The sequence below is a fragment of the Camelina sativa genome, chromosome 6 (genome assembly GCF_000633955.1).
Source record: "Camelina sativa cultivar DH55 chromosome 6, Cs, whole genome shotgun sequence".
Lineage (NCBI taxonomy): Eukaryota > Viridiplantae > Streptophyta > Magnoliopsida > Brassicales > Brassicaceae > Camelina > Camelina sativa.
The window spans coordinates 3,669,557-3,735,220 of NC_025690.1; the positions used below are offsets into that span (position 1 = coordinate 3,669,557).

At 35.3% G+C, this 65,664-nt stretch overlaps 10 protein-coding genes across 12 annotated transcripts; 6 read left to right on the forward strand and 4 right to left on the reverse strand.

Moving 5' to 3' along the window:
* Positions 19,712-20,701, reverse strand: LOC104793929. Its single transcript, XM_010520349.1, has one exon. It carries the CDS (start codon positions 20,699-20,701, stop codon positions 19,712-19,714), a length of 990 nt encoding a protein of 329 aa, XP_010518651.1.
* Positions 24,745-28,735, forward strand: LOC104790310 (RING finger protein 10). The gene is made up of 9 exons (XM_010516032.2): positions 24,745-25,059; positions 25,288-25,337; positions 25,457-26,770; positions 27,015-27,103; positions 27,392-27,494; positions 27,620-27,724; positions 27,941-28,064; positions 28,152-28,325; positions 28,398-28,735. The coding sequence occupies exons 1-9, from the start codon at positions 24,864-24,866 to the stop codon at positions 28,544-28,546; spliced, it is 2,304 nt and encodes a 767-aa protein (XP_010514334.1). The 5' UTR covers positions 24,745-24,863; the 3' UTR covers positions 28,547-28,735.
* Positions 30,478-31,431, forward strand: LOC104790311 (light-regulated protein-like). The gene is made up of 3 exons (XM_010516033.1): positions 30,478-30,906; positions 30,982-31,134; positions 31,229-31,431. Exons 1-3 carry the CDS (start codon positions 30,713-30,715, stop codon positions 31,302-31,304), a joined length of 423 nt encoding a protein of 140 aa, XP_010514335.1. The 5' UTR covers positions 30,478-30,712; the 3' UTR covers positions 31,305-31,431.
* Positions 37,925-40,096, reverse strand: LOC104790312 (transcription factor ICE1). The gene is made up of 4 exons (XM_010516034.1): positions 39,053-40,096; positions 38,612-38,836; positions 38,328-38,498; positions 37,925-38,251 (listed from the first exon to the last, which is right to left on the reverse strand). Exons 1-4 carry the CDS (start codon positions 40,070-40,072, stop codon positions 38,168-38,170), a joined length of 1,500 nt encoding a protein of 499 aa, XP_010514336.1. The 5' UTR covers positions 40,073-40,096; the 3' UTR covers positions 37,925-38,167.
* Positions 41,747-43,457, reverse strand: LOC104790313. Its single transcript, XM_010516036.2, has one exon. The coding sequence runs from the start codon at positions 43,448-43,450 to the stop codon at positions 41,909-41,911; it is 1,542 nt and encodes a 513-aa protein (XP_010514338.1). The 5' UTR covers positions 43,451-43,457; the 3' UTR covers positions 41,747-41,908.
* Positions 48,707-50,299, forward strand: LOC104790314 (secoisolariciresinol dehydrogenase-like). The gene is made up of 4 exons (XM_010516037.2): positions 48,707-48,832; positions 48,931-49,008; positions 49,116-49,384; positions 49,596-50,299. The coding sequence occupies exons 1-4, from the start codon at positions 48,813-48,815 to the stop codon at positions 50,132-50,134; spliced, it is 906 nt and encodes a 301-aa protein (XP_010514339.1). The 5' UTR covers positions 48,707-48,812; the 3' UTR covers positions 50,135-50,299.
* Positions 50,815-52,625, forward strand: LOC104790315 (momilactone A synthase-like). Its single transcript, XM_010516038.2, has 4 exons — positions 50,815-50,948; positions 51,080-51,154; positions 51,596-52,026; positions 52,155-52,625. The coding sequence occupies exons 1-4, from the start codon at positions 50,917-50,919 to the stop codon at positions 52,529-52,531; spliced, it is 915 nt and encodes a 304-aa protein (XP_010514340.1). The 5' UTR covers positions 50,815-50,916; the 3' UTR covers positions 52,532-52,625.
* LOC104790316 lies at positions 53,022-55,334 on the forward strand. The gene is made up of 2 exons (XM_010516039.2): positions 53,022-53,681; positions 54,498-55,334. Exons 1-2 carry the CDS (start codon positions 53,133-53,135, stop codon positions 55,152-55,154), a joined length of 1,206 nt encoding a protein of 401 aa, XP_010514341.1. The 5' UTR covers positions 53,022-53,132; the 3' UTR covers positions 55,155-55,334.
* Positions 55,493-57,799, forward strand: LOC104790317 (pentatricopeptide repeat-containing protein At3g26782, mitochondrial). Its single transcript, XM_010516040.2, has 2 exons — positions 55,493-56,615; positions 56,697-57,799. The coding sequence occupies exons 1-2, from the start codon at positions 55,668-55,670 to the stop codon at positions 57,738-57,740; spliced, it is 1,992 nt and encodes a 663-aa protein (XP_010514342.1). The 5' UTR covers positions 55,493-55,667; the 3' UTR covers positions 57,741-57,799.
* LOC104790318 (B3 domain-containing transcription factor FUS3-like) lies at positions 62,362-65,090 on the reverse strand. 3 transcript variants are annotated; one of them, XM_010516043.2, is made up of 4 exons: positions 63,529-65,088; positions 63,177-63,223; positions 62,991-63,067; positions 62,362-62,892 (listed from the first exon to the last, which is right to left on the reverse strand). In XM_010516043.2, the coding sequence occupies exons 2-4, from the start codon at positions 63,196-63,198 to the stop codon at positions 62,524-62,526; spliced, it is 468 nt and encodes a 155-aa protein (XP_010514345.1). In that variant the 5' UTR covers positions 63,199-63,223; positions 63,529-65,088; the 3' UTR covers positions 62,362-62,523. The 3 variants fall into 3 exon arrangements, with proteins under 3 accessions (XP_010514345.1, XP_010514344.1, XP_010514343.1); XM_010516042.2 differs by having other exon boundaries at positions 63,484-65,088; XM_010516041.2 differs by having other exon boundaries at positions 63,177-65,090.

Genomic DNA, 65,664 nt, shown 5'->3' on the forward strand with positions numbered 1-65,664 from the left:
GGTAAAAATGTAAAAGGAAAGTGGACACATAAGCAAAAAACTTGGGAAAGTATACCATGAGTGGAAAATGGGGTTTTTTATGACAATATTTTAGGAAAAAGTGGGTTTTTATGACATTTGCCCTAAATCCTAAACCTTTCACGATGGCGACAACTCTTCTTCTCTCTCCACTTCCCACTCTTGGCGTCCTTCTTATGCTAAACAAAGAAAATAGAGTGTTAATTTAAGTAAAGGTATTTAGGTCAAAACATCACAAGTTTTAAAAATAGATACTTTAGATAAGATTTAGTACGTGTCCAGTCCTTAAGATTTTGTACTCAGTTTTATAAAAATGTATTTGGAGGATTATCAAGATCAGCACGTGTAAGTAAAAGTTGGTGCAGAAATGATCCAATGTATTTTGAAAATGTGCTTTTCACAGAGTTGATTATACGCTTGAAATACGCGTCTTTATTAACTCATGACCGTAACTGTAATTTAATAAGGCTGATATGATGAAAGCCTTGTTTCTCCCACCTGATCAAGATAGCTAAAGCTATCTAGTGACTCGTTAATTTAATTGGACAACACCATTTATAACTTAGGACTAATATACCAAACCAGGCAATATATAGACTAGAAGTCTTTTTTTTTTGTCATCTGGTTTTTCCATTCATATGAGAAGGGATTACATAGTGTAGCTTTGTAATCTAATCAAAAGCTACTAAAGACAAGTGATTTAAACAAAATCAGCTTAACCTTCCAAAAAATAGGCTCTAACAAGTTAGCCATTAAGGGAGAAGGAAACCTAATCCTAAAGAGAGGGAAAGAATCTCTCAGATTCAAAGAGTTCATGTAACCACCTGAATGATCCCATGGATACATAAGATTGCAAGAATGCAAGATCAGGAACACTTTGAGCTATGAGAGAGGCACCTCTATTTGATTCTGGTTTCTCTAATTGGACACTCCAGTCTTGTATTCTAGTTAGTTGTAGAAGCATTTCTGATTGTTGATGAGCGTAAGATGGTCAAGCTTTTGGTCTGTTTATCGCACCAGTCAGTATAGGTGATTCAGAAGCGAAGATTATTTTCGAGACTTTGTGGCTATACATGCTTTGAGCAGCCCATAAGAAACTCTGAAAATCTGCATCCTCTTTGTTCAAAGAGTTAGCCAATGCTTTTCTGCTGTGTAGCAGAACTGAACCTCTTTCATCCCTAAGAACCCAAGCTGCACCAGAAACCGAGTTCTTTTTTACTCTTGACGTGCCTATGTTGCACTTTAACCAACCAGCAGGTGGTGGTTTCCATTTTGTCACATCCCATAATTCCTCGGTTTCTTCCTCTATTTCGCATTCCATATCTACTTGTTGAGACAAACTCCATTGTTCAGCGTCCTCTCTAATCTTTAGAACTGTGTCTAGAGGATCAAACATTTTTGCTTCAAAAAAGAAGGAGTTTCGGTTCTTCCACAGTCTCCATAGAATCCATGGGAATAACCTTCTAATCTCAATATCAATTGAAGAGATTTTTGCTATTGTGTTCAAGTAGTGGAAATTTGAATGCACTGAGAGCTCATCAAAACCATTGGGAGGTGCAGGGAAATTAGATAGAGTTCATACTTGTCTCGCTAGTGTGCAAGTAAACCACACATGGTTGATTGACTCTCCCTCTACTCCACAAATCTGACATCTAGAGTCAAGTTTGATTCCTCTTTTCGATATCAGATCGGTCACCGGTAAAGCATCACTAACGGCTCTCCAGAAGAAGACTTTTATTTTCGGAACTGTTTGAGTCGACCAGACCTTGTTTTTGATGTCATTGAGCGTTGGTTGCATCTGAGCTTCCTCAAGCAGTTCTGAATTCTTTAAAGAGTTAGCTAGCCAATTACCTGATTTGACTGTGTACTCTCCACTCTTCGTATGGTCCCAACACCAAAAGTCATCCTTGTTGATAACCGGTTTCTGCTTTTTGATGCATTCTATATCATTGGGTATGAAAATGGAATCCAAAGTCTCGTTGTTCCAAGTTCTTGAGTCATGGTCGACCAAGTCCGATACCTTTAAGCCCCAATCAAAAAGAGAATTTTTCTTGTATGGAGCTCGCCAGCCATTATCAAAGATCCATGGATCCCACCATACCTGAACAGATTTCCCATTTCCGATTTTCTTCTTCAGGCCTTTTTTCAACAGGTCTCTACCATGTAATATGCTTCTCCAGCCAAAGGATGGTCTATCCCCACAACCCGCTTCTAGAAACTCAGTATCGACACAATATCTGCTTTTTAAAACTCTAGCAAAGAGGCAATTGGGTTCTTGGAGGATTCTCCAAGCTTGTTTAGCTAACAAGGCTTGGTTGAAAGCTTCCAGATCTCTGAAGCCCAAACCTTCATTCTCTTTTGACAGACACATCTTCTCCCAGCTCACCCAATGAATTTTTTTCCTATGTTCAACTGCATTCCACCAGAAATCGGACATTGCACTTGTAAGATTGGACACAGTAGTCTTTGGCAGTTTGAAACATGACATTGCGTAAACCGGTGTCGCCATTGCAACTGCCTTGAGCAAGATCTCTTTACCACCAAGCGACAAGGATCTAGCAAACCAACCTGAGAATCTGGTCTTTAGCTTTGCTTTTATGTAGTCCACGAGCTGGATTTTCGAACCACTAAAACACTCAGGAAGGCCTAGGTAGGTTCCAGCTCCTCCTTCAGCAAAGATTCCAAACAGTTCTTGTAATGCAAATTTCTTGCCAACCTCACCCTTATCTCCAAAGGTGATCGAAGATTTGATAACATTCACTTGCTGACCTGATGCATCACCATAAACTTTTAAAATGTTCTTTAAAGCACTACATTGAGCAGAATCCGCCTTACAGGGGAATAAACTGTCGTCTGCAAACAGCAAGTGATGAACCGAAGGACCATCCTCCAAGAATTGGATACAATTTATAAGACCCTGAGCTTCTGCCTTGTTCATTAGATGTGTCAATCCTTCTGTACATAAAACAAAAAGAAAGGCCGATAAGGGGTCTCCTTGCCTCAACCCTCGTTCTGGGATGATCATGCCGAAGGGTTGATCATTGATCAAAACTGTGAAGGTGACAGTGGTCACACAACCCATGATCCACTGAATCCATTGATGACCAAAACCTAAAGCTCGAAGCAGAGTCTCCAGATATTTCCATTCTGCTCTGTCAAACGCTTTAGACATATCAGATTTGATAGCCAAGAACTCCTTTGATATGGTTTTATCTGTTCTCAAAGCATGTATCAATACATGTGCTATCAAGATATTGTCAGAAATGAGCCTCTCCGGGACAAATGCAGATTGGTTAGGAGAAACTATTTCTTGCAACAGAGGTTTGAGCCGTCTTATAAGGATTTTGGATATAATCTTGTAGAGTATTGAACAGAGGCTGATAGGTCTCAAGTCTGTCATATGCTCTGGGTTCTCTATTTTTGGCAGCAAACATAGTTGGGTGTAATTCCATTCAACTGGTAAGATACCAGTTAGAAAGAAAGCTTGAACCTCTTTAGTGACATGATTGCCTATAATCCCCCAATATTTTTGAAAGAAAAAACCAGTGAATCCATCTGCTCCAGGAGCACTTGATGGTTTGATGGCAAAGACAGCCTCTTTCACCTCTTCTTTAGAGACAACTCTGCACAAACGCTCATTCATCGATTCAGTTACTATAGGCTGGAAACCTTGAAAGAACTCCTCATAAGACTCTGGGTTTGATGTTGTGAAAAGATCCTGGAAATAAGCAACTGCCACTGAGCCCTTAAACGCCTCCAATTTCTGAGCATTGTCGTTAACATCAATCAACCTTTCTAGCCTTATTTTCCTCCTATTTGCTTTGACTGCTGCATGGTAGAACTTAGTGTTCTTGTCACTTGACTTTGACCATTCTTGCTGAGATTTCTGTTTCTAGTAAGTATCCTCTTCTTTATATGCTTGACTAAGTTTTTTCTTCAAACTTCTCACTTTGAAAGTATTTGGGAACCCAGAAGACTGTTCCACCTCCAAACTGAGTTGAAGTTGAGAGATCTGTGTTAAGGCATTTGTGTTGTTATCCTTTTTCCATTTACTTAGAGCTTTTCTGCAGTTTATGAGCCTCTCTGATACTACACCATTCCTCCTAGTAGTCGTAGAGTTCCAAGCCAGCGTGATAGCCTTTTTAACATTCGGTTTGTTAAAACACCTCTTGTCAAACCTAAAGTTACCTCTGTACGGCTCCTTGACAGATGATAGCTTGACCAAAACAGGGCGATGGTCTGATCCTCTCTTCTCCATAAAAGTTTGATTGGAGAGAGGAAATTTTTTGAACCATTCCTTGTTTCCAAAACATCTGGCTAGCTTGCTTTGAATCCACAATGGTCCTCTCATACCTCCCCAGGTGAACCCATTTCCATAACTATTTAAATCAGCCATCTGACAGTTTCCAAGCATGTCTTTGAAAGGAAGGAAAGAAGTATCACCTTTTTTGGGTCCTCCTAGCTTTTCACCATTATGAAGGATGTCATTAAAGTCACCCATCATGCACCAAGCCTCTGATCTTTGAATAACGATTCTTGTCAACCTCTCCCACACTTTTGCTCTTTCACTGACAACTGGGTCACCATATATACAAGAGACAAAAAACTCCACCGAGCCAAACTGTACACTGAAGTCAATTAGATTCTTATCGAAAAACTTAATATCTACACTGGCTCCCTCCTTCCAAAACAAAGCAAGACCTCCACTTAAACCCACTGGATTTACGGTAAACACCCTCTTGTAATCCAACCAGCTTTGTAAATCTACTACTACATTACTATTATTTTTAGTTTCCATCAAGAACAGGATCTCTGGGAAATGTTCTTTACACATCTCCTTGAGACGAAGAATTGTCAGATCATGGAACCGTCCCAGTCCCTGGAAATTCCAACTGATCATTGTCATTAACACTTGGATCCTTTGGGGCTACCTCTTTGTTTGTGCGCTTAGCGACTTTTGATGGAATTATAGCTTCATCCGCAGCTTTCCTCTGCGGGGTGATCTCTAAGTAACTTCTTTACCCCCACCCAAATTAATGACCGTATTTTTCTTCCTTTGAGCTCTGTATGGTCTTCTTCTCTGTTTAGACTTATTCAGGATAGTCTCGGAGCAACCAGCCTCAGAGAGACCCGCATTGAAGACCGTAGGATTATCCTGATAATACATCGAAGAACCATAGAGCACAGAATTAATCCCTCCATCTGATTGTGTTATACCAAGTTCGGGTACCATAGGTGTCCCACCAGCCAAAGATCTAGAAGAATCATTGCATCCCACCCTTGAAAGGATATTACCAGAATTACTTGACTGAAGTGACTCGCTAGAGTAGCCAAAAACTAACCCTTTCTGCTTGTTTACATCGGAAGATACCAACGGAGGGGGCTCCAGCCTAACCACTAATTTAGCTCTCAGCGGATCATTCTTAAGATCCTCAAGGGAGGACTTGATCTTTTCATTCTTCTCTATCCTTTCAGAACCTTCTGAACCTCTCATATACTTACTCATTTCCTCAATTACTTCCGCTGCCATTCTTATTCTACCTGTAATCGGATCAATACCCACTTGATCATCCCTCAAAACACCGAACAGGGGATCCGCGACAGGAATTAAACGGTTCGCGGCCTGAGACTCTTTGTTCTTATGATTCATTGTTTCCTTCTGCCCAAGCAGTTCTTTTAGCTTAACCGGACATTTGCCTTGTTCATGAGTTAATCTTTGACAGGTGAAACAGCGTTTTTGAATTCTTTCAAAGTCAAAGAAGATTGTGGTTGAACCTCCTTTGAAATTTACTACCTTTGAGCGACGTAGAGGTTTAGAGACATCAAACTTAACCTTCACCCTCACATAGTCGTTTATCTGTGGTTGAGCTGGATCAAAGGCTACCTCAAGAACCTGACCAATGATTTCCCCCAAAGCTGTGATAGCTTGCGTAGTGAAGTGATTCACCGGTATATTTCTGATTTGGACACATACCGGTAGATACTTCAAGTAGTCCTCCGGAGGATTCTCCACCCATCTATCAATAACAATCGACCATTTGTTGAAAGTATGAGCTCCCTTTTCCAGAATTCTATCCAAATCATGCTCATGCTGAAAGACGAACTGAAAGTTCTCCTTCGACAAAGCCACTCCCATGACCCTGTGATACAGCTGCCACTTCCTTGATAGATCTCTGACAAGATTAGAAACTGATTGACAGTCTGGGTTAAGAACCTTACCCATCAGACTGAAAATGTTTTTCTCACTTGAGCAATACTCAGGAAGATCCGACATAGTGAAAGGAGTCTCCTCTTCTTCTTCCAGAGACATTCCAAGCAGCGCCTTATCTAAGCTCACCGACATCTTACAGGTAAAACAATCAACCAGAACTTGAAGAACTCTAATTCTCACTTTTCGCAGAATAAAGTAGATCTGAAGAAGAACCCTAATCGCGAAACAGGAACTGTAGAAGGTTAAAAGACCAAACCAACTAGAAAAGAGTACTAAACGGGTACGACTCTTGCTTTGAGGGAAGTTTTACCCTAGTCAAAAGCTCCAAGATTCAAGAGTGAAGACACTAAATGAACTAGAGAGTCCTAAAACAATTTCTACCTCCCGTCTCGAAAGATCTAATATACTGGATATAGACTAGAAGTCAATCAGGATTAGGGTTCAAGAATATACTGGATATAGACTAGAAGTCTAAACATTCAAAATATTTAACTTTCTCGTTCAACAAATATTTCTCTACCAAACAGCAGTCAATCAGGAATCAAGGATTAAACATATAATACGTATACGTTTCTTTGTTTTATGAAGAGATGAGAGTGTTTCTAGTTTCTACTATATACATTGCGCCAAACTTCTTCTTCTTTATATAACAAAACCCTAAACACTCTTTATTTCTCTCTTCTTTTTTTTTTTGTTTTTTGGTTAAGTGGGTATAATAATTTTCTTTTTTCTCTACGGATATGGAAACCCTAAACACTCTTTATTTCTCTCTCTTATAATTAGATACTATAATTAGTATTTAGTATCTAATTAATACCACAATTTTTGAGAAAATTCTCAAACGGTTTCTAACATCGTAAAACTGAACACATATTACATATAATTATATATTTTCTCACTAATTTCACTGATAAGATTTTGCATTTATGTAACATCTGACATGTATTTATAATATGAAAAAAATAAATTAACTAAAAAAAATAAGCAAAATATATGTAAAATATAAGAAAAAGATATGTAAAATATAAGAAAAACATATGTAAAATAAAAACAAAACATAAATAAAATATTTTTACAGATGTGTTTTTATAACAAATAAAATAGACTTTTAGATGTCATACCATCTTTTTATTGCGACGTTAGCATTTTATTAGTTCATTAAATTTTCATATAAAATTTAAATACAAGTTTTCAAGTTTCACGTGGTTATTCATCTTCCTTTCAAACATCTAATATATCATATAATACTCTAGCTATTAATAAAAATAAAAGATTAAGAAATATGAAATTGGATTAGTATTTTCTACTGTACAATTGTTTTATGTGTCTCAAAATAGATCCTTAGTGAAACTAATAAAATTTATATATTAAAATTTAATAAAATGGAACATGTCAAAAGAATATAAAACTGAAACAAATATCAGCTTCTCATATATTGGATTTTGTGGAAACCTTACTTTATTATATAAGATGTTGTATAAAAACTACCTTATAAATTTGGTCACCTATAAAAGTATCTCGTTTTGAAGATAGTATAAATTCTCTATTTGTTTTGAAGATATCAAACCATAATTTAGTTTTGTGTGATAATTACAGGGACTAGATCATTTTGGTCCACCGGCCTTCCTTACAATGGAACCAGAAGAAGAAGCACCCAAGTTTATGCAATTCTTCTCGAAAATGGGAATCTTGTACTCAGAGATTCCTTTAGAAATGTATTCTGGCAGAGCTTCGACAACCCGTCAAATACGTGACTGCCCGGAGCTAAGATAAGGTTTGAAACGTGAAGACGCATCAGTGCTCAAGGATGTAGAAGTGCAAAGCAATATTGAAGATTGGGGGTATTTTTTTTTTTTTTGGTATAAGAAAAAAACAGAAAATATGTATCTAAGCTGAAAATTTGAAAAACAAAACTTTAAAAAGCATTGAAAATAAAAAGCCTTATATTGACCACTAAAAAGGTAAAATAGTGTGGAATATTAAGATAGTTTCTATAAAATATGGCCTAGAAATTTGTTATATTTAGTGTGAACTAGCCTTAGGCACTTGCCTTTTTCTATAAGGATAGGCATGGCTCTGGACACACGTTTCACCAGTTGGAAAAGTAAAACAGATCCATCAGCGGGTCAATACACTCTCACTATTAATCAATAAGATTTTGACTTTTTGTCATTTCAAACTTCCACACAATAGTGAAGAAATTGCTAAGAAAATTTATGATTGCTTAAAGATGTGGGGTTTAGAAAAGAATGTTATTTCTATCATTCTAGATAATGCTAAAGTCAATGATAATATGCTGAAGATTATTAAGCATCGTTTTGGTAATGGGCTGTTGTGTGATGGAAAGTTTTTGCATGTGAGATGTTCAGCGCATATTCTGAATTTGAGAGTTAAAGCAGGGTTGGATGTAGCCAGTAGTCTTTGAGAGAATATTCGAAATAGTGTGAAATTTGTAAAAGGATATGAGTCGAGGAAAGAATCATTTGCAACATGCGCTGAGAGCTTAGGAATCTAAGGTGGAGCTGGGTTATCTTTGGATGTTGCAACTCGTTGGAACTCAACATATGAGATGTTGGCTAGAGCTTTAAATTCAGAAAAGCGTTTGGTATTTTGAATTGTACGAGAGAGATTACAATTCATTACCATCATAGGAAGAATGGGATCGAGGTGAGAAAAATATGTGACATGTTGAACCATTTCATACCATCACCACATACTTTTCAAGAGTGAAGTATCCAACAGCCAATGTTTATTTCATTCAAGTGTGGAAAATTGTGTTGTTGCTGAAGAAAAATTCTATTTGTGATGATGTTTATGTGAGAGAAATGGCTCAAATGATGCGAAAGAAGTTTGCAAAGTATTGGAATCATTATAATATCATTCTTTCTATGGGAGCAGCATTGGATCCGAGATTAAAGTTGCAAATACTTGAGTCAGCTTATGACAAGGTCGATTCAAACACTTCCAAGGAAAAAGTTGAAATTGTTAGGAAGAATCTGGTTCTGCTGTATGAAGAATATAATACTCAATCTGGTTCTGTACCAAGTTTTACAACACCTACTCCATATGAGCTTCTCTCTGAATCACCACTTGAGGATGATTTGAATGATGTAAGTATCTTTCTATGTCTTTCTAAGCTTCTCTCTAACATCTTTGTAACTGATTTGTTTGTCTTTCATATCATAGGATCTGTTTGATCATGAAAGTGGCCTCATGTCTAGTTCAGGAAACCCCAAATCAAATTTGGAAATATATTTGGATGAAGATAGACTAGAGATGAATACTTTTACAGACATGGAAGTGTTAAGTTTTTGGAAAGATAATCAACATCGATATGGTGATTTAGCTCCCATGGCATCTGATATTCTCAGCATTCCAATCACCACTTGATCAGAGGTCAACTAAAACCCAATGTGTACTCCACCACAATCTAGTGGTATCGTTGTAACATTTCAGGATCGTATCCACAAAGACCAAGCGATGCACTATGAAATTGTATAGATTTGAATTTAGCTAAGGCAAAGAGAAAGTTTGTATTTCAAGTAACAAATTAAAAACAGAAAATAAAGTAAGGGTTTTGAATTCAAAGAAATATATTGGGTGTAGGGAATCAGTTAGGGGATACACCCACAAATTTAGATGATAGACTGGAAAGCATTAGACACCGTTCTTGAACTCAAATCACAATTAAAAAACTAATCTACTTCCGCAGCGTTAGCTAACTATGCAAAGAAATAACTAGACCCTAAACTTCCGTTTGAATCTAGCTAAACAAGCAAGCATTAAAGTTCAAGTTTGATTTGTTCACAAGGTGCCTCAACTTCAACTTCCGTTGGTTAAGGTCCACCTTGCTTACTTAAATTCTTTCAAGTATCTCAACAACACTTTTGGTGCCTAGATGAATTAAACCTAAGATCTTAATCTAGGTGATCAATCTAGCTTAAGTATTAAGAACAACAATAGATGAAGAACTATAAGATCAATCCCAAATCTAACAGACTTAAGTTTAGAGAATCATAAACCCCTTTTCGAAACCCGAAACCCAATAGTAAAATTACTCAGACATGGAAGCAAAAGAACAGCAAATCAAGGATGAAGAAAACATGATTGAATTGCAAAGAGAATTAAAAGGGTTCAGAAATCTTCTCCAAAAGGTTAGAGAGGATAAGAAATCTTCTCCCAAAGCTTACAAGTACTCAAAAGCTGCGTAGAAAAAAGTTGTTTTTCTAGAGGTCGAGCCTCGTGCTTAAATAGTAAAATAAAACCCTAAAAGTCGGTTTAAAAACGAAAAAGGAAAAGTTGCTTCGGGTACGGGGTCGGTCGATCCCGAATGAGGATCAGCCGATCTCAGATGCTTTTCTGCGTTTGCTCCAATTGCTAGCTTGTCTGATGGTCTTCAACCAATTTAGCTCCAAATACATGCTTTCATCCCCAAAACACTCAGTTTCCTTCCAAAGTAGCCTAGAACCTGTACAGACTCACAAAAGACTAAAAGGGCTTTAAAAACACACTTTGACCTAATAAAAGACTCAAAACAAGTGTAGAAACTAAGGTTAAAATCCTATAAAATGCAGACACATCAATTCCCCCGGACTTAAATCTTTGCTTGTCCTCAAGCAAGAAGAGACAAAAACTCAGGAATAGAGAAAATGTTTGAAAGTGGGAACTCACATATTCTTGGGAACCTCTTCTTTGCACTCTTCATCAAATCAAATTAAGAACTACTTTTTGTACTCTGCCCATGATTAGGATCAAGACTCCCTACTCTGAACTCCACAACCTTAAAGAACCTTTAGCATACCCATTGTTGTCTCTCTAAATCAGATTAACGAAAATGTGTGGTCTCGCCGAGGGAATATAGATCACTGAACTTATTGACTCCTTAAACCTTTTAATGCTCAAAATTTCCTTCATATGCTCCCTTTCCTCTCCATTTTCTCACTTCCAAAGGATTGCTTTCTCCCTAATTTTCTAGGGTATCATTGTATTTTTTTTATCAATCCTTTGCTCTTTTCTTGTGGATAGGTTTCCATGAATTCCGAAGGATGCACGGGTTTACGCACAACCCTCGGTTCACTTCTTTTATTACCTATATCCTCTTCTTCTTCTTTTCTTTTCCTTTTTTATTGAGTATTGAAGGGAAGATAGAGGGGGAGCATACTTTGTGAGGAGTTGCATGTCTTGTAAGGCTTGAAGGGAGGAGTCTTGTTCGATGTATACCAAGTCCCAAGGCAAGAAGTTAAATCCAGTTAAGTCCTTTCAAAACTAGAGACAACATGGGATCAGCTTAATGTTCTCCTTGGTGAGGGTCTTTTGGGGCGTGTTGAGACTGCTCATGTTCATTCCAAGCTTTATTCAAAAATCAAAAGTACTAAAGAAAACATAAGAGTGTTAGCTCAAAGCAAAAGATTCCTAGAAATGATCATAGTTTCCCAATATATATATTTTTTTAGACTCGATAAAATGACTCAATTAAAAGGGAAATCAAAGAAAACAACCAAAGATAACGACATTAGTAACTTGGAGACACCCCTCCCCCGGACTTACTTCACACCGTCCCGGTGTGAAATCAAAGCCAAGAAAAAGGGACCTCCGACAACAAAAGGGAAAAAAGCAAAATAAATCCTAGAAAGTGTGAAAAAGTAACCCGTGGTGAATCAGCAGTCTAGCGTGAAGGTGAGGAAGTCGCATAATGATCAGAGTGCAGACTCTCAGTGGCGGAGTTATCGGCATCATTGGCAGCAGTAGGATCCGATGGTGGCGGTGCAAAACAAGATGGTGTAAGTCCCCGAGGCCAAGTAGCCAGTCGAGTGAGCAACATATTATTAGTCCTCTGAGTATCGTAGATCCACCTCTCAAATTCAGACTGAGGTTCCTGGAGAGGCGGTGTAGCAACAAACTGGCTCACATCAAAGGTCGGAAATGGCGGAAGTGAACAAGACAATTGTGAGGACTCTGAGGCAGCGGCCTGATGTGTGTGACGTGTGGGCTTGCGGGAAGCATATCCACTCTCCTCCATCCAAACCACCTCGTCAAGGTCACATAATGCTAATTCAGGAGACTCAAAGGCAATGTTCTATGTCTAGCAAAGTGAGGTGCAGGATGGCATAGGGATCCTCATGTATCGACACTTACCAGCTTTGTCCTGAAATCGGTAGACAAAATTTTAACGCACATGAATCTCACTGGTGGACAGATATTTGAGGTCAAGGAGCCGCATCTTCTTAGCAGAAGTGGGTGATGGCATGAAAATGCCACAATACTCGATGATAGGAGTCACCAAGCTACCGATGAGTACCCTCTTATTCTTAGCTTTGGCCATGTCTTGTCGGACTTGCTCGAACTCCCGTGAAAGAACATCCACAACTCATGTAGTTGCAATGTGGTAGTTTCAGCCCTAGCATAAATGGTGTTTCTAAGGAATTTAGCAGTGATCCGAAGGACTAGATTGTGAATGTGGGATTGCCTGGCCCCGCAGGAAACATAGTTCCCAGCTCCAATTAGTTTCCAAACATATGTCCTACTGTCAAGCTTGTCCATCTTGCATTGCTTGTTTCGAGGGAAACGAAAAATGTCACAAAGGTCGAACATGGAGATGGTGTAATGCTTCTTGCACAAAAAGAAACTGATCGAACATTGCTCAGCTAACGAATCAGGACCGGAAAGCAAATCGATCCTCACAGTGGCCAGAAATTCTCTTGCAAGCTGCTCATGTAAATCCCATGCCTTCTCAGCAAAAGAACCAAACCCCATGTTTTTGACCAACTCATCAAAATCTACAAGCATGGCCAAACTCCCAAAAAGCTCTCGGTCAGAAAACCAAGTCGGCTTCATCTTACACTGACCCAACAATTTGAAACTCCTAGCATCCTCATCATTCCAAACTCGGGTTGCTTGCTCGTCGGTAGGAGTTGCAAGTTCCTTACCACTGTGGTGTCTTTTAGGCATTTTCTGGAAATCGCCGAGAATTGAACACAAGAATGGAAAAAAGAAAAAATTACCTTGCTCGACTTCGATTCTAGCTGGAACGGGGGATCGACTGATCCAAAGATAGATTGACCGATCCTGAAATAGCCGAGTGACATTCTTTAAAAAGAATTTGCATCTTCTGCGTTTCGAACCTGTCTCATGAAAGTTCAATACCGACATGACCAGCGTGGAACTCCTAAATGAAAACAAAACAAAACAAAAACAAGATCCGAAGGAAAAATATGAAAAGATAGGGGAAAAAAAACAGAACTAACCCCATTGGGTTGCCTCCCATGAGCCCTTGTTCAAAGTCGCGAGCCTGACTGTTCATGCTTTTTAGGCAGCGTGGGGATCCATCAGAGGGATGGTAGATTCCTCAGTGAGACCATGATGAGCAAGATATGGCTTTAGGCATTGACCGTTAACGGTAAACTCCTTACCATCATGGTTCCAGAGAACGATGGCTCCATAGGGTATAACCTCCTTGATCCGGAAAGGTCCTGACCAACGAGAACGTAACTTGCCAAGAAAGATTTTCAATTGAGAGTTGAAGAGCAGAACCAAGTCATTAGCAGCCAAATTCTTAGGAAAAATTTTCTTGTCATGCATCATCTTAGTGCACTCCTTGTAGATTTTGGTGCTTTCATAGACATTCATACAGATCTCATCAAGTTCATTCAGCTGAATCAGGCGTCGTTCGGCCACGGTCTTCACATTGACGTTCATCTGTTTTGTCGCCCAAAGTGAATTGTACTCGAACTCGACAGGTAGATGGCAGGATTTCCCATAGACCAACTTGAATGGTGTGGTGCCAATAGGTGTCTTATAAGCGGTCCGGTAGGCCCATAAAGCATCATCGAGTTTAGCAGACCAATCTTACCTTGTTGAGTTCACTGTCTTCTCCAAGATGTTTTTAATTTCACGGTTTGAGATCTCAACTTGCCCACTAGTTTGAGGATGACATGGTGTAGCGACCTTGTGTGTTACTCCATGCTTCCTTAGCAGATTCTTGAAAAGTTTATTGATAAAGTGAGTTCCACCATCGCTTATTACCACCCGCGGAACACCAAACCGTGGGAAAATTATATGCTTGAACATCTTAAGAACAACCTTCGAATCATTATATTGGTTGGGCTTGCCAATGCTTTGACCCATTTTGAGAAGTAATCTACTGCCACAAGTATGTAAAGATTGTCGTAGGAAGGTGGAAAGGATCCCATGAAATCGATTCCCCAACAGTCAAACACTTCGATCTCCAAGATAAAATTCTGTGGCATCTCATTCCTTTTGCTTATGTTCCCACGTCGCTGGCAACCATCACATCGGGAGACAAAATCGTGTGCATCACGGAATAGAGTAGGCCACCAGAGGCCTGCTTGAAGTACCTTGGTCGCAGTTTTGAACATAGCGAAGTGGCCCGCGTAGTTGGATCCATGACAGTGAAAAAGTATCCCTGGAATTTATAATTCTGGGACACATCTTCTGTAAAGGCCATCGGCACAATGTTTGTAAAGGTACGGTTAATGCCAGAAGTAACATCCCAGAATAAACATCTATATGATTAAATTATAGAAAAAAATAATTTTAAAGCCATATGGCAAATACTTACCCATAATATGTAATACCACACCATAAGTACTTTAAGTAAACAACCTATTTTTCTATAAAACCACAACTTTTGAAGAATGTTGTTTAAAAGAAGAGTCGTGTTTTTTTTGTTCAAAAGTCTTGTTTCATTCATTCATTCGGATAATAGCTTACAAAGCTTAGAGTTTCTTCCAATACAAGACCAAATTTAAGAAAGTTACAACCATAAGCATAAGACGATAAAAAAGATAGGTAGTTCGACAACAATTCCAAGATATATCGGAGACAAGGGCGGTGAACAACCAAATCACAAGCGATTCCAAGGGAAGTCGAAGCCATATTCACGGACAAGACGTGGACATGGAGAATTGTCCTTATCAATAGACATTGGGACGTTGAGAAGGGTTCCATGGCCAAGAGGCTCAATGGAGAGGTCTGCTCATTAGCAGAGGGGAGGGTGGATTCAGCTTTAGAGATGGGATCATAATGTCGTAACTCATCAAGCTTTGGGCTGTGGGAATAAGCCTCCGGCTTTTGATGGTTTGTTTTTGACATGGCTCGGGAAGCAAGGGAGATGATAGGAGAGGGTTGAGGAAAGTACGGTAATCTCCACGCCATTGGTAGGAGATCATAATGCCGTTCTTCCTCAAGCTTTGGGATCCCAGATATAAGATACAACAACACTTTTGAAAGGACTCGGGGATAATATAACACGGAGAGGAGGATAGGTTGGAGAAGTTTCGGTAACCACCGCTCCTTAGAGACGGGGTCATAATGTCGGACTTCTTCAAACAGTGATAAATATGAGTAGTACCCTTGGGTGATTCTAATGGCAAGGTTTTCAAAAAAGAATTGTACCCCCCTAGCAACACTGATTGATTATGTTCCAAATGTAGTCTTCGGACAAATGGTTCCATGTATCGACACAAATGTATGTTACGGGAGAACAATGAAATATTTAGAACGAACCTAGACTTTTGAAAGAAATAGGTTTGGATCACAGGGCCTCGATGTGAAAATAAGTGGGCCGAAGCCCATTTGGCGAACAAGAGGGTCCAGTCGAGGAGCACCAATGGACGTTGGGGTTGCGCCGTCGCCGCTCATTCCCGATGTCATCACCGGAGCAAAGCCCGGATTGAGCCGTTTTGACGGTAGAACTCCCGAGAGCGTACAGCTAAAACTCGAGGGAACATGCTGGAATCGAGGGGGAGGTGTGGAGGTCAATAACGGCGATGAGATCCGGAGAGGGAGGTCTGCAAGAGGAGACAAAGGAGATCCAACATCTGTAGATCTGGAGGAATCGGAGAGACGCGCCTCAGATTTGAGCGTTGAAGAACCGCTGGACAAAGGAGGTTTCTCTAGGTTTAGGTGCGACAGAGATAGGGCTATCAACGGTTGAGATGAGAGGGGTTTCGCTGGGAAAAGCCTTTCAGATTTACCAGAGAAGCCACCATTGATACGAGGTTTACCGGGGAGAAATTGAAAAGATTGAGTAAGTGGCCAAATCGAAATTAAAAGAGAGATCTTTAGGAAGCAAGCCATGAAAAGGAGGAAAGAGTCCCGACGCCGGCAAGCAGAAGCTTTGACGGTGCCGGAGATGGAAGCTAGGCGGAGGTTCTCGATAATCGGGGCAGAGAGCTTTTCGATGTGTACACTTGTATTAAAGAAGAGTAGTTAGGCATTGAAAACTCATCTTTTATACATTGCATATAAAAAAATGCATTATGGAGCTAAGTTAGGAAAATTTTACACTATTCACATATAAACCGTCAGTTATCCGTCGGTTATTTCTGACAGATTACCGACGGTTAAAAAAAAACAGACCAAATTTTGACACACCCGACAAATGTTAATATCCGTCAGTTTTCCGTCGGTTATTTCTTACGGATTACCGACAGATCAAAAATCACCAAGAAAATTATATATCCGTCAGTAATCCGTCAGAAAAACTAACGGATTACCGACGGATTTTTTCTGTCAGTAATTTTCTGATGAACAACCGACAAACTAATCTTTTGTTAGATATTCATCGGTAAGCCGTCGGTAATTACTGACGGATTAGCGCCGTCAGTAATTCCGTCAGTTATCGCCTTGTTTTCTTGTAGTGATTGGTGGGGCTTGCCAATGCTTCGACCCATTTGGAGACGTAATCTACTGCCACAAGTATATAAACATTGTCGTAGGAGGGTGGAAAGGGTCCCATGAAATCGATTCCCCAACATTCAAACACTTCGATTTCCAAGAAAAAATTATGTGGCATCTCATTCCTTTTGCTTATGTTCCCACGTCGCTGGCAAGCATCACATCGGGAGACAAAATCGTGTGCATCACGGAGCAGAGTAGGCCACCAGATGCCTGCTTGAAGTACCTTGGTCGCAGTTTTAAACATATCGAAGTGGCCCGTGTAGTTGGATCCATGATAGTGAAAAAGTATCCCTGGAATTTATGATTTTGGGACACATCTTCTGTAAAGGCCATCGGCATAATGTTTGTAAAGGTATTGTTCATCCCAGAAGTAACGTTGCACATCCCGCAAAAACTTCTTCTTGGTATATCCAGTTAAATTCGGAGGCTCCTCTGCACCACACAAATAGTTTGCGAAGTCAGCATACCATGGGGAGTGATCACCGATTTGTTGGAGGACCTTAGTGTCGGCTTTGTCCTTAAAACATTCCTCATATGCCGTGACTACATACACATTCTCCTCAGGAAGCTGATCATCGATAGGAATCTCAACATCGATTTTCAGCCTAGAAAGATGATCTGCCACTCCATTCTCCACTCCCTTCTTGTCCTTTATCTCAAGTTCAAATTCTTGCAGGAGTAGGATCCATCTCAATAGCCTCAATTTAGCCAACCAGGTAGTATCTGAAAATCTCAAACGCAAAAACTATGGCGAGCAATTCTTTCTCTGTCGTGGAATATTTGGTTTGTGCTCCATCGAGTGTCCTGCTGGCATAGTAGACAACATGTAACTTACTATCCTTGCGCTGTCCCAAAACCGCTCCAACAGCAAAATCACTTGCGTCGCACATAACTTCAAAGGATAGGATTCAATCGGGTGGTTGAACTATAGGAGCTGATCTCAGTACCTGCTTGATTGTAAGGAAAGCTTCCAAACACTCTGCATTAAACTCAAAGGAGATGTCCTTGCATAACAGCTGGTTGAGCGGTCTAGCTATTTTGGAGAAACCCTTTATGAACCGTGGATAAAAGCCAGCATGACCGAGGAAGCTGCGTATATCTTTCACTGTTTTAGGCGGCTGCAGACTGGACATCACCTCAATCTTAGCCTTGTCAACCTCTATCCCCTTCTCTGAAATTCGATGACCAAGGACAATCCCATTGGTGACCATAAAATGGCATTTTTCCCAATTCAGAACAAGGTGTTTTTCCACACAACGTTGAAGAACCTTGCACAGATTAGACAAACTCGAAGAGAAAAATGAGCCATAAACCGAAAAATCATCCATAAATACCTCCATGATATCCTCTATCAAGTCAGAAAAGATGGACATCATGCAATGTTGGAAGGTAGCTGGGGCATTGTATAACCCAAAAGGCATCCGCCGATAAGCGAAGGTGCCGTAAGGGCATGTGAAAGTTGTTTTCTCCTAATCAACCGGGTGTATCAGGATTTGGAAAAAGCCAGAGTAACCATCCAGAAAGCAGTAATAAGGGTGATTGGCTAGGCGCTCAAGCATTTGGTCGATGAATGGAAGGAGAAAATGATCTTTTCTGGTGGCTGCATTGAGCTTGCGGTAACGATGCACATTCGATGTCCTGTGACTGTTCTGGTGGGGATCAACTCATTCTTTTCATTCGCAACTACTGTCACCCCTCCTTTCTTTGATGCCACATGGACCGGACTCACCCAGGTGCTATCGGAGATCGGGAAAATAACTCCGGCTCCCAACAATTTAAGGATCTCGTTTTTCAGCACTTCCTTGAGGTTTGGGTTTAGCCTTCGCTGGTGTTCTATAGAAGATTTTGAAGGATCTTCAAGGTGGATGCGGTGAGAGCATAACTCCGGTGAAATACCTGAAATGTCATCTAAGGAATATCCCAAAGTCTTCCTATATTTTCTCAACTCAGAGAGCAAAAGTGCGGTTTCAATATTATTCAGGTACGAGTTAATAGTTACTGGATATGTGGAATTTGGTCGAAGATAAGCATACCTGAGCCCTTCTGGGAGTGGTTTTAAATCCAATTTTGGAGCCTTGAGTTCGCTCCAGTCCTCCTGGGTTTCTTTGATCTCAAAGCAGGATTCAAGATCGACCGATCCAAAAACAGGAATGGTCGTTCCACTGCGTTTATTCGTGAGTTCCTCATAAAGATTCGGATCGGTAAATCCGATGTCAGGATCTGTCAGCCCAGTTTGCAAATTGACAAAAAAGACTTCGTGTTCCAAATTTACTGCAGCGTTAAGCGTTTCTGCCATCTTCATGGTCTCCTCAGACAAGTACCCTAACTCAGGTTCCTCCTTAGTCAAAGCCACAACTAGATGATCATTCAAACATATTCTTCATAGATTTAATCCATTATTTCTTCTATTGTGTTAATCGAGAAGGTTTGGCCATCGATGGTGGGTTTCTTGGCTACTTTCTCCAAGTTGAATCTCAAGACCAAATCATCCATGTGCAAATCAATTTTGCCCTCTCAGACGTTTATCACTGCACAAACAATGGCCAGGAACGGTCTCCTTAGCAGAATGGGTTCTTGAGATTCTTCGTCAAGTTTCAAAACATTGAAATCAGTGGGTATGTAGCAGTTACCAATTTGCACTGGTAGGTTCTCCAGCATCTCTTTTGGACGTCGGGTAGAGCGATCAGCTAGGACTAAGGTGACTTGGGTAGGCTTGAAGGAGTATAGTCCAAGTCGCGTTGCAACGCTAAGTAGCATCAGACTTACGCTTGCCTCTAAGTCCTAGAAGCAATGATTGAACTTGAGATCTCCTATTGTGTAAGGCAGCATAAATGGTCCTGGATCTCCACATTTTTCTGGCATTCGGTTTTGAAGCAATGAACTGCATTCTTGCGTGAGATACATAACTCCCTTCTCCAAGCTGAGCCTATCAGTGAGGATCTCCTTCATATACTTCTTAAGAGATGGAACCATCCGGACTGCCTCAATGAAAGGGATTCTGACCTGAAGCTCTCCTACCACTGATTTCAGCTTTGCGTACTCCCGCTCTTGTATCTTAGATTTGCGACGTGTGGGAAAAGGAAGCTTGGGTACATATTGCGGCTGGGGTTTGCAGGGTTGTTCTCCTTCTGCAGTTTCTGTACTAGAGATTACAATGTTGTTCGTAGCTGCGTTAGGAACCTCATCGGAGTTACTTTTCTGTTCCTGTATCGTGGATCGGCTAGTCTTGTTAGTGGATCTATCAGTCCCTTCTTTTTGTTGCGGTTCTCTCAGTTCCTTGCCGCTTCGAATGGTGATGACATTCAAGAATTCTTTTGGATTAGCCTCATTTTTCCCTGGAAGTGTTCCTGAAGGTGCCTTCTCTAACACTCGCATGTGAGTGTTTAACGTTTCTATTCTTCCATTCAGCTTTGAATACATGTTATCGATCTTGACATTCACCTCAATTGCATTTTTCTTTTGATTTTCCATCAATGCATGCATCATCTGTTCCAATTTACTTTCTTGTGGGGCAGTAGATTGTGGTGGAGGTGCTTGATAACCTTGTGAGAAGTTGTTCCCTTGAGGTTTCTGCTGGAAATTCAATCCTCCAAAGCCTGTCCCATTGTTTTGGAAGTCCTGTGCGAAATTTCCCTGCTGAGGTCGCGGCGAATAGACCTGATCTTGAGGATTTTCAACATTGTTGCTTCTGTAGGATAAGTTAGGATGATTCCTAAAATTCTGGTTGAAACCTCTATTCTGAAAGTTTCCTTGCCCTCTTATGTAATTCATCTCTTCTGTACCCTCAAGGTATGTCTCAGCTCCGAAATCTGCATATCCCCGGCTTGTTCCTCGCACAAGTTAACGTTTTGGTGATCCCTTTTCAGTAGGAGATTCACTTTGGTTGTGAGGTCCTTAATAGCATCAGTCTCGACAGCATTGACCCGCACCGTACGATCGTAGTCTGTGCCATGATTGTTATTGCTTGCGGCAAAATTTTCTATTAGTGCATTGGCCTCATTTGCGGTGTTGGTGGAGAAATCTCCTATGCTAGCTGTGTCTAATGCCATCTGGTACTTCTGTTCGATACCTCCATAGAAGATGTTCATCAGGTTCTCTTGGGTGTAACCGTGGTGAGGACAGTCTCTCAGATATTCCTTGAACCTCTCCCATGCTTCGCAAAAAGTCTCCATGCCTCCTTGAGAGAATGTAGTGATTTTGCTTCGTAGTTTAACTGAGCGCGATTTGGTGTAGAAGTGATTCAGGAAAGCTGCTCTACATTGTGCCCAAGTGGTGAGCGAACCATGATCCAGATGATTCAGCCATCTCAGCGCCTTATCCGCCAAAGAAAACTGGAACAATGTCAGCATGAGGTAGTCGTAGAGGACACCATTGGACCTTGTCGTACTAGTCAGCCTTTCAAAAGCCTCAATGTGATCTAGAGGACTCTCCGACAGTAACCCGTTGAACACACGATTCTGGACCAAATTGATTAGCCTATGCTTAATATTATATTCTTGCCTCGCAGGAGCTGGTGGTTGAATCGCAGATCGATTTGGAAACAGCCTGTTGTGGGCATCTTCATCCCTCAAGGTGGTTTGCCTTGCTGGCGGATTCGGTGCAGCTTGCTCTTGCTGGTGTTGCCTCTACTGTTGTTGGACGATGCCCAATTGAGGGTTGGGTTGGCGAACATTTGTTTCTTCTCCGTCGGCCATAGCGTTGATCTGGGCTCTTGCTTTGCGGTTTTGGCGTTCAAGCTGTGCTAACTTCTTGTTTCGCAGGTTACGCAAATCAGTAGGCTTGTGGCTTCTTGTTTGCGTGCACCTGAAACAAAAGAGAAAGAACACAAGAACGAATCAGTAAACTAAAGTAAAATAAACCTTAGACTAAACGTGTATCTAAAATTTCAAAGTCAACGTTTTTGGTCCCCGACAACGGCGCCAAATTGATCATAGGTCAATTAAAACCCAATGTGTACTCCACCACGATCTAGTGGTATCGTTGTAACACTTCAGGATCGAATCCACAGAGACCAAGCAATGCACTATGAAATTGTATATATTCGAATTTAGCTAAGGCAAAGAGAAAGTTTGTGTTTCAAGTAACAAATTAAAAACAGAAAATAAAGTAAGGGTTTTGAATTCAAAGAAAGATATTGGGTGTAGAGAATCAGTTAGGGGATACAACCACAAATTTAGATGATAGATTGGGAAAGCATTAGACACCGTTCTTGAACTCAAATCACAATTAAAAAACTAATCTACTTCCGCAGCGTTAGCTAACTATGCAAAGAAATAACTAGACCCTAAACTTCCGTTTGAATCTAGCTAAACAAGCNAACATTTCAGGATCGTATCCACAAAGACCAAGCGATGCACTATGAAATTGTATAGATTTGAATTTAGCTAAGGCAAAGAGAAAGTTTGTATTTCAAGTAACAAATTAAAAACAGAAAATAAAGTAAGGGTTTTGAATTCAAAGAAATATATTGGGTGTAGGGAATCAGTTAGGGGATACACCCACAAATTTAGATGATAGACTGGAAAGCATTAGACACCGTTCTTGAACTCAAATCACAATTAAAAAACTAATCTACTTCCGCAGCGTTAGCTAACTATGCAAAGAAATAACTAGACCCTAAACTTCCGTTTGAATCTAGCTAAACAAGCAAGCATTAAAGTTCAAGTTTGATTTGTTCACAAGGTGCCTCAACTTCAACTTCCGTTGGTTAAGGTCCACCTTGCTTACTTAAATTCTTTCAAGTATCTCAACAACACTTTTGGTGCCTAGATGAATTAAACCTAAGATCTTAATCTAGGTGATCAATCTAGCTTAAGTATTAAGAACAACAATAGATGAAGAACTATAAGATCAATCCCAAATCTAACAAACTTAAGTTTAGAGAATCATAAATCCCTTTTTGAAAACCGAAACCCAATAGTAAAACTACTCAGACATGGAAGCAAAAGAACAAGAAATCAAGGATGAAGAAAACATGATTGAATTGCAAAGAGAATTAAAAGGGTTCAAAATTCTTCTCCAAAAGGTTAGAGAGGATAAGATATCTTCTCCCAAAGCTTACAAGTACTCAAAAGCTGCGTAGAAAAAAAAGTTGTCTTTCTAGAGGTTGAGCCTCATGCTTAAATCGTAAAATAAAACTCTAAAAGTCGGTTTAAAAACGAAAAAGGAAAAGTTGCTTCGGGTACAAGATCGGTCTATCCCGAATGAGGATCAGCGGATCTCGGATGCTTTTCTGCGTTTGCACCAATTGCTAGCTTGTCCAATGGTCTTCAACCAATTTAGCTCCAAATGCATGTTTTCATCCCCAAAACACTTAGTTCCCTTCCAAAGTAGCCTAAAACCTGTACAAACTCACAAAAGACTAAAAAGACTCTAAAAACACACTTGGACCTAATAAAAGACTCAAAACAAGTGTAGAAACTAAGATTGAAATCCTATAAAATACAGACACATCACCACTGTAGCATCAAAGTCATCTTTCAGTGTTGGAGGTAGAGTGTTGAATCCTTACAGAAACCGACTTCTTCCCAAAATTGTTCAAGCATTAATTTGCACTAGAAACTGGTTGTGTGGATTTGCTGAGTTTGAAGGTATTTTTAAGTTGTTCAAGTCATCTTTGCGAGAATGTTTTAAATTGTTTGACTAACTTATATGATATTTAGGAGACATTGAAGATTATTTTGATGATGAAGATAATAATGATACAAAAATAGTAGGAGTTGGAGAGTCTAACACATGATGAGATTGGCGATTCTCTCCATCTTTTATATGTTGCAGAACACGGTTTTGATTAGCTTCATCTTAGACTCTATCAAATGTTTAGTCTAATAGTGGCAGTAGTTTTTTTTGTGTTCAATTGAATAGGTTCGTATAAGTTGTTTGGATTGCTCTTTATGCCTCTCTGTATTTGGACTTTACTAAAAATCGTATATTTGTTCAGTTTTTCAATTGAATAGGTTTGTTCGTATAAGAGCAAACGTCTATATATGTTTGGATTACTTTCTTATATGTCTCGGTACTTGGACTTTACTAAAGCTCGTCGCTTTGTCTCTTTGTTCAGCTTAATCAATTCAAGGGCAAATGGAAGAATCTGAAATGGAGCTTCTTATTTTACTATGTTTGGCAATGAGATCAAAACTGAGTTTATTTTACTATTTTATTACGTTTGGCTTTTAAATAGCAATGATAAACAGATTGTGATTTGTTTTGATTTGAAGTATATTTGTGTTTTGAATTTTTAGAAATGTTTTATAGAGCATGAATTTTGGATATTGATGAATTTTTGTACTTTTAAAACTGTTAGATTTAAGTTTTGAAATAAAATGAAAGAAAGTTACAGGGCTTTCAAACTGTCAAACTGAGTAGTTTTTTTCAATCCAAAATTCATCAGTTTGAGTTTTGAAATAAAATGAAAGTTACAGGACTTTCAAACTGTTAGATTTGAGTTTTGAAATAAAATAAAAGAAAGTTACAGGGCTTTCAAACTAAATTAACCAGTAAAAATTTTAAGCATCGAGTTAATAAAACGGTTTCAATTATTCTTACTTCTTAAGATTGGTTTTAAAAATAATTTGTTAAGGACTTTCAAACTGAGTAGGTATTAGACTTTATTAAACTGGAGTACATGACAAAAGAACCGAACACCAAAATTTACAAACGATGGTTATGGTTATTAGTCATTTACTTTTATTACACAGTAAACTGCTGTCTTAAAAAGATTCGGTATATCCACCCGCGAACAAAAGGAATCATATTACGGGTTAACGGATCCGGGTCGGGTACTACACGGAGCAATCATAACAAAAAAATCAAACAGACGACGACGAGTTTCTTGGCCTTTGGTTAAAAAAAAAAAAAATCTCTGTACGCATAAACGCAGAAGAAGCGGTGGCTCTGAGCCGGCGAAGTTTCATTTCTCATCCCTAAAATTTTCATGTCCATCTTGCCTTCACCGCATAACCAAGGTCACAATTCTTCTTCTTCTAATACAGATTCCTCTCTAAACCCTAGCTCCGACCATGGCGACAACTCTTCTTCTCTCTCTCCTCTTCCCACCTCTCCTCCTTCCCGGATCTATTCCACCGGAACTCGATTCGTCGAAGATTCTGAACCCACTCACGGTTTCTCCGGTAAGGAAGATTGATTGATTAACTCTCACCTTACCCCTAAATTTTTTGGGTTTTTTTTTGTACATTGAACTCGTTAATTTGGTTGAGTTTTTAGGGTTTTTTAAAAAAATTGAAAGGCAGCTAATTTGGTTGAGTTTTGATTTGGGTTTTTAGGGTTTCTTTGAAAAAAATGAGCTTTTTAATAATATCACACTTCTTTGTCTCAATTTTGAATTTTTTGAACTGTAGAGCCGATTGCTGCAGCTGAGGAGGGACATAGCCGTGGATCTTCCAAAGAGGTAAACTTTAGTTGCTTTCTCAGTAAATGATGAGTCTTTAAAGTCTTTTAAGAAACAAATCTAGTTTCCTTTCATTTTTTGTTGAATGGTCGGTTCATTGTTGTTTCTATGCTCTGCAGATGACGCAAATTGGAGCAGGGAAGGAGAGTTTTTCCCCACCTAATGCTGATAAACGTGACCATTTCCGATATGATGGTCGAAGGAATAGGTCTAGAGGAAGAGGTACTGGAGGAGCTGCTGGTTCTTCTTCTTCTTCTTCTCAGTTGCAGCATAACACCGGACATTATAATTCTCCTAGAGGCGGTGTTACGCATCATAATCCAACTGGTAGAAGAGCTAATATGATAAGTGGGAACCATTTACTGAATTTTCAGTATGATCCGATTTCGCCGCCACAATCCAGGGGTCCTCCTCCGCCTCAAAGAAAGCAACAGTACAAGGGAAGGCCTTATAACAAGGATATGTTTCTTAAGGCCAATTACAAGTTTGTTGTGTTGGATACTGGAGATCATTCTCCTGATTCTATGGATCCTGACAAAACGCTGCAGTGGGATAATATAATTTGTGTAAGGTATTCTACTCCGTCTCCTGTGCACTGTCCGATTTGCTTGGAGTATCCTCTATGTCCGCAGATAACTTCCTGTGGGCATATCTTCTGTTTCCCGTGTATTCTACAGTATCTGTTGACTGGTGTGGATAACCACAAGGCAGATTGCTTCAAGAGGTGTCCATTGTGCTTCGTGATGATTTCTCCAAGAGAGTTATACACTGTTTATATTGAAAACGTCAAGCAGTATTCTGTAGGCGATCCCGTCGAGTTTGTACTTTTGACCCGCAAGAAAGATTCATTTGCTCCCACCCGAAAAGTTGAGTATGACTCGAATGTTACTAGTGGTGATAATGAGATATATGATCCGTTTTCAAAGTTCATTTTCACCCAAGATGTTGATCTTTCTGTCAAACAAGCAGTTTCAGAGTTAGATTCTTGGATTGCAAAGGCAGATCCTGGACTCGTCGAAGACTTGGAGAAGCACCTATATGTAAATGCTGCTTTGGATCGTTTGGAGCAGAGAAAAATGTACTGGAATGCGCATAGGCTCTCTAATTACAGAAAATTGAATACACCAGCTAGAAATCAGACACAATCATCTTCACCTCCTGATGTTTCTCGAGTTGGTTATCAAGCACCCAGCTGGGCGCATGGAGCATCAGCTAGCGGTTCCAAAAATCAAGAGAAATCAATTGAAGATTCTTCAGTAGATAAGTCAGATGGGCAATCACAATTTAGTTTGGAAAAGAGTTATGATAATGGTCATCCTCTAGAAGACCAAGACGCACCGTCATCTTCCTCATATAATGGCAGCAAAGGTTTCCTGTCGCACCAAAATGACACCAAAGACCTGAAGGACAACGATGCATACAACTTTTATCAGGTAATGAGTTTCTGATGCATACTGTTGTGTTTGCATAAAGTACTAATGAGCTGCATGATGATTGCTCATTGTTCCATTGCTATGGGCTGGTCGTTTAATATAACAGAGTCAGATTCTTTTATATGAAAATAAATGTTATTAATAATCCAGGGTGTTTTGTTGATATCAAAAGTAATTGTGGTGGTTTTATCTGTAAGATGCTCAAGTTGTCTTACCTTTGTGCTCTGGTTGTTTACCTATACAGTCTGTTGATGGTCAGCACATTATCCTTCACACTTTAAATGTGAAGTGCCTTCTGCATCACTATGGCAGCTATGACTTTCTTCCACCAAGGTAAGAGTCCATGTCTTTTATGCATCACAATTCTCGTATGCCAAAGACTAGGGAATAGGTTGCAATGGAAGCTTCTTTGTTGCCTAATATTTTTTGCATGGATTTGTGATACTGATTCAAAAGTCTATGATGTATGGCTCCTTATTTTATGAAATCGGGCATTGGTGATCGATAGAAAGATTGAATTGTTGTTATTCAGTATGAAAATCAATAAAATTGTTCAGCGAAAGTTATCCGCTGTAGTTTTTTATTCCAGTTGTGTTCTGATTCCAATCCATGAAATGACAGAGTGAGTGGAAAGATACTGGAAATGGAGACTGTTACCCAGTCGGAAGCTATAAGGAGACGTTACCGCTTCTTGAGTCATTTTTCTTTAACAACTACATTTCAGGTTTATTTTCCATTGGTTGCTCCTATCTTCCGCACATGTTATTCATTTGGTTCTACCTTCAGCAAATGTTGCTATGTCTTGACGTTTTTCTCACGAGGTTATCCTCGGTTTGGTAATCTTTTCAGATATGTGAGATTGATATGAGGGATTCCTTGCCTCCTGATGCCTTTGCTCCATTTATAGATGATATCAAGAAGCGTGAGAAGCAGAGGAAAGACCGTGCTAGGAAGGTATTCCTCTTTCTTAACCATGATACACAACCCATGGTCTCTTTGTCTAAAATCTTTAAGATTCCAACCTCATGGGGCTTTGTTTGTTCACTTTTGTTAGTATTTTTATCTTGATTACATATAGCAAATGATCCTGCTTTGTGTCTTACTCTGTCCTAAATTCCATGGTTAAAAGGAAAAATCAGGGCTAACACTCATATAATGTCCATTTTTCAGGAGCAAAAAGATAAAATTAAAGCTGAAGTAGCTGCAGCTGCAGAGCTTGTTGTACCATTGATGGCCAGTTTTGGGCAGTCGTCTCATAATGACTTTCCTCCATATTCCTTGGATGACTTTGAAGGTAAATAATAGGAAATCTCTCGTCTGTTAATTGGATTTGAGGTTAAGTGATCTAATCAGAAAGCTTTTGTGTTGTGTCCGTTTTTAGCCCTTGGGAACTCTGCCCCAATATCATCTAGCCCTCCAAACATCAGAGAGAGAAATTCCTTTTCACATGTGACAAGGCACGGTTTTGCAGCAGGCCATGACTCCCCCAACTTGAATAACGATGCAACAAATGTTCAAAGCAGCAGCAGTAGTGAAGTTGCTAATGCAACCACAGGTAACCAAACCACTGCTTCTAGCTCTGCAGATTCTTATAGAATAGTCTGATGAGCTCTAAACATGTTTTCAGGTGCAAGAACCACAAACATGACATCATTCGCAAGTGTAACATCAAGAACAGTGACACCAAGCGCACCAGCCGCAATCAAAGAACCCGGAAAGAGAGGGAAGAAACAGAACCGGGTACTTTTGTCGACAACAAGTGTACGCCGTTACTGAAGAGACTTTAAAAATGCTATGGATTTGTGTGTATGTATAATAATCTTTTCATCTAAGAAGAAATACTGAATAAAGAAAAGAACAGAGGTTGTGGTCTTGTGGATGTGGTGAGTAAGTTAAATTTGAACTTTGGATTTGTTTCTTTTTTCACTGTGCATCATTTATATGGATGTGAGTTTGATCCCCTTAGCCAAGTGTAAAATCCTTTCATCAAACTTTATCATGTAGAGGTTTTATATATCTCAGAATTAGTTGACATCAACGTAGAGAAGTAATTAGAATCTGATGTAGGAACTTTCAGAATAAGAAATAAATATTACTTTTTTTGTGTTATACCAAAAAAAACCTGAACAAACAAATACATCACAATCCGTACAACTATTTCATCACAAACATCTCCAATTTAAGTCTCGATTTAACTTATGAATCATTAGAAATTCTCATAAGAAGAAATCTTAAATAATTTTAAAAGTTGTTTAATCCTGGTGTTTAATTAATATATAGTGTTTACAGATAAAAGATACATGTCAATTTGAAAAGTGACCAAAGGTGGCTTCTCAGATATTCTCATAAAAAAGCTCTTTTTTTTTGGATTTTATATTGGGGTTGTTTTTTGGATTAATACAGCAAATTTTTAATTTGGAGTGTGGGTTTGGTTAGAATGAAGAGAATCTAAAAGGAGAAAATTAGATAAAAGAGAAAATGTATCATGTTTATAAGATATCTACACAAATCTATGTCTACCAGTAGAAATCGAAAACAGCAAAAAATAGAAATTGTGTCATGTTTATAAGAGACATGTGGCAGCATTTCCAGTAAATAGATAAGATATCTAGACAAATCTATCTACAAAGTACTATATATAGATATTAAGTCTTCTATTTAGAAATTACAACAACTCAGTAAATCAATAAGAATCATCCCTTTTAAACCATAAAATCATCACAGATAGTTGTAATCTGCATAGTCATGTTCTCCCTCTTCGCTTTACATGAGTGTACGTATAGTTTTTCTTAAAAAAAAAAATTATAAATCAGATATGCACACATCAAAATCTAATTGTCTTTTTTTTTTTTTCTCATCGTCAAAGTTGTGATTGTGTTTCAAACAATTGTGTAGGTGGGAGGATGGATGTTGGAGAGATAGAGAAACTGGGATGTATTGAAACAATGATTTTGGAGGATTTGATGGGATTTAGAAAATTTGGAATTTTGATAGATTTTAGAGAGTTGATATGATTTATGGTAAAATTCTTTCAAATCCTACCTAAAACCATGAGATTTGTATTTCTGTATTTTTAACTAAACAAATCCTCCAAAATCTTCCAAAATCCCTAAAACTTATTAAAATCCAAATCCACAAACTGTTTTTAAAACAGTGGATTTGAAAGTAGATTTTTAAATCAACAGTTGAATAACAGTGGATTTCATGAGACTTTTTAAAATTCATGATTGAATAACATAGGATTTGTAACTTTTACACAAATGACTTAAGATATCAAGTTGAATACACCTCTTAGATCTCAATCAAGGCCAACCAGATTGTAGACCAGAGAAAGACATAATAACTTGGATCGTTGGTGCTGCCATGGGGAACAGAAACGATACAATGTTGGATAATAATATTAATTCCGAACGCTAAACAGATATGCTTAGTGACTTGTCCACCCCAGAACTAAAACCTTTAATAATCGAATAAGAATGTATCATGCTTATTTCATTTCAGACTCTCCAAAACATTACTCTATTGCTTAATCTCAAATCATATGATTCTTGCTCACTCAGAGTACTTTGAGAAAAACACACACACACAAAATTCCAAAAAAAGATTGGATAAAATTTCTTCCAAGGGTAGTGGTGTGGTGGATACCTATCCAGTGATTTTCATTCTCACATATTACATACAAAGCCTGAACCTTATCCTTTCATAAATATCTCTTTCTTTTGTTTCAAACTTTTTTATCTTCTTTGTTAGACCAGTGAGTGATTCTAGTCCGTTGGATTATCAATTATTGAGTCAATAAAACTAAAATCTTAAATTGCCTAAGTGAAAGAAAAATAATTCTTCTCTGTTTTGGCTATAAATAAAGCATATACTGTTCCAAAACAGAACAAAAAAATCTAAAATCTCACCACTAAACCAATCTTTCTTACACAAAGAAAGAAAATGCAGGGAGCGCTTTACATCAAACCAACCATTCTACTTCCTCTTCCTTCTTCAGTTTCTTCTCCAAAGCTCAGTCTTCTTCTTCCTCACGCAACTAAAGCTTCAAGACTCTCATCTCTAAGATCAAACAACACATCATCATCTCCTTCAACATCTGATCCTAACACCGTCGACTACAACTCCTCCATCCTTTCGTAAGTCCTTAGATCACCACTTCCCTCCTCTTCTCATCTCTACTACTGACTCGTTAACATCTTTATTGTACTTAGTGTTTTCCCAGCTGAAGCATGCGAAGTAATCAGCGGATACGCTTGTTCTGCTGACATTTACCCTGAAGTAAAGCTCGAATCAAAGCCCGTCTCACGTCCCGTTGTTTCAGAGCATGTTGACAGAGAATACGAAGAGTATAACAACACCAAAACGTAAAACTTCACTTTTTTCAAAAACCTTTTCATTTTCTTAACCTCTGTTTCAATTTTAAAATCTCTGATTTTGTGTGTTTTTGTGACAACTTAGCGTCTTCCGCGAAGAGGCCTGCGATGATCTTGGTGGAGAATTCTGTGAACCTGACTATCAAAAAGATGCCAACTAGAAGAAACAAGATTTTTTTTATGTGATGTTGTGAATATGTGTTTTGTATCTTACAAAGTCTCTATAGCCCCCTTAATCTATGAAATCTAGCTTCTTACTAGCTAAATCAAGATTGAACTTATGAATCAGGGACCAGAGTTCCCAAACTTACATCAAACAGTAAACGTTTGAATCTATATAAATAAAAAATAGAAGTTATAAGCTCCTAAAGACGTCCACCTATGATTTTAAACCACCAATAGGGATTAGCCACTTCACTAATTAACATTTTTCAAATTTCCAGAATTTTCTATATTAAGAATTATTTTAAACAATCTATCAGGATTTGACATGTAATTCATTAACATTTTTATAAATTTCCAGAATTTTTTAGAAAATGGAAAATTTTAAATTTATAGAAATAAAAGAATTATGTACAATATCCCACATCGGCTAGAAATTTTTTAGATAATGGTTCAAAACCAGTATAAATAAGATTAATATGCTACCAACAACAAATGAGCAGAAAAGCTTTATTTATCACGCGTCTAAGTTTAAAAGTTTTATATTAGGTTTGATCCAGTTTTTTATTTGATCAAATTAAAACTTTAAAAAATTTCAGAAAAATATATTATAATATTTAAAAATTTTAAAAGTTTAAATATTATAAATATTGAAACTTTAAAAAGTTCTTAGCTTTAAAAAAGTTTTTAAATATTATAACTTTTAAATTTTAAAAGTTTAAAATATTATAAATATTGAAACTTTTTAAGAGGTTCAAATTTTATATTTCAAAACCTTTTAAAAGTTTAAAAAATTCTAAATATTGATATTAAACAGAAATTATTTTATTTATCTACGTTTGTGCTTTTTATTTCTTATGAGTTGATATTCTTTCATTAATTTTTTATCTTATTTTTTATTTTCGTAAGAAAAGAAATGATTTCGTTCTTTGGATTTGATTGGTTAACAAGTTGTGTGGTAGTCTAAAAAAAAGGTTTTTCGGTGGAAGAATTTGAAGAAGTTGACAAGGAAGAAGAAGAAAAAGTATATAACGAAGAACCAGACAATAAATGTAACAATGACAATTACCACAAAATTTGACAATGAAAATGACAATTTTTAAACAGTTTCAAAAAAATATTATAATATTTAAAAAATTTACAAGTTTAAATATTATAAATATTAAAATGTTTAAAAGGTCTTAACTTTTAAAAAGTTTTTAAATTTTAAAAGTATAAAATATTATAAATATTTAAAAAAAATAAAAGGTTCAAATTTTTTAAAATATTATAAATGTTGATGCAAAACATAAATTATCTTATTTATCTACATTTGTGCTTTTTTATTTCTTATGAGCTGTAAAACACATTTTTGTGTATGATTTTATAGATGAGTTGATATTTTTTCATTAGTTTTTTATTTTTTGGTCTAAGGAAGAAGGATTGACATCGCAAGACTTTAATTTGATGTTTGAGTCAAATTTTGAGGTTTAAAGAAGAAAGATGGATGACAAACACACACGTTTTATTAGCTATACATAGACATGACCAGGGTTCCGGTTGTCACGGTTAAGGTTTATTAACTATCGGTTATGGTTAGAAATTTTTGTAACCTTAACCAGAACCATTTAACAAACGGTTAAACAATTACGTTTAAATACGGTTACGGTTCAAGCGGTTACTGTTATTTACGGTTACGGTTGTTTGATAATATAATACAGTTGATATTATTTGATGATATAATATAATTGATATTATTTATTTATAATTAATATGTTATTATAGTGTACTCATATTTCTATATATCATATGATTCATATTAAATAAATAATTATATTTTATTATGTTTTTAAAATATTATAAACCAAGTAAGGATTTTGGTTTGAGAAGTTTCTAAACAGGTGGATCTAAAACCAAATAAGTATATGGATAAAATTGACAATAATTGGCTGAATGTGTTGACTATGCTCGTAATCATGAATTTGACAAATTTTATGAGAAAAGAAATGATTTTGTTCTTGGAGTTTGATGGATTAACAAGTTGTGTGGTAGTCTAAAAAATTGTTTTTCAGTGGAAGAATGTGAAGAAGTTGACGAGAAAAAAGAAGAAAAAGAGTATAACTAAGAACCAAATGGTAAAAGTTACGATGACAATTAACACAAAATTTGACAATGAAAATGACAAAAAAGAATATGAAGAATAAGAAAACATTGAATAAAAACACGAAAACATAGATGGTAGCGATCAATTAAATATGAAAACGAGTTAAATTCATGATTATCAAATTGTTTCGTTTTTCTGATGGTCAAAGAAAATGGTTTAGGATATGTGAGGTCATCAGTTTGATTTGCCTCGCCTGGACGTCAAGTTAAATTTATGATTTTTTTTTATCATATTTGATTTTATAACACAACTGATTTTTATATTTTAAAAAATTATGTATCTGAAATTTAATTCTTTTTCTTAGTACTAATTTTTTTTTATGAGATAATATTTTACTACCGTAATCAATCATATATAATTTTTATCAAAATCAATCAATCATTTATATTTTTTATCAAAACCTAGTATTTGATAAAAGGGGCTAGATCAAAGCTCTACTGACTCTATAGTTACCTTGAAAATAACCTCAAATTAGTAATAATATTAATGAAAATTAGTAATAATAATAATAGATAATGTAAAATACAACAAATAAGAAACGTTGACAAAAAATAACAAACAACAACCAAAATCTACATGTGTTTTAAAGAACATGAAACGTGAGCAGCATATTATAAAACTTTTCTAATAGTAGAGATTCACTTTGAACATAGTGGCAAATTGGTAATTATTTTAGTGAAAATTGGAAAATAATAATATGTAAACATGTAAAAAAATACTCCTCTAAACATGTTAACATTATTACTAATTTAACCTTAGTTCTATTAGTTTTTTACCAATTTTGTTAACATTATTACTAATTTACATTTTTACATGTTTAGAGGACTTATCCGATAAAAAAAAACAAAAAATTGTAAACAACATATATTAAAAAAAAAATGCCTTGAAAATAACGTTAAATTGATTCCAAAATGCTATAAATTAGTAATAATGTTTAAAAAAATTGGTAAAAAGCTAATAGATAGTATAAAATAGAATGAGAAACGTTCCCCAGTAAAAAAAGCAGAAAAATGTGAACAACATATATTAGAAAAACTATGTCTTGAAAATAACGTCAAATTAATTCTAAAATGCTATAAATTAGTAATAATGTTAATAAAATTGGTAAAAAGCTAATAGATAGTATAAAGTACAATGGAAAACGGTGACCCGATAAAAAAACAAAACATTTGAACAACATATATTAGAAAAACTTTGCCTTAAAAATAATGTCAAATTGCTTCTAAAATGCTGTAAATTAATAATAATGTTAATAAAATTGGTAAAAAGCTAATAGATAGTATAAAATACAATGGGAAACGTCAAACGTTGACCCGATAAAAAATATACAAAAATGTGAACAACATATATGAAAAACTTTGCCTTGAAAATAACGTTAAATTGATTCCAAAATGCTATAAATTAGTTATAATTTTAATAAAATTGGTAAAAATCTAATAGATAGTATAAAATAAAATTGGAAACGTCAATCGTAGATCCGATAAAAAATACAAAAAAAATGTGAATAACATATATGAAAAAATTTGCCTTGAAAATAACGTCAAATTGATTCCAAAATGCTATAAATTAGTAATAATGTTAATAAAATTGGTAAAAAGTTAATAGATAGTATAAAATACAATGGGAAACGTTGACCCAATAAAAAAACAAAACATGTGAACAACATATATTAGAAAAACTTTGCCTTGAAAATAACGTCAAATTGATTCCAAAATGCTATAAATTAGTAATAATGTTAATAAAATTGGTAAAAAGCTAATAGATATTATAAAATACAATGGGAAACGTCAAACATTGACCCGTTAAAAAATACAAAAAAGTGTGAACAACAAATATGAAAAAATTTGCCTTGAAAATAACGTCAAATTGATTCCAAAATGCTATATATTAGTAATAATGTTAATAAAATTGGTAAAAAACTAATAGATAGTATAAAATACAATGGGAAACGTTGACCAGATAAAAAAACAAAACATGTGAACAACATATATTAGAAAAACTTTGCCTTGAAAATAGCGTCAACTTGATTCCAAAATGCTATAAATTAGTAATAATGTTAATAAAATTGGTAAATATCTAATAGATAGTATAAAATACAATGGGAAACGTCAAACGTTGACCCGATAAAAAAATACAAAAAAATGTGAACAACATATATGAAAAGATTTGCCTTGAAAATAACGTCAAGTTGATTCCAAATTAGTATAATGTTAATAAAATTGTTAAAAAGCTAATATATAGTATAAAATACAATGGAAAACGTTGATCCTATTAAAAAAATGTGAACAACATATATTAGAAAAACTTTGTCTTGAAAATAACGTCAAATTGATCCAAAATGCTATAAATTGTGGTTTTTTTTTATTTCTTTCTTCCTTTCTTCCTTTCTTCTTTTCTTCACACTAATAAATCAAAAGTTCTTCGTCTGCTACATCAAATTTATTTTACTCATAATTTCATTTATTATTTTTTTGTTATATATATAAAAATCCCTTTCTCTCATTGCCCTTTCAATTGCTTTACCATTCTGTTCAGAACCTGACTCTTTTGTCAACATTTTTTTATATATTTTTTTCCAACCAACATTAAATTAAACTAAAAGAGAACTTTAAGATTGGTCGCCCAAACAAGAGAATAAGAGTTTACAAAAGAAATTTCAGAAATTAAATATCTCAAAGAGCAAGCAAGACAATCGGCCCTTGAATTGGACACATGAGGGATCCTGGTAAGGGTAAAGGAAGGGAATGAAGATCTGAGCGAAGAGAAATCATCTAGCAGATTCAAGAGAGCGGGCCAATCATCAGGCGTTTGTACCATCACGACTAACTCTGCACAATCCGTCTCAGAAGGTTGATAGTCGATACCAGCCGCTAGAAGGGACTCTATAGCCCAAATCAAAGATTGTAACTCCAAATCTTTATTTTATCTTTTATAAATCCAAATCTTTATTTTTCATCTTCATTGTGTGATAATATATATACATCCAAATCAACATATATAAATTCCCTTTTATTATTCATGTATCGATTGGAATCGTATATTGTTGAGTGTTGACTTTTGGGAATGAGTTTTTTTATCTGGCTGACTTATTGAGTGAGATGTGTGAACACAAAGGTGAATCATGTTTTCGTTTAAACTTATTTGCTGAAATGTTACTACTATTGATAGAGTAAATGTCTGATTAGGTAATTTCTTGTGAAGGTGGTGTGGCTCATTTGGAGGAAGATCTCTTGCGACTTGACTCGTCCAAGGTACGTACTAATAGTAGTTTTTAAGTCTTTGAGGTTTGTGAGAATTCGTCTATAAGGTTTCCCTAGGAACATATAGAAATCTTTTCTTTTTATCATTTAGAAGAAATCTTGACTAAAGAAATCTTGCATTAGCATCAATCATAAGCCCAATTCTCAAAATTCTTTGAGACTTTCTATACAGAATTGGCGAAAGCGTAAATAAGAAAGGTCAAGCCTTTCTCTCATTCCCCTTTAACTTAGGCCAAGTATAAGACATGGAGTGAAGTGAAAGTTATCAAAGGAAAATCCAAATGACAATAAGATTTTATATCTTCAATTGGCTTTACACTCTTTATGATTATTGGAAAGTAGAACAAAAAAATAGTTTTCGATGTTTGAAGTTTAAAGTGTTTATGAATACATGGCAGTTCTTGATTGCAAAAATAAAGTGGTTCTTTATTTTAAAAATAAAGTGCTTAAGTTGAAGGTTACTTTACTCTCTTGGGGACCAATTATAGCGGATAGCCAGAAGATTTTAGGTAAAATCGTGTTGAGAGAAAATGACTGAGTAAACAAGAGCTTTTCTTTACTAGACAAGATTGTAAAGTTTGAATCCGTCTAAAGAGAGAGAGAGAGACATTCACAGAGAAAACATTTTGAAAAACAAAATAGAGTACGAAACGGCTTGAATCATCACGAGGACTTCATTACTAGTATTTACTACTACAAGATATAATCATAGAAGCTAAAAAAAGCCCTATAGGAAAAATTATAACATGTTAGGTTCTTGAAAGGCCCTACTACTTTAACTTTTCTCTTCATCATACTTCATCACATCCTCTACGTTCTCGTGACTCTCTTCTCTCTTCTGTCTCTAACCGCCATTAACTCTGTCTCCTCTCTCTCTCTCTTTCTGTGTCTCAAAATCTTTTATTTTGTACGGATGCATACAACGGATATAAAAGTTCTTTAAAACATTAATTATAAAGCAGAAACAAAAAAAAAAAAATGGTAGGGACTTTTCTCTTGCTCTGCCTCTTCCTTTTACTATTCTTTTCTAACTGTGTTCTTCATTCTCACATCATTTAAAAAAGCTCCAAAATTTTTCATCAGCCTAATACTTTTGTCTGAAACCGTATATGTGCAAAAGGCTCTTACCTAACTGTTTTGTCTTGTCTTCTTTGAGAAGGTCACACTCATGAACAAAGTTTAATAGAACTTTAATGAATTATTGATCAAATTTAGATGAAACATAATTGTAAGTTAACATTGCTAAAAAGAAATTGAGTTCTCAAAAGCTTAAAATAAAACAACTCTCATTTGCAATTGCATTACATGCTTAAACTGAAGTTAAGAAGAAAAAGAAAAAGGAAAAAAAATACTGAGATGAAAATTGCAGATTTAAAAGGGACTTTTAGTTCTTCTAGCTTCGGTTCAACAGATTTTTAGTTCTTCTAGCTTCGGTTCAACAGATGCTCAATGGACTCGATCAGATCATACCAGCATAGCCTGCTGTATCGAAAAGCACTGCTTTGATTTGATCAGGTAATATCTCCTGTCCTTCTTGACATTGCTGATAGATAAAGAGATAAGAGAACATGTTACTACCAATCCTCAACTATTTTAACTAAAAAGTTGAAGATCCTTACCTCAGCGCGGAAAACATCCAAGGCAAACCCGTTGAAACAGCTAATCACGGCTTGCTGAACATCTAATCCAAGATTATCCAAAGCTTTCATGGTAGCAAGTAAAAGACCTGGTCTACGACCACAGAACATATGAATGTTCACTGCTCTTCCTTCCCTTAATCTAACCTCAACCTGCGAAAAAGAAGCAGAGTAAAATGATGTATCAAACATGAATCATTTCTCATTTCCAGTCTAAGCAAAACTTATATGAAAAAGATATGCATATATATATATATAGTCCTTACTCTTGCTTGCTGGCCTTTAGGACTTGGCAAAGAAGAGGGACATAACTCTTCTTTGACACGACAAGAAAGAGTCTGCGGTGTAGGCGTTAGTGGATGGAAGCTTGATGAAGTTGGAGGCAAAGTTCCAGGAGGAGTTGACTCAAGTTCGTTGTGAAGATCATTGATCCTTTGTAAAAGTTCCTTCAGATAATCAATTGCATCTCCAAGTATTGATGCTCTATCCATCTGCAATTCATCAAGAATCCATAAATCACAAGCTTCTTCCTCAAAAGAGTAAAGCAACTACATTCAAAAGTTTAACAACAACAAAGGCCATGCTAGAATTCTTACTTCAAACCCTACAAAAGCTACAGGACAACAATACTCTCTTAACTGAGAGCAATAAGTAAATGATTAAGACAAAGACCTTAAAAAGGAGATAAAAGAGAAGTAATTGTTTACTTTGCTGATCTTGGGGACAACTGATCTAAGCATATAAAGCCTATCATTAAGCTTCTTCCTCCTTCTCCTCTCAGCCATCAGATTCTTAGCAGGCATGCCTTTCTTCTTACCCTTTCCTCCTCCAATCTGAACACTCTCAGCCGCTTTCCCGCTCTCGTTTAGCTCATCAGACTCATAATTCAATCCGGAAACCTCAATCCCAGTCTCATCCATATCACCATCATCACTTAACCTCCTCATCCCCGAGCTCTCCGAGTTTCCCATTTTGCTTCCAGAGCTCTGACGCATAGCTGCACGTTTCTGGAACAGAGTAGGCTGTGCAGCAGACGATGCTAACACCTCTAAAGGCTTCAGAACTTTAGCTCTGTTCCCGACAAAACCACCATTCGCAGGACTCCCAAAACCTTCCAACTCCAATGGAGCTGTGAACCCACCTCCTCCTCCTCCTCCACCGCCACATAACATTGTATTGTTGTTGTTGTGATCCTGTCCAAGAAGCGACCTTGCAGACAAGAAATCAGGAACAGAACTCAAATCACGGTTCCCCAATTGTGTCAAAGAACCAAAACCCATGGACATGGGAGCATGGATTTGGCCAAGGAAACCAGATTCAGAGCCGAATTCAAAAGCATTGTCAAAAGGGTTTGCAGAAGAAGGAACATTGATGAGACAAGACTTGTTGTTAGTGGACGACAAGAACTGGTTTTGCTGAGAAGGGTCAAGGCTAAAAGCTTGAGAAGGAGAACAAGAAGAAGACGAATCAATCGAGTGCTGAAGAAGGAGATTGTCACTAGGATTAAAAGGGAAACCACCGAGAAATCTGAAATCTTGCTGACTCTGTAACATCTGAAGATCTTGTGGATGTGGTGGGTTACTAAACCAGTCACCTTCAAGCATAGGTTTAAACTGAGAACCATCTTCTTGATTCCTTCCCCACGAACCACCTTCCTCGTTCTCTTCCCTTTCTCCACCACCACCTAACCAAACCGTACCACCGTTGTTGTTTCCGTCAAGAACCATCTCCAAAGCTGAGAGCTTTCCCCCCAAAAGACGATTCTACAAAGCTGAGACCTTTTTAACAAATTCTGCAAAAGTTTGAAACGAAAGATAGTAACTTTGAATTTTCAGAGACTTAAAAAAAGTATAAAGAGAAGCATTAAAGAAGAATCACGAGTATTTCATGAATTGAAGAAGCGAAATCTGAAAAGGAAGATAGAGAGAGAGAATGATAGATTCATTTCTTATAGACTTCACCAAAAAAAAAAAAAAAAAAAAATTGAAACTTTTAATTTGTTTGTTTTGGGGATTCAATTTTATGGAAACAGCCCACCATGAAATTGCTTTATCATTCAACACATACCCGAGATTTCTCGTGACTCTCTTTGCTTTGCTTCGTTTACCGTATCTCACCGTCACTACTACTCTCTTTCATCTTTGCTGATTTTTTTTTTTTTTAGCTTAAGCTTATCTCTCTCTCTCTCTCTGTGTCACTCTCTCTGTCTTTATGTGGAGAGAGTTAAAAAGAAACAAAAAAGCTAATGATGATGATTAGTGAGGGGTCTAATTAGGGGATTATTCATGCAACGCGTGTCTTCCATGCACTTTCTTTAACTGATACTATTACAGTATTACCTAATTATGATTCAATCAAAGTTTTTTAAGGACTTAATTAAAGTTCATTTAATATTATTAAAATCTTTGCTTTTCTTGTTTTTGCAAGAAGAATAATTTTTTAATTAGTTTCTAAGGCATCAGTTAAGAACATGCACTTTACTCGTTTTTATGAATTTGGTTTTACACACTTTTATTCTTAATAATAATAATAAGTATTAGTATAGTATTTAGTATTATTAAAATATTTTATTTTCTTGTTTTTGTAAGATTTTTTTTTGAATTTAAAAAATAATGTAATGATTGATCTAACGCATGAGTTTAAAAACATGCATTTACCCGTTTTGTGAATTTGGTTTTGTAAGTTTTGCACACTTTTTTTTCTTTCATAATAACAGATGCTTAATTTTCGATACTAAACACTTCGCAATTATAATAGATCAACTAATTTCTTCTATTTAAATACCTTTCATGAAAATTTTCAATTTTATACATATACTCCGTATAAACTTTAATCAATACTAGAGAAAATATATGTACATACGAAAGATAATATTTTAAAAAATTGGAAAACTGATCATCATGAAATGGGTGAAGAATTAATTTCACCAATGTCAACATATATTTATTACAGTATAATTTTGTTGATGGGTGTTTCTATAGATATATCCACCTTCGAAATGTGTGTTACTGTATTTAATTCTGTATTATTTCATTTATGTGTTGTATACAAACATTATTCACTATTTTAAAAATCTGTATCTGATTTTAAAATTAACTATGTAGGATGCAGAAAGAAAAAAAGCCTACATTATTCAAATAAATTTTCAATTTTGAATCATGTATTTTGAAAGATATATGGTAAGAAAATAAAAAGGGTTAACACAAACACAATATACATCATTGTGTTCTGTTTATTCATTTTTAGTACCTTTTCTCTAATTATCTGTTTTAGCTTTTATTATTAAAAAAATTGTTTACAATACTTCTCTCCGTGGTCATCATGATAGACACCTACAATATCGATGACTGATTTGGTAATAGTAGAATATGCCAATTTCCCCCACAGCAAACACTCGAGGCTCGAGAGAATCAAATTTTGAATTAGAACGATTACAAGCGTTTAAGCGGGACAAAACAGTTTATATGGTGTCAAACAAACAAGCGTAGCCCGGGTAGCCGTATCGAGTTGGAGGAAAACCAAAAGCAAAACTCTAAAAAAAGTGAAAAACAAGATTCTCATTATCACAGATGCATCGATGAGACGTGTGAGCCTTGAAGATATGAACATGAAGATGGAAGACATTTGCTCGCATTTGTTATCAACTCTATCAACTCCTCTCCTTGTCCCTTCAAAATGTAGACTTCTTCATCAATCTTCTTCACTACCGAGCTCTTGCAATCCGAAAACAGAACCTTCACAACAGGGCTTAATTCTACTGTAGAAAAGGGTTCGTCTCGGTTCGAGCAAAGACCAGTGGAGGACCAAGAGTTTGGGTTCAGAATAACGATGTTGAACAGAGGCGATTTAGTTGTCAGATCTTTGACCAAAACATGAAATGATAACTCTTCTTTGGCACATTCCACTAGCTGATTGGTAAACATTCTTTCCAATGTGTATTTCCTGAAAACATCAGAGGAATCACCAGCCACCGATGATGATGTAGAAATATAGCATTTGAAGAGTCTAACTCCACCATCTATGGGTTTACCGTTGCTCCCAACACCAGAAGGGTAGGCTCCAAGAGGAGATGAACACTCAGGGCAAACGAATTCAATCCAGTCAACATTCTTTGACACATTCGATGCTTTCGCCATAAAAACATCCTCAAGAAACCCATCAAGAAGCAACTTCTTATCAAGTGTAAGCTGCTGTTCCAACTCAAAACTCTCATTAGAATCATGTGAGTCATGTACACAGCACCCATGTATTGATGCCTTATCTTTACAACCCAGCAGCAAGTTATCAACTTTACCACAAACACTCTCACCTCCATTCTCATGGCTCTCATCAGAAATATCTTCACTACTTCTAGAACCCGGTTCACCTCCACCAACATCAAAACTCAGAGCTAAACTCGATTCAATTCCATTAGACAAGTTACACTCTACAAGATCATCTTTACTAAGCAAAACAGTAGTAGCACTAAGCAAACACAACCCACTAGAGCAAGTATACGAATTCGTGTACTTAACTACCATCTTCTCACTAATCCCACCAAACGAACAACAACAAGTACCAAACCAGTTATCAGCAGATTCACGCCAATTAATAGACGGCATTTCAGAGAAATCCAAAAGTTCCTTCTTTGTTAACCTATTTGAGCAGTTTCTACAGTAAAAATGAACTCCTCCCATCAAAGACAGAGTCTTGAGATCATAACCCATCACTAAAGGCTCCGACTTTTCTCTAGAATCAATCCCCAAATTCAAGTCTGAGACTAGAGGATGATCAATCGGGAGTAACAGAACAAGTCTAACCTCGATGTGATCGTCTAAAGCTTTGAAATTTACAGGGGATTCAGCATCGAGCAAAACCCTAGGGATAGGAACACAAAGAGAAACAATCTCTTCTTTGCTTGTGGCTTCGTCTTCGTCTTCGTCGTCATTGGTCCATGTGACGAGAAGTTGAGATTTTTCGAGGATGGTTGAAACATTGAGGCTTTTGCAGTGGGTCATAGGGTTGGTTGTGGAATCGAAAAGAAAGAGACGAAGATTCGGAGAATGGGATTGAGCTTCCCATGTGTATCGCCATGACCTCTTCTGGGTTTTAGGGTTTTGCTCCATTGAAAAATTGCTCTGTTTCCGATTGTATTTACGATTTATGATTTGACCCGACTTCAAACCCGATCCGACCCGATCCGATCAGATTCGATCCGTATTCATCTGTACATGTACATGTTTTCGTTCAAATCATTTTTAAGCCTTTTATAATGTTTACAATCATTTTTTAACTTAGGATAAATTTTATAAATAATCTTATTCACACTAATATATACATATATTTATTGGTTTATTAATAATATTCATTAACTCTAAAGATTTAGTTAAACATATAAGGAGGGGCATTGAACTTTAACATTTTAAAGGATTTTAAAGTATTTTTAAAATTATTTGTTATTTAATTGAAGATTTTAAAAAATCTCATGAAATTATATGTTATTCAACTAAGATTTATATAAATTCCTCTAAAATAATTCAGAATCTCTTGTTATTCAATTAATAGTTTTTAAATCCAACTTTAAATCTCTTGTTATTCAAAATATCACAACTTTTTTTAGAATACTACTTTAAATGATTCTAAGAGACTTTTTTTTTCTTTTTAGTTGAAAAGTACTCTTCTCAAAATCATACCCCTTGAGATAGGATTTTGAAGGATTTCAATTAAAAACAAAAACAAACAAATGAGCAGTCAACACTTCTTGTTTATAATCTCTCAACAATTCATGTTTTCTTCTCTTTGTCTCACGTTTGCTTCTCTCTCTCCTTACTCTGTTTTTGTTCTTGTCTAGAGAGAACCATTGAAATATCAGATTACATGTTGTTTGCTTCTTACTCTCATCGTAACGTGATGGGGGTGATGAGCAGAATTGGTAATGTGAGAGGAGACACCAGAATCTGGAAACCATTATGTACCAAAGGTATCCGTGATCTGAGAATAGGCAACTAGGGAGATGTTTCATCTTCAGCCAACTATTTTGAAAAAGTGAGATTGATGCTATTATGATAGAAATCGCCGGTTCTCACGATGCATAGATTTTTTTTTTTTGTAAAATATTTCAAAATCACACAAAGTTTAGTAAGAAAATCTCATAGAATCTCATAGAATTACATCTCATTTTCTAAAAAAAATATAAAAAATCTAAAACATAATCAAATCTCCTAAACATTTGTTAAATCTTTCAAAATTCTAAAATATTAAAATCTTACCAAACCCTTTAAAATATAACTTGGATACCCCCTCTAAATGTTTTAACATAATTCAAGTATCAAAACATATTATTTTTTAGGTTCCGGATAAATTATTCTATCAATAGCATAAAACATGTTATAAGAAGTGCATGTTTGATTATTAAACTTCTTTTTTGACAAAAAAAAAAAAGAAGTGCATGTTTGATTATTAAAATTTAGACTTTTATAACTGTTGCTTGGAAGTTATTAATAAATTCAAAATCTTCTGAAATTCCCTAATTAATTATCCAAAATATTTGTCTTAAAATTAACTCTTACTCTCTTAGCAAATCATCGAGAGTTTGGATCTATTTTAGTTATCCTAATTTCATAAATCTATCTTGTTATCCAATTTTTCAGCATGAACATTATTAGAAGCTCTTTTATTGTGAGTGTTAAACACAAATCTTAGTTAATAATACTCATAATGTTCAATTTTATCATAGTTAATTAGATGGGGTTTTCAGCTTTTCAACCAAAAAAACTAACTACAAATTCATGGGCTGTATACTTTTCTTTTGAATTGTTACCAGCCCTGCTAGATTATTCTCCTATAAATCATGTAGTTGTTTGACCAAACATGTATGGTTGTTTCTTTTGAAGAGTGTGTGGTAACTTTATAATAATTTGTATGATATTAATTTTTAAATTCCCTATAATTTGCATGCTTTGTCTATGTCTATGGATTTACCATGTAATATTGAAAATATATTGAATTTATTTGTGTTTCGTTATGATTTTATCAGAATTTTATTATGATAAATATTCACTGTCACAAAATTGTAGTGACAATTTCTAATATACTTATTATTGTTGTATGAATTGGTTTTCATCAATTATCCAAAAACTCACAAGAAATTTTTTAAATTCTACGAAATATCCAATATACTTTCCTTAAAATTCACCCTTACCAAACTATTTTACGTTTGGATAGTGGTTTTAGTTATCATAATTTGTCTCATTTTCCAATGTTACATATATTTTGTTGGAAATATTTTGATCATGAATGTTTAGTCTAATTTTGGTTCGATTCCAGTTCAGTTAAGAAAAAGATTGTCATATTTTTAGTATAAAAATTATGGTATCCAAATTAATATAAAATATATATTACAAATAGTTTAATACGGTTTTAATTTCAATTTGAATTCAAGTTAAAACTTAAATATATTTTTTCTTTTTGTTTTTCTTTACTTGCTTCTCCTTTGATTCAGTTTAAAGTCAGTTTGCCTTATGATATATCATACAATCAAATTTTAAACCATACTATATTATATTATGAGAGAGAGATACAGTCTTTGTTTCAGTTCTGGTCTTTCTCTACTTTTGCATTGATTTGAATGGTACTATTTTTGATTCTGCAATTGAGTCCTCTTATCTTGATATACGAGGAGGATCATTCAATGCTTCATATTACGAGATTATATTGATTTCTTTCCTACAACTAAGTGTTAACAGTTCAAGACTCCATAAGTGTTTTAATATTTTGTAGCGTAACACAACACTATACATTATATATATATATGCGTCCAAGGCGTTACATCTTTTGTATATGTAATGTATCTAAACATGAGCTTGGCATGTTTTGTTATATATTAGGTCAATATCCGCACTTATTGTTTTAAAATCTGTTTTTCAAAAAATTGTCTTGTTTTTATTGAAAATTTATTCAAAAAGAATTATGTTGTCTATTTTTATTGTTAGTTTTTGTTATTTTGTTTGTTTTTATGTAGTTAATAAATTAAGATATATTTAGGGCCTGACTGGTTTAACTGCAGCGTTTGCGGTTGCGGTTGCGGGAGATTGCGTAAGCGGGTGGTTGCGGTTTTAAGCGTTATTAAGCATTTTGAATGATTGGTTTAGCGTTTTGAAATAGGTGCGTTTGCGGGAGTTTACGACTGGTTGACCAGCGGGTGCAATAGCAGTTAAAACATAAGAAATGTAATATATAATTATATAAATTTTTTAAAATACCAAATATTTTATTAAACTTGATTTATAATTAAAATTCATTAAAAATTACTAAAATAATTATTTAAAAAAACAAATAAATTTCATATTGAAATACTTATTACTTTATGCATTTGGTTTTTTACCAAAACTTTAATCAAGTAATTTTATAAATGATAAAACATATGTTTTCAATCGTAAATCTTCTTTCTTAAATCTCACACACTCAATAAGTTCCATGGGGCAGTATTTACATTGGTGGTAATGAGTCACTCGTGATTTGTTTTAATATTTTTCACAAATAATCTTATTTTCTTAAATTTCTGATGAAATGTTATATTTCTTTAGATTTTTTTGAACTTACGTGCGATGTACCATTAAATTTACATCAAGTTTTCCGGGTTATTGTTAATTAAAATCTTATTTTCTTTTAATTTTTAATTTTTTTAATTTTCTCAATCGTATTCGTACTTCATTTTCTCTCATTCTTAATGAATAAAATAATTAGGTAAAAGATATCTATAAAAAAATATTTCATTATCATTGATTTGTTTCAAGTTTAAAAAAAAAATAAAAAATTTTCCAAACGCAATCGCAAACGCTCGCGGAAAGCAGATTTTAGAATTCAGTGGTTTGAAGCGGTTAGGAGCGATTTGAAGCGATTGGAAGTGATTTGTGTGATTGGTACCAATCGCTAACAACCGCTATCACACGCAAACGATCAACACCTTAGTTACAACTTGATTGAACGTTTTCTTTACGTTCAATGATACTGTACTTTTGAATATCCATATTTTTGTTACGCTCTTTTTTTTGGTTCTAACTAATACTGACACCTCTAATTAACATAATAAGATTAGCCCAAGTAGAATATATATTTAGGCATGCAAAAGCCTAATACGTCAAAGGCCCGTGATGGAATCAAAAACACGTGTAATCACGTGACAAACAAAAAGTTAGAGATACTGTTGCTCTAGTAAAACGAGACAAAAAGCCTATAGAGAGACAGAGTTATAGAGCTTACTTTGTCTAAAGTCTGTCTCCTTCCATACGCAATATGACAAAACCAAAAGAGGTTTTGATTTTCTTTTCTAAGATTTTTAATCATAGTTTACTGTACTGGTTACCTAATAATTTCACACTGATTAGTTATCTTACTCGTAAATTAAACTCATCGAGAAAGAGGGGTTTTGTGAGTTGTGTGTTTGTGTGTGGAGAAGTAGTAAAGCCTGTAAAACTGTGTTGTGATTGCCTTTATTGTCGCTAGAACTATAGACAAAACTCTATATTTTTATTACATGATTACACAAACCTACCCAACCCAAGTTAGTGGCCACTAACATGAATTATTTTTTAATTCATTCTTTTCATCTTTCGGTGTTTTGGTCAACCACTCTTCTTTCAGTGGATTTTGCTTTTCTTGGAATCTCTGTCTTATCCAAGATTCTTCCCTTCTCTTATCTGTTTTTATTTTTTTTGGTTTTTCAATTCTTATCCACTAGATGGGGTCTTTGTTGAGAGTACATTGGTTACTGGTTGGTTAGTATCACTATTTTAGTTCAAAGTAGACTATGCTTTGTACTAAAGCAGAATTAAATTTGTTTAGAGAAGAATGTGTGAATATCTTACCGAATCTGCAAAATTAACACATGTATTACAAAATTTAGTCCAGTGACAATGTTATTTTTTTAAATAAAAAAACAAACAAACAAGAAATTATGTTAAAGAGACATATTAAAAAGTTTTATTTCAGTTGGTGTATATTTAACCTAAACTTTCAATTTCAGGAAGACATTTTTCCCCCAAAAAAATTATGATTGGCTTAATTTTCGTATTACATTGGTATGTATGAAAATTATGAGTAAACTATATAACATCATTTTCTGTTAAGTAATATTTTACCCGAGGTACCATTATATAAGCCTTACATTGAGAAAGACTTATAGTATGATAAAGTATATATAGAATCCACTTTTTTCCTTCTAAATCATATTTAAAAAACATGCGTATATACAGCTCGCTATGTGGAAAGTGGAATGATATATACTTTAAAGATTAAAGAATGTAAAATAATTAGAAAATAAATTACTCTTTTTTTATTAGTAAATTGGGATCTTGATATAATATAAACTTCTTCTCTCCAACCTTTTCTGTCGTTGTTTCCTATGATATAAAAAGCTTTAAGACTCTTGCACCAAAAAGATCTCCACTTCACGTTCACATAGTAACTAAGAAGAGGCAGAAGAATAGAATGTTGAGGCCATTCACAAGGTAAAACACTCACAATACATGCTTCTAATCTCTTCTTGATTACCTAATTAACAGTTAGTCTTCATTTCAATTTTTTTCTCCGTGGCTTCTCTTTGCAGAAACTTCAAACTCTTTGTACCAAATGGTTTGATCTCCACGCCAGTTAACTCTACGCTCCTGTATTCAACTTCTTCAAGGTCGATCCTCTTTATATATGTACTAATGAGATTCTATCTTGAAATCTTAGTTAAAACACACAAACCCCCTCTTAACTTTTGTTTGCTTCGAATATATGTATATATAGAAAGTTAGAAGGAAAAGTAGCGGTCATAACCGGTGGTGCAAGCGGCCTAGGGAAGGCCACGGCAGAAGAATTTGTGAGCCAAGGTGCGCAAGTGATCATCGTAGATATAGATGAAGAGGCTGGTCATACGGTCGCGGCCGAACTTGGCTCAGCTGCACATTTCGTTAGATGTGATGTCACTGAGGAGGAACAAGTCGCTAAGGCCGTGGAAACCGCCGTGTCTCGTCATGGGAAGCTCGATGTAATGCTCAATAGTGCTGGAATATCTTGTAAGAAAAATATAAAAGAATTACAATTGAATTATTTTGAAAAAATATATTTAATACTAATACATCATACATATATGAATTTTTTATTTTTTGTGATGAATTTTTAGGCGGCAAATTTTGTTTTTGTTTTAACATTCTTTACGATTAGTTAAAAAATAGTTGCCAATCAAATATCACTATAAAATAATACAGGCTCATATCTTCAATGCAGGCTCCATATCACCACCAAGCATAGCGGACATAGACATGGACACTTACGATAAAGTGATGCGTCTCAACGTTCGAGGTACTGTCTTAGGGATAAAGCACGCGGCTCGAGCCATGATCCCTGCTGGATCGGGCTCCATCCTTTGCCTCTCTAGCATCAGCGGCTTGATGGGGGGTCTAGGTCCACACGCATACTCAATCTCTAAATTCACAATCCCGGGTGTGGTCAAGACGGTTGCTAGTGAGTTGTGTAAGCATGGATTGAGAATCAATTGTATATCTCCCGCAGGCATCCCCACACCTCTAACGCTGAGGATGTTTCGTGAGGCGTTTGCGGGTGCGGGTCACAGCATTCCGGAGGAACAGCTTTTGGCGATTGTGAACGCGACGGGAGAGCTAAAAGGAGAGAAGTGTGAGGAGATAGATGTGGCTAAAGCGGCTTTGTATTTGGCATCGGATGATGCTAAGTTTGTGACGGGGCATAACCTCGTTGTTGATGGTGGGTTTACTTGTTTCAAGTCTCTTAATCTCCCTTCTGCGTAGTTAGTTACACAAGTTGATTAATGTCTTTCTTTATTAGTTTTTCAACATGGTTGTTATCATGAGTGTTTTGGGTCATCATTGATGTGATCTTTTGTAATCTATGGGATATGATATGGTTGGACTTGGAATTATAGATTTTGCCTCTCTCTGGAGTTTTGACATTAATTCACTAGTATAGAGATAATTATTGTGTAATTGTGAAAGTGATTCATTTTCTTTTCTTTTAAAATGATAATTACACAATAAGATGTGTTAGTCTAAAATGATTGTGTAACACATCTTACATTATGACATTTTAGTATTTTAGAATAAATTTGCTAACCTTACATATCTAGTAAAAGATCAATTCAGATAACAATGTGAAGCGGTTAAGAAAGAAAGAATATACAATTTAAGACAGTTCCAATATGTACAAAACTATAAATTAAACAAGTGAGGTACGAACATAAAGAAGCAAAATGACTCGATTCTAGAGAGCGTAAACAACATTCTGATGAACTTTTAATTAAAATCATTGAAGCACACAAATGCCTTCAGCTTGGCTTTACCTAAATCAACACTAAAAGTTACGATTGGAAGATGGGTGATGTAGTGTACGTAGATATATTATATTGAAAGTTTAGTTTTATCCTAGAAGCATCCACGTTATATAGTTCTTTTTTAACTCCATTCCAAATATTGAATATTAAAATGTTGTAGCTAATACCAACTAGTGTGTCATCATCAGGATATAACCAAAACCAAGACTAGAACCTCTTTGGATCTCAAGAAAGTAGTCATCCATGGCGGCCACACTGATCAGATCCATCGTCAGGTTAACTTCAGATCATCATATCTCAATTACTAATTTACTAACTACTAATTATTATTTACTAATTTCTATTACTAAAAAGGATTTAAATCAGTTTGATTATTTTAGTTTATTTGTGCTCTTTCTTTCGTCAGAAAATTTAAACGGCCAGCCACCACGGCCTCAGCCGCTTACTCGACAGGTGGTGGCGGTGGTTGTACTTGTACGAGGTAATTTTCTGCCTCTGTCTTTCTCATGGTTTTGTACGGACCGAATCCATCTCATAGTATCAATATATAAGATATCATTCTTATAAATTCACATTTAAATCAATTGATCTTGATCTTGATCTTGATCGTAAGTCAACTCAATTCGGTAGATCATACATATCTACAACTCAGTAGTAACTTACACATATAAATAATAAATATGTTTTTTGATAAACAGAAAATGTTAAATATTGAATATGGATTATAAGTTATAACATATATAGCAAGCAAGTTAATAACTATGTTACAACTTACAAGCGGTTGATAAAAATATAATCAAGTTTTATTGTTTTATTTTATTTTTTCAATGTAGATTTTGAATCAAGTTTATAAAATGTCAACAAATTACACATATTTGTACTGTATATTACTATGTTACAAGCGGTAATAATTTTTGTGCAGCAAGAAGCTAGAAGGCAAAGTAGCCCTCATAACCGGCGGTGCAAGCGGGCTCGGTAAAGCCACGGCCGGCGAGTTTCTTCGGCACGGTGCCCGAGTTGTGATCGCCGACTTAGATGCGGAAACCGGGGTTAAAGCAGCTAAGGAGCTAGGCTCGGCGGCAGAGTTTGTGCGGTGTGATGTCACGGTGGAGGCGGATATTGCCGAGGCCGTGGAAATGACGGTGGAGCGGTATGGGAAGCTAGACGTGATGTACAACAACGCTGGGATTGTTGGACCCATGTCTCCGGCTAGCATATCGGAGCTTGATATGATGGAGTTCGAGAGAGTGATGAGGATTAACGTCTTTGGGGTTGTCTCCGGCATCAAACACGCCGCTAAGTTTATGATTCCGGCTAGGTCAGGATGCATTTTGTGCACATCAAGCGTTGCAGGTATTAAAACATTAATCGAAGTTTCAAATTTGTTAGAATACTAGTTGCATATTTAACATTAATGCAAGACATTATTACAATGGTCAACGCTAAAGTTTGAGTTTTGTTATGGTCCAAAAATAATGTAGGCGTGACCGGAGGGTTGGCACCACATTCATACACAATCTCAAAGTTCACAATTCCCGGAATCGTCAAGTCCATGGCTAGCGAGCTCTGCGAACATGGTGTGCGTATCAACTGCATTTCGCCGAGTGCTGTGGCGACACCGCTCACTCTCCGTTACCTTCAGAAAGTGTTTCCGAAGGTGACGGAGGAGAAGCTACGTGAGTCAGTGAAAGGAATGGGAGAGTTGAAAGGAGCCGAGTGTGAAGAAGCAGACGTAGCTAAAGCTGCTTTGTATTTGGCCTCCAACGATGGTAAATACGTTACCGGACATAACTTGGTCGTGGACGGTGGCATGACTGCTTTCAAGATCGCTGGTTTTCCATTTCCTTCAGATTCATGATCAATCATTATTTTGTAAACGGCAAGCTGCCACCTCCTAATTTGGCTAGCAAGATGCATCATAATTAGCTAAAATATTGAAATAAAATTGTATACATACCCGGCCCGGCCGTATCACATAAGAACATATTAGTTAAAAAAAAAAAAAAAAAGAACATATTAGTTTAATAAATTTACAAGATAATGAAATATTTGAATAATATTTTCCATAACACAAAATAATGAAACAGTTAAGTCTTTGCAGAAACTTCAAACTCTCTTTGTACCAAATGGTTTGATCTCCAAGCCAGTTAGCTCTACTCTCCTCTAATTCAACTTCTTCAAGGTCGATCTACATATGGTTTGGCATAAAGGGATGCATGGAGAGAGAGATTGTATAAACTTTGAATTGTGTTATCCAATAACGGGCTGGGCCGGGACTGGCCTGGCCCAAGAATTTAAACCTTCCGGCTTACACAAAGAGGACTCTGCTTTCATTGCCTAGATCTGAAAATGGTGGAGCCATCAGCCATGTGAATGTGATCGCTTCGCGAGCTTACAACAACCAAAAAAAAAAAAAAACTCTCTTTGCTTCTTTCTTTTTGCATCTCTCAGAGAGCACTATGGGTTCTTCACAATCTGCGCTAGTTGAAGAAGAAGAGGAAACTGACAATGAAGAAGAAGAAGAAGATGAGGAAGAGGAGGAAGACGATCATGGCAGATCATCAAACACAAGAGAATTAGACAATCTCCTAGTGAAAAAAGTACTCGAACAAGAGCCTGAGATGTTACCATGTCACGCTTCAGCTTCACCGCTTTCACCACAGCTATCATCTCTCGGTACTCCACGGCTTGGACCTTCGATTAAAGTTTGGGATCCTTACAACGTCCTCTCCCCTCCGCCGCACCCGCCGCCTATCTTCTCGCGAATCGCGTCTGGTGACGAAGATCGTTCCGTGACGGAGGTTTATCTCATTAGCCATGGTGAGTGTGATCTCAATCTGAGACCTGATTTGGTTGGTGGGAGATGTCATGTTGCTGCGCTTACTCCTAACGGTAAACGCCAAGCTAGGGCTCTTGCTGTTTTCTTTAAATCTCAGGGTGTTCGATTCACTTCTGTTTACTCTTCGCCTTTGGATCGAGCTAGATCCATGGCTGTTTCGGTTTGTCAGGTATAAGTTTCTTTAAGTCTCTCTCCTCTTGGATCTAAGCTCTTTTTGATAGAATTGGTTAGCTAATGCTGAAGAAACTTCCATTAATAGGTATCCATTGAAACCACTAGATTGAACTATAGAAATGATACTATGAATGTTCACTATATACAAAGAACACTGTCTTTGTTTAGTAACTATTTTACCAGTGCTTCGGCGTTGAGCCTCTTAGTGATGGTTTGTTTCATTGTTGTGTTGGTTAATGGTGAGCTTATCTTGTTTATGGTTGAGTGAGGGTGCACGATTCTTTCTTTGTTTGGTTGGTCTTCAATAACTGTAACGTTTAGTAACACCCTAAAGATTCTCAGTCTCTCCTTTTAGATCTAAGCTTTGAAGAAATATGTAAAGGGTGTGCGTTAAAGTAGCTGTACTATGTTGCCTATTTTGTGTGAGTTTCGAGCTTTGATCTGAGAAAATCTCTTGGGGACGAATTAGATAGAATTGGTTTGCTAATACTGAAGAAACTTCACGAATAGGAATCCTGAAAATCCATTGAAATTACTAGATGGAACTATAGAAATTATAATATGAATGTTAACTATATACGAAGACTGATGTCTTCAACACTCTCTTTGTTTAGCATATTTACCAATGCTTCGGTGTTAAGCCTCTTACTCTTAGTGATGCTTTGTTTCATATTATTGTGTTGTTGTTCATGGAATCATGGTTGAGTGAGGGGGCATGATAAGTGTTTAGATTCATACATCAATGGATCCTCTAGTGAAAGAAATGAGTTTGGAAGTGGTTACTGAATTGGACGGATTTTGTTTTTTGCAGGAAATGAGTTTTCCAGAGGAGCATGTACAATCCTCAGATGCTATTATCGAGATGAGTCTTGGGGATTGGGAAGGTTGCAATGAATCAGAGATATATAGTGCGGAAACCTTGAGTTTGATTGAACGATGCCAGCCTGATTTCACGGCCCCATCTGGAGAATCACTCAGGCAAGTAGAGTTCCGAATGGTTCAGTTTCTAAACGGGACAGTCTCAGGAGTTGCAGAGAAGCTCAGGTCAGATTTCTCTTCTACTATGAATCACAATGAAACTCATGAGCGTGATGGTTCGTCTTTACTTCCCTCGACCAACTGGGATTTGCTTCACAAACATCGTCCGAGTCTTACAAGGAAGAAATCTGGTAAAAGCAGACTTCAAGTAATGACCAATCACGAGCCTGACGATGGATCCCCAAGGGAAGAAGTTAATCACAATCACAATGACCTAAGTGATTCCTCTTCCCTAATCTCAAATTGCATCGGGGTTTTCACGCATTCTTTGCCTATAAAGTGTCTTCTAACCGGAATCCTCGGTTGCAGTCCGGTAATGAATCATAAGATCTGTGTAGAAGACTCTTCAGTGACAGTGTTACAGCATTCTTGGAGAAACGGGTGGCAGATCAAACGAATGAATGATACTGCTCATCTTAGATTGTTGTAGCTTTTATTTACCGATAAATTATTTGGGAAAACGAGGATTCATATATGTATACACCACGAATCTGCAGAAGATCAAGAACAAATGTTTTTGCAGATGACGACATGCCACGACCTCTTTGTAATGTTTTGTTTGTGAAAGGAGCAAAAAGAAAAAAGATAACAAATAGGATTCATTGGTTTTGATNGGCAAGTAGAGTTCCGAATGGTTCAGTTTCTAAACGGGACAGTCTCAGGAGTTGCAGAGAAGCTCAGGTCAGATTTCTCTTCTACTATGAATCACAATGAAACTCATGAGCGTGATGGTTCGTCTTTACTTCCCTCGACCAACTGGGATNATCTTTGTTGTTGTTTTGGTTGTGGTTGATTCTTTATATTTGCAAGCTTTATGAAATTACTTTTTTTTGTCATATTTTTTTATTGTACAAGATTAAGAACTAGGCATTTGTGTTCTGTCTGATATTTAAGAATAATATTACCCAAAAAAAGAACTAATTTGAGACAAAAAAAAGAATGAATGATGCCTCCGAGTAAAAAAGCTCTGTTCTCTTCCGTCTCTCGTCTTCTCCACACGGAGAGATACACAGAGAGACAAAACCTAACAACTCTGTTCAACAGATATGTTGACAAAACAGATGTCTTCTCATGGAACTCTGTCATCGCTGACCTCGCTCGTAGCGGTGATTCAGCTGAAGCTCTTCGTGCTTTCTCCTCAATGCGAAAGCTTTCTCTTTACCCAACTCGCTCTAGCTTTCCTTGCACTATTAAAGCATGTTCGTCTCTTCTTGATATTTTCTCCGGCAAGCAGACTCATCAGCAAGCTTTTGTCTTCGGGTATCAATCAGACATCTTCGTGTCTTCGGCTTTGATTGTTATGTATTCAACTTGCGGTCAACTGAAAGATGCACGGAAGGTGTTCGACGAAATTCCTAGTAGAAATATTGTCTCTTGGACATCGATGATTCGAGGGTATGATCTTAACGGTAATGCCCTTGATGCTGTTTCTCTTTTCAAGGATCTATTGGTCGAAGAAAATGATGGAGATCATGAGGGTGACGATGCAATGTTTCTTGATTCTATGGGTATGGTTTCAGTCATCTCGGCTTGTTCTCGTATTGCTGCTAAGGGTTTAACCGAATCAATTCATAGCTTTGTGGTAAAAAGAGGGTTTGATAGAGGGGTGAGTGTTGGTAATACTCTACTAGATGCTTATGCTAAGGGTGGAGAAGGAGGTGTAGCTGTGGCGAGAAATATCTTTGATCAGATTGTGGATAAGGATCGTGTTTCGTATAATTCGATCATGGGTGTGTATGCTCAGAGTGGGATGTCTAATGAGGCTTTTGAAGTCTTTCGTAGACTGGTAGAGGATAAAGTTGTGACCTTTAACTCCATTACACTGTCTACTGTCTTGTTAGCGGTTTCACATTCAGGTGCTCTGCGTATTGGCAAGTGTATTCATGATCAGGTCAGTTAATACAGTATGTATTTTAGATAATATGTATCATTGACTGTGACTAATTTGTAAAGATATAATGTGCATATGCAGGTGATAAGGATGGGTCTTGAGGATGATGTGATAATCGGGACATCATTAATTGATATGTATTGCAAATGCGGAAGAGTTGAGACGGCGAGAAAAGCATTTGATCGAATGAAATACAAGAATGTTAGGTCGTGGACCGCCATGATTGCTGGATATGGAATGCATGGCCACGCGGCTAAAGCGTTAGAGTTATTCCCTGCTATGATCGATTCAGGGGTTAAACCAAATTTCATTACTTTTGTATCCGTATTAGCTGCTTGCAGTCATGCGGGTCTTCATGTAGAAGGCTGGCGCTGGTTTAACGCAATGAAGGGAAGATTCGGCGTGGAACCGGGTTTAGAACACTACGGTTGTATGGTTGATCTTCTAGGTAGAGCAGGGTTTCTTCAGAAAGCTTATGATTTGATTCAGACAATGAAGATGAAGCCGGACTCTATCATATGGAGCTCACTTCTTGCAGGTTGTAGAATTCACAAGAATGTGGAGCTCGCAGAGATATCGGTGGCGCGTTTGTTTGAATTGGACTCTTCGAACTGCGGTTATTACATGCTGCTTTCGCATATATATGCTGATGCAGGGCGTTGGAAAGATGTTGAGAGGGTGAGGATGATAATGAAGAATCGAGGATTGGTGAAACCGCCGGGTTTTAGTCTGCTTGAGTTGAATGGTGAGGTTCATGTGTTCTTGATCGGAGACGAAGAGCATCCAGAGCACGAAAAGATTTACGGGTTTTTAGCAGAACTGAACAAGAAGCTGTTGGAGGCAGGTTACGTATCAAACACGGCATCTGTATGCCATGATGTTGATGAGGAAGAGAAAGAGATGACACTGAGAGTTCACAGCGAGAAACTAGCGATTGCGTTTGGGATCATGAACACTGTTCCTGGCTCGACGGTTAGTGTGGTTAAGAATCTGAGAGTTTGCAGCGATTGTCATAACGTGATCAAGTTGATTTCGAAGATTGTTGATAGAGAGTTTGTGGTTAGAGATGCGAAACGGTTTCACCATTTCAAAGATGGGTTTTGTTCTTGTGGAGATTATTGGTGATTTGATTAGATATTATAATTCCGTTGGATTTTCGAATTAGGTGAGTAACTCTCATTGAATTTATATCTCTTCACTGTCAGAAACACCTGCAACGATTTTGCAATTCTTTTAGGTTTCCCTTAACCAATAAACTCTTAAAAAGTGGTACTCAAGTACAAAAGAATGATAATGGACTACAGTCCTGTTGATACGACAAAATAACAACGTATGTGTCAACATCTTGCTATATTATAAAAAAAAAAAAACAAGGTGATGTGTAGTGCCAAGCTCGTGTAGTTCGTCTGGTCTGCGAAAGCACTCTGAGTGCTAAGTGTGACGAGATCGATTCTCGAGCAGGGCATAGAGAAAGAGAGATAAAGAAGAAGAAGAAACCAACACTCATAAAACATATGAGGTATTATTAAATATCTCTTTTTCACTATCCTAGAAAGCAATTTTTAAATTCTTATTTTTTTTTTTAATATTTGAACAAATTGATTAAGCTTCTTCTTAGGATTCTTTCTAAATTAATTAATTAATATAATATAAGTACAAATTTAGAAATTATCATAATAGTTCAAATAAATAGCTAAATTATTTGTTTACTTGTTTTTCAACTAAATTACTAAATAAAAACATATTTTGGATACTAAATTATAATTCACAACGTTTTTTTTTGGTAGAACGCTATTATATGTGTAATGTGGTAAGTCATATATTTTAATCTATATAATAATAGCAATCTGAATAAATGCGAAGAACATTTGTATCTTTTCGTTATACTTTTTCATAAAATATTTTATTTATTTATTTTTTGACAAAAAATTATATGGTTGCGTCTCTTTAAACATTACATCTGTTGAATTTAAAGTTGTGTCCAACGCAAAAAGTTGTATCTATTCAAATATTCACATCTTTAGAAATCTATATATATGTTCTTTTTTTGTGAAAATTTCATACTTTCTTTTCAATTCAAAGGTACACATCTTTAGAAATTTATATATTTGTTTCTCTTTTACAAAATTTTCAAACTTCCTATTCAACAAAAATTTTTCATAAATCTAAATAAATTGCGAAGAACAGTTGCATCTCTTCATTATACATTTTCATAAAATATTATTTATATATATATTTCTTTTTAGATAGAAACTTCTACGGTTGCGTTTCTTTAAAAAATTGTGCTTGTTGAATGTAAAGTTGTGTATCTTGAAAACAGTTGTTTCTATTCAAATGTTCACATCTTTAGAAACCTATATTTTTTTCTTTTTTGAGAAATCTTAAAAAATCTATATACATGTTATTCTTTTATGAAATTATCAAACTTTCTTTTCAATTCAAAGGTACACATCTTTAGAAATTTATATATTTGTTTTTCTTTTACAAAATTTTCAAACTTCCTATTCAACAAAAATTTTTCATAAATCTGAATAGATACGAAGAACAGTTTCTTCCTTTTGTTACACTTTTTCATAAAATATTTTTAGATTGAAACTTCTACAGTTGCGTCTCTCTAAAAAAATGTGTCTATTGAATGTAAAGTTGTGTCTCTTACAAACAGTTGTGTCTATTCAAATGTTCACATCTTTTGAAATCCATATATTTGTTTTTTTTTAGAAATCTTTAAAAATATATACATATGTTCTTCTTTTCTGAAATTTTCAAAATTTCTTTTCAATTTAAACATACACATCTTTAAAAATTTATATATTTGTTTTTCCTTTACAAAACTTTCAAACTTTCTATTCAACACAGATTTTTTCATAAATCTGAATAAATGTGAATAACAGTTGCATCTTTTTGTTATACATTTTCATCAAATATTTTATGTATTTATTTTTTTACAGAAACTTCTATGGTTGCATCTCTTTAAAAAACTGAATCTCTTCATAATATGATGAATTACAATAATTTGAAATTCAACTTTCAACGTCATTCTCTACTCTATAAATTATTTATCAACATACCTAATTTTAACAATGATGTAAAAATTACTTCTCATACTCCCACGGTCTCTAATAGATTGATGTGTTGACCATTTCACATATATTAAGAAAAAGTTAAAGTTTTATTTAGAAATTAATTTATAATTACTTTTTGGTAGAAAGAAAAAATATAAACCTCAGATAACATGCCATGTGGAGAAAATTATAAAGTAAAAAAACTATTTTAGGTTTTTAATGTACAACATCAATTTTTTAGAAACAAGAAAAAATATTAAAACATTAATCTGTTGAGATAGAAGAAGTAATTTTTAATTATATTCAGTATCTGAGTTTAATTCTTCAAAAATTATGAATTTTTATTTATTAAAATATATTAAACTAAATTATTCTAACCTATTTAATTGAATCATTGCAACATTTGCTATTTATATTTAAGATCACATCACTCCAGATAAAATCTTCACAAATTATTATTTATTAGATTTTAATTCCAAAAATATATTTAAATAAATTATTACAACCTTTTAATTAAACCACATAAAATGTAGTTTATTTGATGAACCATTAAAACTGTCTATTTCTATTTTGAACCGTTTCAACTTTTAGAAAATTTGATATTTATGGTTGTGGCTATGATACTAAAATATAATTAAATATTTTTTTTGTTATAATTTAGTTAAATTAAAGTTATTTGTCGAACAACTGCAACTTTTGATTGTTTTTATCGTATATTTCTGTTATGATTGTTTATATTTATAACCTTCTAACATTTTCTTTTATAAAATGTCATATTATCATTACAACTCTTCTTTATGTTCTTTTTAATTTAGATATGTGGATTTGAGTACATCAAATTTAATTTTAAAAATGCAATTAACTATCATATGTTTATAGTATTAATCATTATTTATTTAATCTTAAAGAGTTTTTAATCATATGTCTATAGTTTTAATTATTTATTCAATTACATATGAAGGTAAATTTATTTTTAAGAATATTTATCAATAAATATTTGAAGAAAATTTCAAAATTTTTTATTTTTGAGTTTATTATTAAATAACTTAATAAAGATAAATAAATAAAGAAATATTGTAATAAATGTTTTATTAAAATGAGTTCCCCGCGATATCGCGGGGGCTCAATACCTAGTATTTGTAATTATATAGTTATAAGTAATATGAATTTCATGATATTTTTTTTTCAAAAATGGTAAATCTATCACTCAAAATTGTTATGTTATCCACTTGAGGACAACTGTTCCGTGAAACTATCTCTTCTCTTTTGACTTGTTATGGTTTTTATTGCCGAACTAGGCTTAATGGTGAAACACTAGTAAAATTTCTTCATTTTTTGATAGTGGGTTTTGGTATTCGATGTGGTTTTGTGGCTTCAATATATGGCGAATTTTAAGTTGGTGAGGATGTCAGTGGTTTCTTGGATGTAATTGCTCGAGGCTTGGAGAGTTGGAGATTTAACTGCCGGATCAAAGCAGTATATTATTTTACATTTTTATTAAATCATTTAAAACAAAAATTCTTCACTCATATATGCCAATCCGGATCTAGTTTTATAATATATTTTTTTCTCTTTTTTAAGTTTTAGTTAACCGAGACACACACTATAAATTTTATTGCAATTGATTTCCTTTTTTTATTTTTAATTTATTAGAATTATTGAAGCTAAACCAAATTTGTAATCTCTTTTTCAAAACCTGTAGAATGAGACAAAGCTTATTCATATAATGTTAAACAGAATCACAAAAAAACATCATCTTCTTTTATAGAAAAATTAATGGAGAAATCATCAGCAACCACTCGTTTTAAATTTTGTCCACCATTTTTCTCTTCCATTGTTCATCAAAACGAACTCTAAAGAGTTAGATCTCGACGTTCTCGGCTTCCTCATTGTTCACCCTCTGGCAAGTTATTATGGTCATGGATGTTTGTAGTTTTAAAATGGTTATTCGATTTTGGTTTTTGATTTTTAGATTAAGACTTTTTTATATATATAAAAAAAATTTGGTTAGATTTCAGTTTCTTTATTAGCTTGAAGGTTTTTTATTTATAGTTTTGGTTTTCTGTTGATGGATTATCAGGATCATGGATCAAAACTAGAGTCCAGTTTTACATACAAACTGAATTTATATAAGACTTACAACATAATGGTAAATTTAGTATTTAAAATTAAAACTTTTATTTTGATTGGACTTTTAAATAAAATATTTATGTAGTTGTGCAAAATCACAAGCTATTTTAAAGATATGTGATTCAAGATTTATTTCTTGTGTTTATGTAGTACTTAATACTCAAATATGAAAGTTATTTATAACACTGCAAAATAGTGATAAAAATTTAAGTTTTAATGTATTATTTTGAACTGAAACCCGTTTTAACTGTTTGAGTCGAGATCTTGCCTATACTAGATTAAGGGTATAGCTCCACCTCATGATGGAGTTTCTTTTTTTGCGTGAACTTGTAGCTCTATTGGTTTGAGGGTATAGCTCCACCTCATGAGCTCATTTGGTTTCTTTAAAAAAAAATATTTATGATGGTTAATTATAATATTGTAAAATAAACAAAAACCATCAAAAGAAAGCTAAATATATCTTCATATATATTTTTTTTTCTGTCGGGCAAGGATTAATATATTAAAGTACCGACACAAAATTACATTTATTTATCAAATACACACCTTCATGACTCCCATATTATATAGCTATATATGATCTTCATATAAACTATAATAATGTAATATTGAAACACTTTTGAAGATATGAAAATGCATCTAATCCTTGTACATATAAGGAGATAAAATATATGATCACCATTAAGAATTATCACGAGCCCCATCAATTGATCCCTCTAGTAGAAGTCATCGAGAGAGATATTCTCAACGGAGCCCAAACCCTCGAATGATCCGAAATCGGAGTAATAATTATTAGTTGTCGTCGTACTTCCACCCAAATAATCGAGTGGAGTATCGTTGGAGGTCAAAGCCGTCGTGTCGTAGACAAAAGACGCTGTGTTTGTGGTGATATCATCGATGACGGGGTAATAGTACGAAGATTTGTTGTTGTTGTTGCTGTTGCTGCTTTGGTGATTAAAGTCTTGGATGAGAAGATCATTAACCACGGTGTTTTCGATCTTCGTTAAGTTTGTGTAAACGTCGTCTTCTTCAACCATGGTTACGTCTTCTTCTTCTTCTTCAGATGCCTTTCTTGCTTGTATAACCTAAATTGAAAAAAAAAAAATCGGGCATAACATGTAAAACGTTTTGTAGTTAAAGTTTCGATATTTTTTTTCTTTTTTTATAGTAGCGTGTAACGTACGTATTTGTTTGAGTCGAGATCTTGGTAAACCATGATGAAGTCACCTAGCTGCAGACCATGAGCGTTCACAAAGTCACCTGGAAATACAACCGAGAGCGATCCAATATTTTTAAAGAATGATGGATTCGATTGTTTATATTCGTGATCTAATTATAAAAAAAAATCCCGGGTTATAAGTAAGTTTACCTGTGTTTTCAAGCACGTACATTCTGCTATTGTTGTTCGGCCAGTACCTAATGATCACAACATTAGGGGCAAGACTCAAACATCTAATTTCCTTTAAAGATCTCATTTATATTAGGTTGGTCTTAAATGAAATGATGAACATATATACACCATCATAGAGACAAACTGTAAGCTCCTAGCTATTAGTAAAGATAAATAGATTAAACAAACAAAAAGTTGTAAGATCTTAAGATCGACATGGATAAGGTAAATACTTTCAAAATGATCGATCTACCAAGTATTCACTTATCCATATAGTTCACCGTACCAGATCAAATATACAGCATATGATCCATTACAGATTGATACTAACCAAATTTTAATTTTTTTGCTAACCAAAATTTGTAACTGTGTGGAAGGAAACAGTTCTCTGTGTGAAGGGAAAAGGAACAAATGGTCGATCACTTTGGGTTTCAGTGATAGAGATAGAGAGAGAGAGAAGAGAGAAGAGAGAGAGAGAGTCTGTGTTTGTGTTGTGTTGTGTGTTGTGCAGATCGAAGCAGCCCTTAATATGGACGCTGGGCAATCAGAGATTTGGGATTACCCAATTTTTTTTTTTTGATTTTTTTTACTATTTATGGTAAGGAAGTGACATTTGTATAACCTACATTCATGAATCTAGGGTTTTCGAATAGTAGATTTTTCACAATCTTAAGAAGATTATAGATGATAGTAACGTAACGAGATCTAAAGGTCACTAAATTAATAAAAACACTCAACCATAGTTTAACAAGATAGGTTAGGTTAAAGATTTGGAACCAAGAGCAAAGGGACGAGTGGAAGGTGCATGGTGAACATGTGTTGCAAAAGTTCTGTTTCTCCCTTTTTTCCAGAATTCAATGGCGTCTTCTTCTCTCTCTCTTCTACCACATTAAACTCTCGTTTTTGTTAAAGTCAATTTACTCTCTCATTACTTACTGGTCAACATGTGATTTGTGCATACGCATAGATTCTACCACTTTTTTTAGGGGAAAAAGAAAATTTAAAGGCTTTTTTCCTTCTAAAAGAGTGAGGCAATACATGTTTTGCAAGAAAAGGATTCATTGTCCTTCGATTACTTGACCTAGGTTGAAATCGCTGATTTGTCTCATATAGCTTCACTAGAATATCAAACTCCATACGAAATCGTTACTTGTGATTCTCAATTAGTAACGTACCCCTAAAAAAAAAAGAAAAAACGTACGCCCTTAAACAGGATAAAATGAAAGGTGGTAGAGGAGGATCACAACATATTAATTAAAGTTTCAAAAGCCAAGAAGATCTAAAAACATACTATTATAATCACATCATATAAAGCATTATAACGAAACATAAATTTCAATTTTGTAAAACTTATACATCCAGTTATATATAACAATGTACGTAGATTGATATATTAATCAAACATATTATATTATATAATGTGATTCTAATACTGTATGTTTTTTTTCTTTTGTCTTTTTGAACTTTAATTAATATGTTGTGATCCTGCTCTTCCACTTTTCATTTTTCCCTGTTTAAGGGCGTACATTGTATATGTATGATGAATTTTATCTTACAACTATAATGGGTAGATTTTTCACACAAAAAAACCCTATAATGGTAGTTCATGATTTTTGAATGAAAACTAGTCAAGCAATATATTAACAACTAATGGTAAATTCATTTAAATATAATTTTTAAAGTGCATAAGAAAAGAGAGAAAGATTCAATCATTAGATTTAGAGAATGGTTTCCACTTGTCCATGCATTTTTTTCATTAAAATACAAAAGACGTATAGTTAGCAAATCAAAAATATAATTTATTTTAAAATAAACGATCATTTTATTCTTCTTTAAATTATTAATTCTATACAATTTAAGATAATGAAATTTCAACTCATAACGCCTGACTATTGATTATATATATATATATATATATACTCAAATCTGTCTTATTTAATGATATATATCAGAAGGTAATTAAGGCGTTACTAATTGAATTATATATATATATATATATATATATATATATATTATAACATATAAATTGAGATATTGAAAAGTTATGCACCAAGTTAACAAACTACAGAACTGCTTTCTTAATTCGTACGTTAATCAATTATTCTATGAATAATGCGACATATAAATTGTACATGTTAGTAAAATAACAAAAATATAGATTGCTAATTTAATCATAGACTAATAATTTGGTCGGCCAAAAAATATATTAGAATATTTTTTGATTCTATACTTTTGGGATGGTGTTATAAGTAGTAAAGTTTGATTATAATATATGAAGAAAGTTTGAGTGATTAAATACAGATTAGTTAAACTGGGCAAAAAATAGATTTTCTTCATTAAGTTAAAAGAGATTTCGACATGCCATTTGTCAATGTTTAAATGTTTCTATTGATGGACAAGTGGCATGTAGTCTACTCTGTTCACACTTAATGAAATCATCTTTTTTTTTTTTTTTTGTTCCTTACCC

Bases quoted from the DNA above. Each gene is read 5' to 3' on its own strand.
- LOC104790316 (XM_010516039.2), top strand. From the start codon at position 53,133: ATGGGTTCTTCACAATCTGCGCTAGTTGAAGAAGAAGAGGAAACTGAC. The intron at 53,682-54,497 runs GTATAAGTTTCT...TGTTTTTTGCAG, and splicing joins TGGCTGTTTCGGTTTGTCAG to GAAATGAGTTTTCCAGAGGA.
- LOC104790318 (XM_010516041.2), bottom strand. From the start codon at position 63,282: ATGAGATCTTTAAAGGAAATTAGATGTTTGAGTCTTGCCCCTAATGTT. The intron at 63,068-63,176 runs GTAAACTTACTT...TTGTATTTCCAG, and splicing joins GTACGTGCTTGAAAACACAG to GTGACTTTGTGAACGCTCAT. The intron at 62,893-62,990 runs GTACGTTACACG...TTTTCAATTTAG, and splicing joins ATCTCGACTCAAACAAATAC to GTTATACAAGCAAGAAAGGC.
- LOC104790311 (XM_010516033.1), top strand. From the start codon at position 30,713: ATGCAGGGAGCGCTTTACATCAAACCAACCATTCTACTTCCTCTTCCT. The intron at 30,907-30,981 runs GTAAGTCCTTAG...TATTGTACTTAG, and splicing joins TACAACTCCTCCATCCTTTC to TGTTTTCCCAGCTGAAGCAT. The intron at 31,135-31,228 runs GTAAAACTTCAC...GTGACAACTTAG, and splicing joins GAGTATAACAACACCAAAAC to CGTCTTCCGCGAAGAGGCCT.
- LOC104790312 (XM_010516034.1), bottom strand. From the start codon at position 40,072: ATGGTTCTTGACGGAAACAACAACGGTGGTACGGTTTGGTTAGGTGGT. The intron at 38,837-39,052 runs GTAAACAATTAC...GATGAATTGCAG, and splicing joins TTGTCCCCAAGATCAGCAAA to ATGGATAGAGCATCAATACT. The intron at 38,252-38,327 runs GTAAGGATCTTC...TTTATCTATCAG, and splicing joins TGGATGTTTTCCGCGCTGAG to CAATGTCAAGAAGGACAGGA.
- LOC104790313 (XM_010516036.2), bottom strand. From the start codon at position 43,450: ATGGAGCAAAACCCTAAAACCCAGAAGAGGTCATGGCGATACACATGG.
- LOC104790310 (XM_010516032.2), top strand. From the start codon at position 24,864: ATGTCCATCTTGCCTTCACCGCATAACCAAGGTCACAATTCTTCTTCT. The intron at 25,060-25,287 runs GTAAGGAAGATT...TTTGAACTGTAG, and splicing joins ACCCACTCACGGTTTCTCCG to AGCCGATTGCTGCAGCTGAG. The intron at 28,326-28,397 runs GTAACCAAACCA...ACATGTTTTCAG, and splicing joins AGTTGCTAATGCAACCACAG to GTGCAAGAACCACAAACATG.
- LOC104790317 (XM_010516040.2), top strand. From the start codon at position 55,668: ATGATGCCTCCGAGTAAAAAAGCTCTGTTCTCTTCCGTCTCTCGTCTT. The intron at 56,616-56,696 runs GTCAGTTAATAC...GTGCATATGCAG, and splicing joins GCAAGTGTATTCATGATCAG to GTGATAAGGATGGGTCTTGA.
- LOC104790315 (XM_010516038.2), top strand. From the start codon at position 50,917: ATGGCGGCCACACTGATCAGATCCATCGTCAG. The intron at 50,949-51,079 runs GTTAACTTCAGA...TTCTTTCGTCAG, and splicing joins CTGATCAGATCCATCGTCAG to AAAATTTAAACGGCCAGCCA. The intron at 52,027-52,154 runs GTATTAAAACAT...AAAATAATGTAG, and splicing joins GTGCACATCAAGCGTTGCAG to GCGTGACCGGAGGGTTGGCA.
- LOC104793929 (XM_010520349.1), bottom strand. From the start codon at position 20,701: ATGAATTACATAAGAGGGCAAGGAAACTTTCAGAATAGAGGTTTCAAC.
- LOC104790314 (XM_010516037.2), top strand. From the start codon at position 48,813: ATGTTGAGGCCATTCACAAG. The intron at 49,009-49,115 runs GTCGATCCTCTT...ATGTATATATAG, and splicing joins CTGTATTCAACTTCTTCAAG to AAAGTTAGAAGGAAAAGTAG. The intron at 49,385-49,595 runs GTAAGAAAAATA...TCTTCAATGCAG, and splicing joins CAATAGTGCTGGAATATCTT to GCTCCATATCACCACCAAGC.